At 40.2% G+C, this 72,089-nt stretch overlaps 1 protein-coding gene and 1 long non-coding RNA gene across 3 annotated transcripts; one reads left to right on the top strand and one right to left on the bottom strand.

Moving 5' to 3' along the window:
- Nucleotides 1-11,813: 11,813 nt before the first annotated feature.
- LOC122653245 (OVARIAN TUMOR DOMAIN-containing deubiquitinating enzyme 6-like) lies at nt 11,814-71,348 on the top strand. 2 transcript variants are annotated; one of them, XM_043847213.1, is made up of 8 exons: nt 11,814-12,942; nt 13,325-13,486; nt 61,406-61,483; nt 69,924-70,002; nt 70,091-70,236; nt 70,333-70,398; nt 70,546-70,720; nt 70,992-71,348. In XM_043847213.1, exons 1-8 carry the CDS (start codon nt 12,256-12,258, stop codon nt 71,207-71,209), a joined length of 1,611 nt encoding a protein of 536 aa, XP_043703148.1. In that variant the 5' UTR covers nt 11,814-12,255; the 3' UTR covers nt 71,210-71,348. The 2 variants fall into 2 exon arrangements, with proteins under 2 accessions (XP_043703148.1, XP_043703147.1); XM_043847212.1 differs by having other exon boundaries at nt 70,986-71,348.
- On the bottom strand, nt 51,287-67,169 carry LOC122653246. The gene is made up of 3 exons (XR_006331724.1): nt 67,157-67,169; nt 56,654-56,660; nt 51,287-51,483 (listed from the first exon to the last, which is right to left on the bottom strand). It is a non-coding gene; the product is annotated as an uncharacterized LOC122653246 (long non-coding RNA).
- Nucleotides 71,349-72,089: the final 741 nt, after the last annotated feature.

Raw genomic sequence — 72,089 nt, 5'->3', positions numbered from 1 at the left:
GGTAGTAAAGGCTCTCGGGGTCTACCACTGGGTGGTCATGATAGCTTTTATTGGCGTAGGTCCCCTTATGATAATTGAGGTTTCACTGGGGCTATAGGATAGGTGACCCTCAATGTCTCCCAAGTTATCACAGTAGCATACACTTGACCGATATAATTGTATGCTAGGTGAAAAATGAATCTAACATTAACATGCATCATTCTGATTGATATTGATTGTATGGTGTATGTGCATTCCCCTTTGCTCCTTCACTAGCTAGTGTAGCTAACCCCATTGCGCAACCCCTTTTGGTTGTTATGCAGGAGGTACTACTTAGATGAGTACCGTTGGATGTGAATCAAGTGGAGCCGGTGGTTGTGACTTGGATGTAGATGTACACCCAAGATTGGTGCCCTCATGACAATTATTTATCATTTAATTTTCTATCTTCATTCCCACATCCATGTACAAACTACGTGTTTAATTATAAGAGAAATTGAATGGTTACATTTATGAACAATGTACAATGTGTTATCATTAAAGAACCGATGCTCTATAATTTCACATGATTTAATTAGATTATGCTTCCGCTAACTCTGTATTTGGAACGACTTATTCCATATTGGTACGTTCCTTTCTGTTATCAATATGTGATGACAAAGTGGACTATAGCTCGGAACACTGTATCTGTGATCCTGGTAGGTAGTGGGATTACACAGGTTGTCCCAGTCACCTCCTATGTGGCAGTATATATATTACATCGGGTTGGGGGCGTGACAGTAGTACACACTCCCACTAAGGTTGAGGTAACACTTTCCTTAGTAGTTTAACTTAATGTTTGATTGAGTCCTCTTACTTAGAATCAAGATTAGTTGAGTCCTCTTGTTTGGAATCAAGATTAATTGAGTCCTCTTGCTCGGAATCAAGAGTTGTGTTGAGTTCTCTTGCTCGAAATCAAGGGTTGTGTAAGAGTCCTCTTGCTCTTTCTCAAAATTATTTTTAGTGGAATTCTCTCTTAGTTGAGAGGAGTGGATGTAGGTAAATTTTGGTCGAACCACTATAAAATCTTTGTGTTATTGGTGCAATTGTTTTAATTTATGTTAATAATCCATTATTCCGTAAAATATTTTATTTTCTACCAACTTCACCCCCCTCTCTAGATGATTTGATAATTGGTATCAGAGCGGGAGCTCAAGACCTTGATTAATATTTTAATCTTATTAAGAGTAAAAAATCCATGGGATCCTCTAGCAATCGAAAGATTGAAAGATACAACATCTCTAGAACACCCTTCTTTGAAAGAGAATGATTCGCTTATTGAAAAAACCGATTCAAGGACTCTGTTTGTGCTCATGATATTAATGCTTGGGATGTTATTAAAAATTGACCAAATGTCATAAACAAACCCAAAGAAGAATGGACTACCGTCGAAAAAGTAAAAGTCCAACTTAACTATGTAGCCATTAGCTATATACAATGTGCTCGAGGAGAAAAAGAATATAATAGAACTTGCATGTGTGATTTCGCTAAAAAAATGTTTGACAAACTTGTTGTTACTTATGAAGGAACCACCGAAGTCAAACAATCCAAAATTGATATGTTAGTAAATGAATATGAATTGTTCAAAATAAAAAATGATGAAGATATTTATGCTATGTTTATTAGATTTACTAACAATGTCAATAAGTTGAAAGGCTTAGGTAAAGTCTACACAAATGGAGAAAATGTAAGAAAAATCTTGAGATCTTTTTCCAAGGAATGAAGACCCAACTCAACGGTTATCAAGGAGTCAAAGGATATAGAGAAATTAAGTTTTGATGAGTTATTGGGATCTCTTCAAACTCATGAAATAGAACTCAAGCAAGATGTCAAAGAAGATAAACCAAAAGATCCAAAGAAGAAGATCATGGCCTTCAAATCATGCTATAAAGTACGTGATGATGAAGAAGAACTCTCCGATGATGAGATTGCATATCTCTCAAAGAAGTTCTCAAGGTTTCTAAAGAACAAAGGCAAAGCCTCATTCAATAAGAGAAGATTCTCTAAGGACCAAAATGGTAAGAATTTCATTAAAGAAAACATTGATTCTTCTTCAAAAGATATTGTTTGTTTTGAGTGTAGAAAATCGGGACACTTCAAAGGAGATTGTCCAAAATTGAAGAAATATAAAAAGGCATACAAAGCTGAACATACATTCGATTCAAGTGATGATGAAGAAGAAGATGAGAAATCTCAAGAAATAGAGCTAACCAATTTAGCTCTCATGGCTCTTGAAGATGAGGAAGACCAAGTTGAGGTAACTACTACACCTCCATCTCTTAATGCTAAAGATAATTTAGAATTAGAAGAAGCCTTTGAAGAACTTTATCAAAATAGCATAGAATTGGCAACCACCAAGAGACATCTCTTAAAAGAGATTGATTCCCTTAAAGACCAAATTATGACATTGTCCTCTCAAGTAGATAACTTGGAAGAAGAAAAGGAAAATTTATCTAAAGCCTTAGAATCATTTACAAATATCAAAAAGAATCTTGAAATCTTACTTGGAACTTCATCAAAAGTACCTTTTAATAAAGAAGGGTTAGGTTATGATTTGAACAACAATTCAAAACAAACCAAAAAGCCAAGTCCAAGTAAGATAGCAAGCAAGGGAGCAAAGAAAAATAAATATTGTTACTTTTGTAGAAAGAAAGGACACTCTCTTGAGGAATTTTATTCCAAGAAGAAAAGTCCTCAAGTGAATAAACTCAATCCCAAAGGTAAGATTTAAAATCGAAAACCTCCCAAAATATTGTATGTAATAATTACAACAAAAAGGGGCATTCAATTTGGGATTGCCATGATACTCGATGGATAAATCATTACATGGGTTCAAAGAATACAAATCAAGCATATCATAAATCTAGAAGACCTTATTATGGGAATGGTCAATATAGGAGAAATCCTCCAAAGGTGCAAAGACCTAGGAACCCTCCCAAGATGCAAATATCACATAAGGTACCCCAAAACCAAAGACCTTGGAACCCCCATTCATACAACAATTGGTATGGTAACCAAAAGGTCAATGGAACCCAAATGATTTGGAAACCAAAAAAAATGTATGATATTATCCTTGACGGATCCAACATGCAATGGAGACCAAAATTTTATTAAACATTGTTGTTTTGTAGGTGCATAAGAGCAACATAGAATGGTACATTGATAGTGGTTGCTCCAAGCACATGACATTCAACCCAAAGCTTTTCTTCTAGCTTAAGAAGCAAAAAGGAGGATGGATATCCTTTCGAGACAATAGCAAAGGAAGAATCATAGGAAATGGTTCAATCAAATATGGAGGTATAATCATTTCTAATATTAGCTTGGTTGACAACTTAAAGTACAACCTACTTAGTGTAAGTCAATTATGCAACATTGGATATCTTGTTAATTTTGATGCTTCAAAATGTATGGTTAAAGATCATGACAATCATGTGATTCTTGAAGGATGTAGGAAAAATAATGTTTATACTTGCATATTTAACTCAGATTCTCATGATGCATGTCTTATATTTAAATTTGATGATACTATCTTATGGCATAGAAAATTAGGGCATATAAACTCTAAGTTAATTAAATCCCTCTCTACAAAGAATTTGGTGAGAAATCTTCCTAAGATAAACTTTGACAAACATCATGTTTGTGGTGCATGTTAAAGGAGTAAATTAACAAAAGTTTTTCACAAGGCCATAAACTTAGTTGTTACTTCTAGGCCATTGGAATTACTCCACCTTGACTTATTTGGACCTATCCCAGCTACAAGTTTATGAGGAAAAAATATACTTTTGTTGTAGTAGATGACTACTCAAGATTTACTTGGACTTTATTTTTTTTTTCAAATATAAAAATGATGCCTTTGAAGAATTTGTATCGCTTTGTTAGAGAATACAAAATCAAAAGGGATACTTGATTGCCACAATCAAAAGTGACCATGGTGGTGAATTTGATAATATAAATGAATTTGGAGACTATTGTAGAAAACAATGTATAACTCATAACTTTTCGGCTCCTAGAACACCACAATCAAATGGTGTGGTTGAAAGAAAAAATAGAACAATCCAAGAAACCGCAAAGACAATGCTCAGTGAGTATTTTTTGCCAAAGTATTTTTGGGCCGAAGCCGTTTACACGGCATGTTATGTTTTAAACCGAGTTTTAATAAGACCTATTTGAAAACTCCTTATGAATTATTTCATGATAAACTTCCCAAAGTTGACTACTTTTTTTGTTGTGCTTGTTTTATCTTAAACACAAAAGATAACTTGGAAAAATTTGAAGAAAAAATCGATGATGGTATATTCCTAGGCTACTCTACAAATAGTCGAACTTATAGAGTATTCAATAAAAGAACTCTAGTTGTGGAAGAGTCTATGAATGTTACATTTGATGAATCAATGGACAAAGAAAAATATAAAGACCTAGAAGAGGAAGATGAAGATGAAATACTTGAAATAAGGAATAGAATTGAAAACATCTCTGTAGAAAAATCTAATGAACATCAACTTCCATAGGAAATTAGATCTTTCAAAGATCACCCTCTTGACCTTGTTATTGGAGACTTGGAGAAGGGTATACAAACTAGAAGTAAAATTCAAAATATTTATTCAAATGTAGCCTTCATCTCTACCATTGAGCGTAAAAATATAAAAGAAGCTTTATTGGATAGTAATTGGATAATTGCTATGCAAAAAGAGCTCGATCAATTTGAAAGAAATCAAGTATGAGAACTAGTGCCAAAACCTATGAACACCAAGATAATTGGAACAAAATGGGTATTTAGAAACAAACTTGATGAAGATGGAAATATAATAAGAAACAAGGCTAGATTGGTTGCTCAAGGCTATAACCAACAAGAAGGTATTGATTTTGATGAAACTTATGCTCCGGTAGGTAGACTTGAATCCATTAGAATGTTACTTGCATTTACTTGTTATAGGAACTTTAAATTGCATCAAATGGATGTTAGAAGTGCATTCTTGAATGGTTTTATAAATGAAGAGGTACATGTCATTCAACCCCCCGGGTTTGAAGATACCAATTATCCAAATCATGTCTATAAACTCAAGAAAACATTGTATGGCTTGAAACAAGCTCCAAGAGCTTGGTATGAAAGATTGAGTAAGTTTCTTCTTGACAATGGTTTTTCAATGGGGAAGATTGACACAACTCTATTTGTTAAACATAAAAGAAATGATCTTATTATTGTTCAAATTTATGTAGATGGCATAATTTTTGGGAAAATTTTCATCGCCACCCCCTTCAATGGACCAATATTTTAATGTCAGCCCACTAAGGGCCAAAATATCAATTTGGGCCCAAAAACTAACGAAAATAACTGAGGGTTAACTGAGGGGAAGTAAAATTACTAAACTACCCTTTATAATAAAAATATAAAGTGGTTAACTGAGTTGAATGCAAATGACTAAACTACCCTTTACCTTATTTTTAAAAAAAAAAATTCTGTAACTTATTTCTCCCCCTCTCTCTCCGTCTTTCTCCGTCTCTGAGGCTAGTCATCTAGGGTTAGGGTTTCCTTGATTCATCTTCTTCTTTCTCTTCTACTCTGAAACTGGAACAGAAGAAGAACCATAGAACCCTAATTCTGAAACCTGCTAAAAAGGAGGAATTTTTTGGGGGAAATTGAAGGAAGAAAAGGCACTATTATAGAGTTCGATCTACCTGCAATTTTCTGGGGGAAATTGGAGGAAGAGAAGGATGCGTGCGACCACTATTCGTCGGTCCTACCATCTTTTGGCAGATCTATTTTCTTTGTAAATCTCTTTTCTTTTCTATGGGCATCAGTATCGTCGCTGCTTCTTGGGACAACCGTGTTTTTTGATCGCCGCCTCAATTGAATTTCTTCCTTCTTCCTCTTTTCTCTTCGGTGCTTACTCGTTTAGGTTGTTTTCTGGTTTTTTTTTTGTTGAATTTTTAATAGGCCCAAGCCCAACCCTAAGGTCCGGCTCCAACTAGTGCACTTCACCTTATTCAACCAATCAAAGCTCAAACCTGTAGTCTTGCACTGCAAAAAAATTTTGAGACGGAGAAGCCATCATCGTCGTCGTCGAAACGCTGAGGTTTTTTCGTTGAGGGTCTCTACTTCACTCGGACCTACATCACTAGCCACTGCCATTTTCATTTCATTCAAGACGGCTTCATTGTAACTCGAGCTCATCACTATCTTCTTATTTGTTTTTAATTTTTTGGTATTCTTTTTATTCCCTTCTCGACGCTTGGCACCTCATGACCGCTGCTCAAATTTTCTCTTATCATACAAGACATAACTATGTAGCTGGTTTTGTTTCATGATCTTCATCCTCAATTACTGCACCGCCATCTTTGGTGAGTAATCCCTTTTTTGTCTTCTTTCTCTATTTTCTGTTGTTTACAATTTGATTATAAACAATTGTGTGTGTTTGTGTTTACAGGAGGGCATATTAACTCAGCAGTGACGTTGGGGTTGTTCTTAGCCCGTAAAGTGTCACTAATCCGTGCTGTGATGTACATTGTGGTAGAACGCTTGGGTGCAATGTGTGGTGTAGGGCTAGTAAAAGCCTTCCAAAAGTCTTACTATGTGCAGTATGGTGGTGGGGCGAATGAGATCGCCGATGACAATACAAAAGGTGTGGGTTTGGCAGCTCAAATTATTGGCACCTTCAGCCTTGTCTACACTGTTTTCTCCGCTACTGATCCCAAGAGAAGTGCCAGAGACTCCCATGTTCCTGTAAGTTCACCTGTTTTACTTGGAAAACGGAGTATTATTAGAAGCAATATAGAAATCATTCTCAATTCTCTTGTTAACCCACATGGAAAACGTTCTAATTGAGAACTTTTGCTTTGGATTTACAGGTATTGGCACCACTTCCAATTGGGTTTGCAGTTGTGTTCTCCCCCTTTAGTGGGTGGGACAACCAGGTTTTTTGAACAATTGAATTTCTTCCTTCTTCCTCTTTTCCCTTCTTTATTTTTTAGTCATTCCCTTGCAGTGCACATTCTAATTTGCGCTATTTTGAAGTGAAGGTCGTAATCTAATCTTTACGCATTTCTTTATATATGTGAAACTTGATAGGGGTTTTAGAACCAATTCAAGATTAAAATCCTTAGTTGGTCTGGTAAGATGTATGTACAATTGTGCGTGGTGATTATGCAGCTTATGTACACGAGTCGTACAAAACTACAGTTAGCATGTATCTCTGATGTCACCTCCTCACTATAAATGTTTTCCCTTGACTATTTTTGGTTTGGTCCCTTTCAAATCAACTCTATTTTATCTTCTCCCACTCTTTCTTTGTTCATCAGAAGCAAAAAAAGCGAGGGATAGTACAAAGCTGAAAAAAGATTGAGAGTTCTTTATAGCCATTACTCTTTTCCAAGGCAAATGTGACCAAAATAAGGCTGGAGCTGTGTCGGTATAACAATGATTAACATCTATTTAGCTAGAATAATAAAGAAGCTTAATTCTATTCATGTGGTAAGCTAGGGTGATCCTAACAATGTTTTAGGCTGGAGGTCATGGGTAAGAGATTCCTTGACAATATGTGACATTTTAGAGAAACCAGGGGGTAGATGGCCGCATCAAGTGCATCATTCTTGGGTTTCCCAACTTCCACTAATGATTCAGTGGACTCCCTAGGTAAGGATGGATTTTATTATTATTATTATTGTTATGATCCGAGTTTTCATCGTTATTCCTATCAGAAAAACTACTGTTACCACAGCTTGTTTTCTCTTCTTTAACAAACTCACTAGTACTTTAAAGCAACAGCCGATCACTGGATTACTCAGTTTTCTTTTTCTTATTAAAAGAATTATATGCCATATGTTTGCCTATTATATTAGGTCTCAATAGCAGCTCTATGTGAAATTTTATTCTCCAATGCTCTCTATAAGCTCTGAAGCATGATGGAATTGTTCAATTCTTTATTTCTAATATTAATTCTGTGTTATAGTTCTCTTTATGTATGTCTCATTTGAGGACAAGTTAAGTGCAAATTGTTCTATATTTTCTCAATTAACAGGTTGAAACAGCTGCGTCTGGAAGGGAGCAGTTATTGCTTATGAAAATTTCAGAGCTTGAAGCCAGGTAGATCATATTGTGAATCAAGTAATTATGTTGAACCTTCTGTAGGACTTCGTGTTTTCTTGGCCAAATGGACCAATAATCTGAATTAATACAAGACATAAAAGTGATTCTGACATCCTTTTACAAAAGAAAAATGAATCTCTGTTTCCTCTTATATTTTTACTTTCCTTTTCTTTTGATGTAGGATCATTAATCCAACTGATGAGGTAGCTGAGGCAAGGTTGAAATATTTGCAGGTAAGTGGCTGAGGAAGGTTCCTTCTGAGCTCTTCTAAGTTGAAAGGTACCACATGATTTTGTGATAGAAACACTGACTTTCCCAGATAAGAGAGAAAGAGAGAGAGAGAGTGAGAGAGAGAGAGAGAGAGAGAGAGAGAGAGAGAGTACATATACAGATGTGTTTTCCTATCTAGTTTTTAAGGTTGTCATGTTGGATGTCTTGTATCCTTGTTTGAGATAGACGCATCTATTTTCTTGTTTCATGGTGTTATAAAAGCAGAGTAGTCCTTATCTTTTTGACATCCAGGATAATGATGTCTTGCTGTTTGATTTTGTAGAAGGGTGCTTCAAATGAATGGAAAATTATTAAATTGTGTGAATATGCTGCCAAGAACCCCCACTGAATTCCAAAGGTACTCCCTTCTTTCAACATAATTCAACCTCCTTTCGTTTTTTGAGTATCAATGGCTTCTACTTGGAGGTTATTTTATTCTCCTTTTCTTTGATGTAGATGTAGATTGCCAAGTATCTTGAACAAAGGTGCTCGAAAGAGCAGGAACAACTTATAAATGGATCTCCTCATTAATGTCCCTCATTTCTGCAATTCTGCATATAAGCATGGGGTTCAACATTTGGTGGATTATACGCTAGTATTGACAATTAAAAAATAATTTTGGTTTTTCAGGAGCAATTGATCATGGAATTTGAGACGTTACAGCTCAGATTGAATCACAAAACAAATTTAGGTATTACTCCCCATTTACTCTCTCTCTCTTACATCGAACCCCTCTGATCATCTCACTCACAGCGAACCCCTCTGCCCTGTTGCTGCTGCTGCTCTTGCTCTCTCTCTCTCTCTCACACATTTACATCGAACCTCTCTGTCCTCTGATCATCTCACTTGCAGCGAACCCAGAAGTTCCTGAACTTCTGTTTTAGAACTAAACCCAGTACCGACTATCTCGATCTCCCCCTTTCCATTGGAACCGAAACCCGACTCAGACCATCCCAATTTGATTTTGAACTCTGAGAAGTGTGAGAAGGGTTAATAGATTCACACTTCCCAACGCCATCAACTCCCCCACCCCTTCTCCCTTCTCGGCCTCTAACTACGATTATGCAATTCCTCCATAATTTTTTTTTAAACTAAGGTTTTTCCTTTTTCATTTTCGTTTCCTCTTAGTTGTGAATCAGAATGATCTATTCATGGTATTTGATGAAATTAGATTCAATTTGTGAAATTTTCTATTAGATCGGTAAGAAGAAAATGCAAGTTTTAGAGACGGGAAGGGCTTCGTTCGACTAAGGAAGAAGAAGACAAGTTTCAGTTGTTTTAAGGGGAAGGATAACATGGTCTTTTAAAAACATCTAACCTACTGACATCATTAATTAACGGTTAAAATGTCTTTTCTGTTAGTTTTTGGACCCAAAGTGATATATTGGTCTTTAGTGGGTTGACATTAAAATATTGGTCCATTTGAGGGGTGGCGTTGAAACTTACCCATAAAATTAAAGGAAAATTATAAGATTAGGCAAAATCAACTTTGCTTTTACAAAACTAACCACTCATTGTTTGGGTTTATAAAACTAGCCAAAACATAGCCTTCCTCAATTAATAAACTTTTTTGACAATTTTGCCCCATCTTCCCTTGTTCAATTACGTTTCTTCCACGAGTCCACCCGCTCCTACCCCCTTCTTCCTCTTCTTCCTCCTCTTTCTCTTCCTCTTCCTACCACCCACATACCATGCCCCAGCGCCCACACACCCCCACACCCTGCTGCACGCCAACCCACCCCACCCGCCCCTACTCTCCCCCCTGCCATTATCTCCTTCAATCGCCATATCTGTTCCCGTTGATACTTCCCTCAGTCTTACTCTCGGTTTCGCTCCCAGCCCCAATCCAAGATCAAGCCGAGCCTTCTTCTCTATCTCTCTCAAGGACAACTCCGCTGAAACGACTCTCAAAAGCTGATTTTTGCCTTCCCTATAACCACCCCCCAAGCCTGCAACCACAATGCCCCAACTCTGCAACCCCAATCCCTCTCCTGCCCCGCCCTCTGTTTTTCCCCCCAGCCCCTCGTTCTGCAATCCTACCCCATCCCCTGCAACTACCCTCCCCTGCCATGCTTGCCTGGAACAGGTGACAACCACGTCCTAGTGCAAAACTCATACTCAGCCGTTCCTGCTCCACGCATCGGCCAACCGGTACACAGCCCATGCGCATCTCCTAGCCGCTTCTGGAGATGCGGCTGCTGTTCCTATCACCGACGGCACCCTAAAACACCTTCCCAAATGCCGATAATTTCCTTTTTGTGATTAAAAAAACACATGATAAAAAATAAAATAAAATAATAAAGAGCAGGCTATTGCCGGACTTACAGCGACGATGATCAGAGGGAGATGCGCAGGGGCAACGACGATCAGAGCGAATTGAAAACTTCAATTTCGAAGAAAATTGAGAGAGAGACTTCACGAATTGAAAACTTCAATTTCAAAGAAAATCGAGAGATGGAACTGATCGTGTTGCTCCCCATTGTCGCATCTATTTTTTGTAATTTCTTCGCTTTCTTAGGGTTTCAAACCCAATTTAGTGAAGAAGGAATTGGGATTCAGTCAATCGCTTGCTTGTTCTCTTCGCTATTGCTTGTGGCTTTCTCAATAGGAGAAACGATAATAGCTCCTCCTCCACTTCCTCCAGCAGGAGTGAAGTTAACGTCTCAGAAGCCGTCTCAGAGAACCCACTTCAATCAACAACTCCAAGACATCAATGGTTGGAATATTCTTTGGATTTGAGGATCTACGATTCTGTCGGGACTATTACTTCCAATTCAATCAGTTCGATTTCCACAAACATTGTTAGTTTGAGGGGAAACTGCAGGAAGAAGAAGAAAAGAGTAGGAGCCGGTGGCATCAATTGTGGAAGAGAAGTGGGGTAAGATTGTCCAAAAAAAAAATTCTTTAATTTTGTAAACACAAACCCAAAAGAGTGTATTTTTGTAAACCCAAACAATGAGTGACTAGTTTTGTAAAAACATAACTGATTTTACCTAATTTTATAATTTTCCCTAAAATTAACACTTTTTCATCGGAGCGCCCAAATGGTCGCACATGTATCGAACCTTGTAATATAGCCACGTGTTCGTTATACCGGCGACGGGCCGTCGCTGGCAATCCTCACCGCGGTGCAGTGCGCCTTCGACACAACAAAAAGCAGACTCCCGTCTCTCTCTATTAACCTTACCTCTGCGCTAAGAAAATAAATACTCTACTTCGCTTTTATTTAAAAACTCTAGAATTACCGATTACGATTGAGCTTCACAGCAATTAGCAAATCTCAGATGCTTTGGGGTCTACCTGGTCAGTCTATTTATTATTGTCCTGGCTTTGCTGATTAATAGCGATCCTTAGTATTTGTTTTCTTTTCCTTCTGAATTATCTGATTTATTTGATTTTGGACTCGTTCCCTTTCTATAATTCTATATTTGCCTGATGTTATTCATGACGGGTTTTTTTTTTGGTTCATTTTGATGAATATTGATGGTTTTGGTTGCAGTGCCGCAAATTCGCGAGCTGATCCTTAGTAGCTTTTGTTATTCATTGGATTCCGGAGGAAGTACTTTGATGAATTGCTTGGCAGCTTCCGAGGTTAATTTGGGTATTTCACAGGAAGGTCTTTTCCCATAAATTTGAGTCCCTATCGAGGGTTCAATTCTTCAGGTCAAGGTCTGGGTCTCATGAGAATTACAGGGGGCATGCAGAGATCGATTCCGGAGGAGCTGAAGGCGCTGGACTGTAAAAAATCGTTCAGCCAGGGGATTGGCGTAACCTTTCCTAAGGCGAGGACGCGTGATAAACTGCAAATTTACACTTTGAACATTTGAGTTTGGAAGAGAGACCGGGCAGCGAGGGTAATTTAGCCGGAAAGTGAAAGAACAAAGATGACTCGTATCTTAATTCAGCGTGGGTCCTCTGGTTCTTCATCAAACCCTTGTCGCTCGACCTTGCCTAGCTCCTCTTCAGCTCTAACACAGCAGCTCGTCACACCTCTGCTTCCTTCTGGCACTAAAGAAGAGGAACAGGAGGAAGAAGTGCAGGAATTCGTGGCCTCAGATGATCTTTTTCACCTTTGTGAAAGTGGAGATGATAATAAGTCAGCGAGGGCTGATGAGTCATTACCTGAAAGCATTCAGGGTGGTCAAAATGGAAACGCGTTTGATGATTATTTTGATAAGGAGAAAACTAGTGATGAGGATGCTATGAATTTCGGGGTCGTGATGAATGAGTTGGTTGGCCTGCGGATTACTGAGAACCTCGAGTTAAGTGAAAATCAAGGATCGAGTGGTGGTACTTCCCAGGTAGTGTCTAGTAGCTCCCATCCCCCTCCACCTCCTCCCGTCCCTCCACTTAAGCCTCTGGTGGTACACACGAGTTCAAGGCGAACTGTTTTAGGCAATTCAAACACTGGCCGGACTGGTTCTTCTAGAAGAGCATTAGCCTGGCCTGTTGCCGCTCGGACTTCCCCATCTGGTTCACGTCCTCCTTCTCCAAGGTCTTATGGTGAAGGGGAGGATTACAATAGTGCAGATGAACAGAGTCAATATTTTGGATCCTCCTATGATGATGCAGTAAGTGAAGGGTGCTTGTTAGCTGGTTAGAGATTATTTAAGTGAATGTTTTAATGCCACTATGCATCTGGTGTGGAAACATGTTTGTATTTTTCTGTTAATCAAATTTTGTTGTGGATAGATCAAGGCTCCTTTTAGGTTTTCTTGTGTTTTTGTAGTTATGTATCTTGCTTGGAGATCCTAGCCAATTTTGAGTTTTCTTTTATGTCTGCAACTTAATAAGTTAATTGTGTCCTTTTTCTGTTGTGATGCCCAGACCCTGCTAAAGGCGGGAGCCTTGTGCACTGGGTACGACCTTTTATGGCTATCCTTGTGTATTTAGAAATTAATAATATAGCTTACTAATCCAAGTGTGGAAACATACCCATTGTGTTAATTTCAGGAGAGAGAATGCCAGTTTGAGATTGATATAAGACGAGCCAAGGGTTTAGAAGTTAGACGAATGGTGGAGGATGGAAACTGCCTGTTTCGTGCTGTCGCAGATCAAGTGTACGGGGACACTGAAACATATCATTTGATTAGGCAAATGTGTATCGATTATATGGTATGCACATTTTCATATCCGTAAAATATTGTTTTCAGAAGAGTTAGATCCTTCATGCTTGCATTTTTGCTATTTAGATTTGTTTTTGGATATCTGGTCATGGTTTAGCCAGTTTAATATCATTATGGCTTAGTGGTACCCTGGAAGAACAGGTGCTCTAAAATGAGATATATCTCATTTAGTTTTCACTGAGTTACTATGGCATGAATCATATTAGAATTTGTTTTATAGATTATATATCCATTTCAGGAGGATATGTAAGCACATCTGACTTGAGCAATATACCATTTGTATGAGGGTGGAAGTGATAATATCAGATTATGGAACCAGTAATCAAAGAGAAAAGCAAGAGAAGGAGAAGAGATAGAGGGAGACGATGGGAGGTTGCTAGTAGGATTAACAACCAAAGGCAGCCTCCCCCTTTCCAATCTTATTTATAGAAAGAAAACATATTACACTGGATCTTTCCTATTCAGGCTAGGAAAGAACCAAAGAAAGAAAACTAAACTCCTAGTACAACTACAACAACAACAACAAACTCAGCCTTATCCCAACTTAATGGGGTCGGCTACATGGATCCCAAAAAAACAAAGTAGAGAAGATAGAGGTCAGCACCAAAAAAGGGATGGAAAATGAGATGAGAAATGACAAATGAAAAATAGAAAATAAAAGAAAAAGAATAGACGTTGAAAGATGTAAGTAAAAGGAAAGAGGCACAGCCCAATAAGTCAGGATAATCTCAGCTAAAAGGGGTCTGCTACATGGATCTTTGCCCTCCAATAGGCTCTATCTGAGATCATACTTGGTACAGGACCTAGACTATGCATATCCTTCCTCACAACTTCCCCTGTGGTCATTTTAGGCTTGACACTAGCTCCTTTAGCTCCTTTAATTGGGATCATATCACTCCTCCTTACTGGGGCGTCCCTAGACCTCTATTGAACATGACCATACTACCTCAAACGACTCTTTCGGAGCTTGTCATTGATCGGAGCACTTCCCAAGTCAGCTCTAATATACTCATTCCTTTATCCTTTCTAGTTTTTTCTGCACATCCATCTTAACATCCTCATCTCTGGTACACAAAGCTTATCAATACGATACTTCTTAACTGCCCAACATTCTGCCCCATACATCATAGCCGGTCGTACAACAGTCATATAGAACTTTCCTTTAACCTTTAAAGGAATACGTCGGTCACATAGCACACCGGACACACCTCTCCATTTCATCCATCTTACTTTAATTCTATGTCACCTTCTTTATTTATGATTGATCCCAAATATCTAAAATAGTCACTTTATAGTACAACTAGGAAAGCAAAACAAAAGAAGAAAAAGAAGAAAAAGAAGAAAAACATAGTCCACGATAGAGAGACACTCCCTCTATCGTGGTTTACACAATTACACCACACACGGTTTAATTGGTTTCATTTGTTAAATAATAACTTTGATGATGATGATGATGATGATGATGATGATGATGATGATGATATATATCTATGTATCCTATAAAAGTACGTACTCAATTTTTTTTGTCAAATTTTCAGTTGACAAAAATGCCCCTGTCCTCTATGAAAGAAAGAATTTTGGCATAGACTTTCTACAATGGTAAAATGGTCATCATCCCAAATTCTCTCATTAGTGTCTCTCTATGAAAAGCTACAATGCTTTGGTGCTTCCTCAGTCTCTCCCCGTCATGTGTCTACCATTCCCTGACACTTCCTCTTATGCGTCTCTTTCTTTGAGTCTCCTCTCTCTCACATCCTACGCCCACCACAAGAAAAACGGTCTTCGATGGTGCCATCAGAGTACGTTGATCACTATCAGGTTAGTCATCGTGTCTCCCAAACCCTTCTCCTTCCCTCTCCACGGTCTCCATCATCTTCCTCGATTCTCTGGTCAGAGAGAAGGCACGAACAGGCTTCGTTTCAAATCTATTTGTGATTCGCCTCCTTTCCCTTTCCTGTTCAAATCACTGAAGGGTGTGAAACAATATTATTTCCCCTTGAAACCTTCTATACCCTCCAATTCCTAGAGCTTTCTTTCTCTTGAGATTGCATTTATGTTCGTGGTTCAGTTCCACCATGACCACTGACCTATATGATCTCTAATTGGCCGTGTTTGATTTATCTGCATCTAAAAAATTGTTTCTTGCCCATGGATGTTGCTCTTTGTGCTCCAGAATCGAAATTGAAATGCTTGATCTTGGATCGCTGTAACGCTGATGGTTCTCCTTTGATTTCCTTGAATGTATGTTTGCCAAGTCTCTTACGCTTTGAGTTTGTTAGGATTCCACCTGTTGGCTTTAGTGCCATGAATCTTTCTGAAAACAAAGATTGAGGTCTACATCACCGCAGGCAAAACGGTCTTCGATGGTGCCATCAGATTACGTTGATCACCATCAGGTTAGTCATCGTATTTCCCAACCCTTCTTCTCTCTCCACGGTCTCCTTCACCTTCCCCATTCTCATTCCCCCAAATTATTTTTTGAGTTTTTTTTTTTTTCATGTGTTAGCTTTTCCACGTTTACTAGGGTATTCTCTCAATTCTATTTAGTGATTGTTTCAGAAATTGCAAGTTCAAAATATGATTGGTTCTTGATAGAGTTTTCTTCCTGTCTCATGCAAGATATAATATCCCTTTAAATTGGCTGATTTCTTTTATGTTGATTGATATCTCATTGATAAATTATTGAGATTTTCAAATGGGAAAAAGAAAAAAAGAAAAGGATAAAGCCTTGAAACTCATAAAAGAAAAAAGTCTTGGATGTCCTTTCTAATGAATTCTCCAGATCTAAAAACTCCATCTTTGATGTTCTTTCATATGTGGAGAGTCTTTCAATGAAGAATGTGATATCTGAGCTATTTGTTTTTCTATTGCACACCTCTTAATTTGTAATTACTATCTTAACTTACATGGAACTATGGTCCTATTAGACCACGCTTTGTGAAATGGTTATAGGGATTAACATACTAAACTATTATAACAAAAAGATTCCAAACAAAAGCATAATTCACTATTATAGTTTAGTCAGTGAGTTCTGCTTTTGTTACCATCCTTAGTTTATATTCAAAATTTCATTTCTGAGACCTTTCGGATATTGCTATTCAACCTTTCAGGGTATAACCTTAGTATTTACTACTTACCCGGAAAAAGAAAATAAAGGAGCAGCTTACTCAAGCTAAGAATTTTGTGTTAAACATCTTTATATCTCAACAACTAGCTTCCAAGTCATTTTTGTTAGGTATTAGGTTTTCTTTCTGATAAGTTAGTTTTAATGTGCTATTTATGATCCCTCTCCCATATTTTATCTTCTGAGATGCTTTCCATGTTATTCTCATGTCTGATTAGGGCCACTGTTTGTTAGTAAAATAAAACCTGAATGCAAGCAGCTTGATGCTGAAATTATGATCCATAATTAAGAAAACCTGCAATTTCTGTTCCAAATAGTTGAAATTTGAAAGAGCCTAGCAAATCATTTGGTTAAGGCTAAGGGTGTTAATCAGTTCGGTTTCGATTCTTGTATATTGAATTTGAAGGAACACTAGTACACTTTATTCTCGTATATATATATATATATATAAATTGCCCCCTGTTTAGAAATAGAATGGTTTACTGCTTAAGTGAATCAATATGATTCCCTAAGCCCTTTATTTATACTAATAAAAGAGAATTACATAGACACTTATGCCCCTATATAGTTGACATAAGTATAAACAAAGGAAAGAGAATAAATAACATCAGAAGAAAAATAAAAAGGAGGAAAGGACCAGAATACCCCTACGGTATTCTGGCCTATATCTCTAACACTCCCCCTCAAGTTGGTGCAAAAATGTCACACATGCCCAACTTGGCTAGAAAAGGATGAAACACTTTGCCAGTCAGCCCCTTTGTGAACACATCAGCCAGCTGATCAGTAGACTTCACATAGGGAACACAGATAAGTCCAACTTCAAGTTTCTCCTTGATGAAATGTCTGTCCACCTCCACATGCTTAGTACGGTCATGTTGGACAGGATTATGAGCGATGCTTATGGCAGCCTTATTGTCACAATATTACATCATTGGAAGTTGGACAGCAACTCCAATATCTTGCAACAGCCCCTTAAGCCACAACAATTCACAGATACCATGAGCCATCGCACGAAATTCAGCCTCAGCATTGGACCTGGCCACCACATTCTGTTTTTTACTACGCCAGGTGACAAGGTTCCCACCAACAAAAGAGCAATATTCAGAGATGGACTTCCTATCACTTGAACCAGCCCAATCCGCATCAGTGTATGCTTCAACCTTCAGATGACCATTGGGAGATAAGAGTATCCCTTGTCCTGGAGCAGACTTCAAGTATCGTAAGATGCGAAGGACGACCTCCATATGAGAAGAATAAGGGTCATGCATAAACTGGCTGACCATACTCATTGCAATGGCAATGTTTGGCCGAGTGTGAGATAGGTAGATTAGTTTGCCCACCAACCGCTGATAACGACCTTTGTCAACTGGTGAGCCTTCTTTCTCCTTGAGTCTTGTCGTAGCTTCTATGGGAGTTGCCGAAGGATGACACCCTAGCAGCCCCGTTTCAGACAGTAGATCCAGGACATACTTTCTTTCAGACAGAAATATACCCTTTGAAGAACGAGCAACCTCTATCCCGAGAAAATATTTCAGAGTCCCCAAATCCTTAATTTCAAACTTACGGCCAAGTAATAGCTTCAACCTGTTGATCTCATCACCATCATTACCGGTCACTACAATATCATCAATGTAGACTATGAGGAGAGTAACCTTAGCACCCACCCGTTTGATGAACAAGGTATGATCAACATTGCTTTGCTGGTAGCCCACGGACAACATAGCCTTGTGAAATCTACCGAACCAAGCTCTAAGTGATTGTTTCAAGCCATAGAGTGCACGCTTCAGTTGACACACCTGACCCTTGGTAGCAGGACTTGAAAACTTGGAGGAATGTCCATATATACTTCTTCCTTTAGTTCACCATGGAGGAAGGTATTCTTCACATCCAATTGCTGAAAATCCCATCCAAGATTCACTGCACAGGATAGCAATATTCGTACAATATTCAGTTTTGCTACCGGTGCGAAAGTCTCCTAGTAGTCAATGCCATACGTCTGAGTGAAGCCTTTAGCAACCAGACGTGCCTTGTACCGATCCACTGTACCATCTGCCTTCTGCTTGACCACAAACACCCATTTACATCCCACTGGTCTTTTTCCTGGAGGAAGAACTACAAGATCCCACGTATTGTTTTTGTTCAATGCTCTCATTTCTTCCAACATTGCTGCCTTCCACTTCCCATCTGTAGATGCTTCCTGCCAATTTTTAGGAATGGAAACAGAAGAAAGGGAGGAAACAAATGTACGAAAAGAGGGAGAAAGAGAACTATAAGACACAAAACGGGAAATAGGATGTAAAGTGCAGGTCCTGGTACCTTTGCGATGAGCAATGGGTAGATTAGAAGAGGAGGGCTCACCAGGAGAAGGAGGATCTGGATCCTGAGGCGGCAACTAGATGGGTATCGGTGTTGCAGTGGTCTGACTCTGCCCTCTGTTAGAACATCTCCGGTTATAAGTGAGAACGGTGGAATTGTCAATGGTCCTCTGAAAGTTACGAAGGGTCCTCTGTACTGGAGTCAACTCCCCCTGAATAGGAACATTACCACCATCTGTTTCCATGATCTCCCCCTGTATTGGATTCTCCTTAGGTGAAGGGACAGCAGCCTCGGGAGGTTGGACAGCAGCCATTGGAGGCTGGACAGCAGCCTCGGGAGGCTGGACAACAGCCACTGGAGGCTGGACAACAGCCATTGGAGGCTGGACAGCAGCCTCGGGTGGCTGGACAGCAGCTGGGGAGTGTTGGTCGGTGGCTATAGGGGATGGGGGGAGGGGAAACCCAAGGGTATGAACCACATCTTCACTAGAACGCTCCCCCTGAAGAGGTGGGGAGGAATAATAGGAAAGGGTTTCATGGAAAACCACATCCATACTGACCATAGTACGGCAGATAGGAGGGTGGTAACACTTGTATCCTTTCTGGGTTGGAGAATAACCCAAAAATATACACCGTAACCCACGAGGTTCAAGTTTGCCAGGGGAATGAGTATCCCTAGCATACCAGACACAACCAAAGACTTTGGGAGGTACCACAAAGGAGGAATCACCAAGTAAAACGTCAGATGGGCGACGGGAATCCAGAACCCGGGAAGGCAACCTATTAATAAGGTAAGCGGTAGTGAGGACCGCATCACCCCAATATTGGGATGGAACATGTCGAGCAAACATTAATGCTCTTGCCACTTCCAATAAGTGGCGATTCTTTCTTTCGGCCACACCGTTTTGGGCCGGGGTATCAACACAACTACTCTGATGTATAATCCCATGATCAGCAAGGTACTTTTGAAATTGGGATTCCTTATATTCAGTGCCATTATCACTCCGTAAAACCTTAAGAGTGGCCTGGAATTAAGTCTGGATCATTGTATGAAAATGTTGAAAACAAGAAAAAACTTGGTTTTTAGACTGAAGAAGATAAATCCAAGTATTTCGAGAATGACAATCAATAAATGAGACAAACCAATGATGGCCAGAGATAGAGGTCTTACGACTAGGTCCCCAAACATCCGAATGCACCAAATGAAAACCAAAAGAACTCCTTTTATTAGATAAAGAAAAAGTTGCACGTGTCTGTTTGGCTAGAACACAAGCCTCACAAAATAAATTATCCTTATTACATTTGGTGACCAAAGATGGAAATAAATGCGCTAAAATGCCTAATGGAAGGTGACCTAATCTAGAGTGCCATTGGTAAAGTTCAGAAGAGACCAAGGAGTTCTGATGTAGTGGAGAAGGTAGCGGTGAAGGAAGATGACCATCATCAAGCAGATACAGCCCACCGTGAACTTTACCCAATCCAATCGTCTTCCCAGACGCCAGATCCTGAAAAACACAATGGGAAAGATAAAAGGTTACCTTGCAGTTAAGATCACGAGTAATACTACTAATGGAAAGGAGGTTAGTAGTAAAATTAGGTATATGTAAAACAGAAGACAAAGGGAGGTTGGAAGTATAGTTGATGATTCCTTTTCCAGAGATCGAAGAAAGGGAACCATCAGCCACCTTGACCTTGTCTTTCCCATAAGCGGGAGAATATCTATAAAATAAGCTAGAAGTACCAGTCATGTGATCTGTAGCCCCGGAATCAATGATCCAAGGATGTGAAGCTACATAAACACAATGACCACCAAAAGGGATACCTGACCGGGCAAAATATGAACCTGAAGGAGCCGAGGAATTCGCCGTGGCAGCGGAAGTAGTAGAGGCAGCAGCAACGGAAGACCTTAGTAAACGCAGGAAAGCCTGTAAATCTTCCTGGGATAGACCAATGTCTGTAGCCGGGGCTGTATCAACAGATTTAGATTGATTTGCCTTGTTTTTAGGCTTTTTCTTGGCAGCCCGCTTGGCTTCAAAGTCAGCCGGTTTCCCATGAAACTTCCAGCACTTGTCCTTGGTATGATAAGGCTTATGACAGTGGTCATAGGTAATAGGATCTGAAGGAGAACTACCAACAGATAAAGTCCCAATAGGGGCAGTAGTAGCCTGGGCAGCAGTCTGGAGAGCCGATCTGTCCGAAACAGGAGGATGTAACATAGCAGCCCTACGGTTTTCTTCTGAAGAGACAAGGGCATAGGATTGTTCAAGTGTGGGAAAAGGAGAATGGCCCAACACTTGAACACGAATCTGGTCATATTCAACATTCAACCCGGCGAAAAAGTCATGCACCCTAATCTTGTCAACATGCTTCTTAAAGGCAGCGATGTTGGTAGTTGTATCTGGGTGATAATCTGAAAAAAGGTCCAATTGCTGCCAGAGGCTGCGGAGAGTGGCATAATATTTAGACACTGTGAAGTCCCCTTGAGTAGTATGAAGGACCTTTTTGCGAAGCTCATACACCTAAGCATCATTACCAAGCTGCCCATATGTCTCTTTACATGCTGCCCAAATCTGAGAAGCTGTATCAAGTAAAAGATATCCCTGGGCTAGATCTGAATTCATAGAACCAACAAAATATGACATAAGAAGACCATTGTTGGCTAGCCATCGAGTCTTGGCAGTACCAGGGGCAGTCGGCATAGGGATAGTCCCATCAATATAACCAGTGAGGCCACGGCCAGCCATAGCAAAAGAGGCTGATCGAGACCATAGAAGATAATTACTGCCGTCTAACTTGATAGGGCTAGGGTAGAGATCACAGAAATCAGATTTGTCATGGCTAACCTGATCAGATGTAGCAGTCGAAATATCAGTGGAGTCACCCATAGTGAAGAGAAGATCTGTCCAGCAGCAAAATAGGAGCCCTCCCCAATATCGAGTGTGTGAGGGTTATGGAAGAAAACCCAAAAACTGAGATTGATGGGGTAGGGAAATCCAAAAAAAAAATTGTTGAAGAAGGCTTATCCACGCTGTCCAATATACTGTAGAGAATGCCCTGGATGAAGAATAAAAAGATCCAAAAGAAGCAGGAGCCGCAAGCAGTCCAATCTCAAAAACAGAGAATATGCAGGGTTTTTTTTTGAAGAAAAAAACCTGAAAGTAGGTCTCGATTGGGAGATATGGTCTTCAGTTTCTGTTGTTGTCTCGATACTGGCAGTCCAATGTTGCAAGAGGGTCTCCAATAGAAGGAGAAGCAGGCCTAATAAATCGAGGACTGATCTTCCCAAAAAAAAAAACAGGAAACTCTAATTAGCACAATATGGAACCAGCAGCCATCGAGAGAAAAGGTTTAGGTCATGAAAAAAAGGAATAAAAGAGGTGGGAAGGGGCAGCAACTAGATCATGTGATCACCTCTGCAGTGCTACCCTTAGAGAAGGAGAAGAAGCAAGGAGAAAGGGGAGAAAAAAAAGTCGAGAGAGAAGGGAAAGGGAAGAGAACATGATGGGAGGGAGGGGTTTTGAAAAAATCAGAAGTGTCGTTGCTCTGATGCCATGTTAAGAAATAGAATGGTTTAATGCTTAAGTGAATCAATATGATTCCCTAAGCCCTTTATTTATACTAATAAAAGAGAATTACATAGACACTTATGCCCCTATATAGTTGACATAAGTATAAACAAAGGAAAGAAAATAAATAACATAAGAAGAAAAATAAAAAGGAGGAAAGGACCTGAATACCCCTACGGTATTCTGGCCTATATCTCTAACACCCCCTCATATTCACAAGTAAAAGAAATAATTTTTCCTTCATAAATAAATCTTCTCCTAAAATTAATCTTAAAGGAAAGAATATCATATTTTGCGTCTAAAACACCATTGGTATATGCATGCCTTGGTCTGCTAGGCACCAAGGCGTTAAGGTGCCTGGCCATTGCCTGGTTTGCCTTGGTACCATGACTACTGCGGCAGACCAATTACTATATTATGGAAAAGTTAGAGAATACACGAGTGTTGGCGATGAGAGGAAGATAGGTGGTGGGGCCCAGTTATGGAAGAGGGAGATGTCTGAGATGGGATCTTTGAGTTGCAAAGGAAAGAGGGAATCCCACATTCACACATGTAGTGTCATGGCCCCAAACACCTCGACCTAGTGGGGCCCATGACACCAGATCTGGCTGGGACTGCATAGGGAAGAGCGTGAACATTCGTTCAATAACTATTAATCATTTAGAGCAAACATGCTCAGTAAACCGTTTAAATCAGAACTTTTATCAACATACTTAGTAGTCATCAGCGGAAGACTTAAACATGAAAGTGGGGAACTTTAACATTATCAGCATGTTCTATAGAACCGTAAATCCCCAACAAAACTTGAAAACATTATCTGTGACTCTATTTCCAACTAAAACAGTCATAATTATAAACATTACATCATAAACCTCGATACAATTGTACATGACCTTATGGACACAAAAGGTAACAAGATCAGCTTCTTCAATCACTCTTTTCCTGCACCACTACCCCTTTTCCTTTGTCCTTTGTTCCTTGGTCAACCATGATAGGGGTGAGCTTACAGCCCAGTGAGGAAGAAACACAACCATGCAGTGAAGTACATATATGTAAAATATAATATACATATAAACATGGAGTGTGGAAATCAAGTATCTTGTGTTCGATCATAGCATGCAATCATCATTCATTGACATTCATTCATCATGTGCATTAAACATTTGTCTGTAATCATGGGTAAACATAGTTCAATCATCTTTCAGTCAGTTCATAAGTTTCTTTTATTTAACAGACATTGCCTCAACTCATATGGTACGTCTACCCGTGGGGTGCCAATTAAGGCCTGAACCGTTCCAGTCATGATTGCCTATAAAGGCCAGGACCGTTCCCATCGTGATTGCCTATAAAGGCTTGGTATAACTCACCGAGTCGTATATTGGCATCAGTCTTAACATGATCATTCTTTCGTTCATTCATAAGCATTCATTTTGCATTCGTTTCATTCTATAACATGATATACTCATATACTATAAATGTTTTCATGATACATATGTATTAAGTATAGTAGTTCATGACATATGAATAGATAACATAAAGTATGAAATCATCATCATCGTTATTCAAACATATCATTCATCGTTGTGGAACATAACATAATCAAGTCATGAATTAAATAGCATTAGTTCAGTAGTCCCACTCACCTTCAGTGTCACGACCCCAATTTGGAGGGCGGTTAAGAGGTCTCACCCTCACACTTGTCGGTCAATAGGTTGCAATTACACTTTAAGCTTGCAGGCGCCGACATGCCAAATTTAAACTTTTCAAAAAGTAAATGACTATAATTGCAGAGGAATAATTATCCAAGTATGGAGTGGGGAAATTTTGACATATTATCCCCGCAAAATGCATTGTTTCAAAGATCCCGTGACACACTGGTGACACCTAAAGTTCATGAACAGTTTCATTGCATACATCCATTAGTTAACATAATCAGTAAAAGCTATTTATTACGTTCCCCAACATATTACTAGATGCATATCCATGTGAGCTTCTAAAATTACATGTAAATAGATCGAATAGGAACAAAAAAAAAAGTCATCATAGCAAGTATATCCATCAAGTCTTAGGATCTTGTCCCGTCTCCAAAAACGTACATTGAACATGTGTGGTCGAAACGAAGAAGCTCTAAAAAAAAGAGATAAGAGTAGGGTGAGCATTAACGGCCTCGCGAGTGGAACAATGGAATACAATTTGAAAACAAAATTCATTGATGCATGAGGATAGCACATACATACAATTCATGATATGACTCGTATATATTTTTTCCATGCATGATACTTCATCTCAAGAATTAGGAATCAATAGAAACTAATGAAAATAGAAAGTAAAACTTAGCAACTGTTTGGAAAATAGAAACTAATGGAAATAGAAACTGAAGCTAATAGGCAGCAGCTGAAGTTGACTGGTCAAGGATCAGTATTGCCAAAATCGTGGGGGATCTTCTTTGTCCTTTTAGAAGGCCAGCTGGCTGGCTTGATCTGGTCCTTGGGCTGGCTCGTGCTAGTCCAATTCTGGCCCAATAGGGCTTCGTTCAATGTTTGGTTCTGGTCTACATCAGCTCTTCCCCACTTAGAAAAAATCCGACCTCGAATTTTGACAAGTGTAGGATGGATCTTCATGTTGTGCACATATGTCTGCAGTTCGTTGAAAAATCCAGGTGCTTTGAAGATACAAATGTAATCCAGAAGATGTGGAGTTCGTTCTTCAGTGTACTAATAATAAATTCCACCATTCAACTTCAACACCCTCAGACGTATCCATGGGATCATCCACATATGGGGGTGGTATCCGTTTTTGATTCAGATTTGAGTTCTTCCTGTAGAAGTGCTACATCTGTCAAGAGCTCCTTGTGGGATAACATTACCAACAGCTTTGTAACATGCTGTCCTTTACTCATGGTTGCACGTGTATGCTGCTAAAGGTGTTTACCTTCCTCCTTTGCTGGTGGCTTCTCAAGAATAGGCTTCAATAGTTGGTGGCGCTTGACTTGGGCGGCCTTCGATTTTAGCTTCATGGCTGGTATATTGAGTGGGTTAAGTACCAATGGTTTTCCTTTGAAATCAAAGACACTTTGGTTCTTGGTACCTCTGTTGGATATGTGTGTCCATCAAACCCGGTTCGGTCCGGTTCAACCCGGTTTACCTTTGTATTGAACTTTTATACATTTTAGTTTAATATTATCACATGCGATATAAACTTTTTGAGCATTATGTGTCCGTAAGGTATACTTAAAATGGTAGTCACGACTAGGGTTTGGGCTGGGCACCCTTATCATATGGTCGTCGCATTGGGTATGCCTAGACATGTGATGTTAGGGTACGAATGCGAGTACTCACATGTTGATGTGTGTATTGGCGAAGAATCTACTTTGTCGATTCCCTCGTTATGTCTTGCCGGATGTAGGAAGGGATAGACATGTGTCACCGCACCCTTTGCTGAGGAACCTGTCGGCTGCAAAGTGTGACCGCATTCTTTGGTTCATCTATGATTGAGACTCAAACGAGTCAAAGCCGGTGTTCTGCGAATGCGTGAACGCTTTGTGAGTGAAGGAGTTACTCAACATGGTTACCACTGCCCGATTGGGGAACACCAAGATAGAGATTGTCTGTGCATGGTCGGATCGGAATCTGGATCTAGTGCCGTTTTGGAAATGGTTTTGCAAAATTTATTTTACATAAAATGATACATTATTTATAGTGATTTTAAATAAAGTGTTTAATCGAGTTTTGAGGGACCCGATCAGATGCACACTCTCTTATATGGACATGTACTATGGATTGGGGTTTGGCAGTACATGTGTACATGCCCTAGATTCCATAATGATGGTGTTGATTAGTGGGGGGGTTGTATATGATAAATTGTTATCATATAGGGAGTTATTTGGAATTTACTAATTTAATTGGCTCTTTATTTAATTAATGGATTTGGTGCTAATTGTAATTATCCATTAATAATTAAATAAATAATCTAATTAATATTTTCCCTATTAGATTCTGTTTCTTCACCTGTGTAGCACTTTGAGTTTAAACAGAACTGCCAAACAAAGAGAGAGAGAGTCTGACTCTCACAGGGGTTCTATTAAATCCTACTAGGATTTAATTGAATCCAAATAATATATATAGGGGACCAAAACGCAGAAGGGGGGAAAGCTCTCCACGTTTTTGAGCAGACACTCTCTCTCCTACGTTTTTGGTTTCTCTCTCCCTCTTGTGATCTCTCTTCTTCTTCTTGCTTCTCTCATCTGTGTTTGAGAGTTAGGGTTTGAGAAACCCTAGATTTGTGCTGAAGAGTTCAAGAGCATCTGGGATTGGCTTGAAGAACCTTGGTAGCACCATTGGAGGTTCAGATCTGTTTGCTTGGAGCGCTCACTGGAGGAAGAACCACTGTCTATTGGAGGAGCAACACTTGAGGCTCACCAGGTTAGCAGTTCTTTATTAATTCCTTCTGAATATTAGATTATTAATATTTATGGGATGCGAAAGAAACTCGAATTGATTAATTTCCGTTGCGCATTTGAGTATGGGATGGATCCTTCTTGCCATGTGATGGACTAGAGATGAATTTCTCTGTCCCTATTGTGATAATTAATTTTATGGGACGCAATATGGAAGGAGAAACCCTAATAGGGATGCACCAGGGTTCCCATGGGCGACCATGGGAAACCCTAAAATTTAATGGGGCACCCATGGGACACCATGGGATAACCCAGGGCGTGCAAAACCCTAATTTTTCTGTATATTGGTTTCCCTAGGGAATCATGGTTTGATCCCTGGACCGTTGTTTGACCAACAACCTCCCACCAAGATATTGTTGTCATAAATCCATGACCTCCCTTGCACCACACATCCTCCTCATAGCCTGAAACCTGAAGTGGGACAAAACACCTTTTGTTGACTAGGGTTGTAAATGGACAACCGAAAATCCAAATTCGATCTGCATCTGTATCCGTTTAGGGACATCTGTATTTGTTTAGAGATATCCGGGGAAAAAAATCTGAAAACTTAATAATAAAAAATTAAGTAAATAATGATCTTGAGGGTTTTAGAAGATGGAACAGGTTCTAGAATATGAGGAAAAGAGAATCATGATCTAAGAGATATGGATTGAGAGTGAATTGTATCCGCTAGGAGGAGGAAGGTCTGGGTTTCATAAGGCAAAGATGTAAACGGATGATCGAAAATCCGAATTCGATCTGCATCCGAATCCATCTGAATCCATTTAGAGGTATCTGTATTCGACCAGGGAATATCTGGGTCTGATCACATCCGGTCCGTATCCGAGCCGAATCCGATCCATCTATAGGCCTATATGGTTGACCTCCAAAGTGCTGTTATTGAGTAGCGAAACTTTGGAAGGCTGTGGGTCTGGGTCAAGCTTACACTTCCTGTCAATGAGAAATGCTTGAGAGACAACATTCACACAACTCCCATTGTCTACAATCACTTGTGCCGTAGACTTTCCTCTGTTCCTCAAGGTATTAAAAATAGTGTGTCACCTCCAGTCCTCTCCCTTAGATTCAACAAGCAGAATTCTTGAAACATGTTCATAGGCATTTTCAGTAAAATCATCTTCTGGGTTTATCCAAGTCTTCAACCTCAAGGACAGCATTAACAGCCCATTCGTCACCCAACTATGGTTCACATACAAGCATGTAAGGTGCTGCTTTGACCATTCCCAAACAAAATTCTGGTTGCTTGTGGATGTTAGGAATGTAATCTTGAAGGCGTGGAGCTTTCTCTTCAATGGAGTGAGGTGGAATCAGGAAGTAAATTTTCCGATGGTAAGAATATCATCCGGGGTGGTGACCAAGGTTCAAGAACTCAGTTTCGGTACTGGTTTTGCCCCAGTCGAAAAACCGAGTTAGGCCGAGATCTTGGCGAGTTGGTGCATTGTTTTTTTTTTTTTGGGGAACTCGAAGGCTGGTTTTGTGGGTTTTAGACCTAGTTTGGGACTGAAACTTGGTACTCAGCCTATTTTAGGCCATTTAAACACAATGGCACCATCAGATTTGCAAAAACAAATTCCAAACAGGAGTTTCACTTCGGACCTTAGGTTGGTAGGTGACCATATCTAGCGGATCTCGGTATCTCGGGCTGGTCGAGATTGCCAAAATATCCGAAATATACCGAAATATCGTCGAAATATAGTATTTTTTCTGCCATATTTCGGCACTCCATCTCGGTGGGTTTTTGGCCATATTAAGGCCTAATACTTCATGTACACCCTTATTCAAGCTAAATAAACACATTTAAACCTTCATATTGTAAAAAAAAAAAAAAAATGAACTCAAAGTGGTGTTTTTGGTTTGCACCCTTGATTGACAGTATACGGTCGTCGACCCTGATGTATAAATAGTTAAATATACATTGATTAGGTACTGAAAGACATAAGAAATTTAAGCAAAGTAATGGAACAAAAATAACTCATAAGTCATAACTCATAAACTCCATAACAGTCAATAGTTCAACACTCAATAGTCAATACTCATTACTCAATAGTCAATACACAAAGTCACAAGTTCACAACTCACAAGAGTGCAAGACTCACAAGATATATCACGAAATATCGCCGAAATATCACGAAATATCCCGCAACATCACCGAAATATGAACTTTTCCATTTCGCCTTGCCATTTCGTTTCGGTACTGTCGAGATTTTCGAAATATCCCGATATATCGGCGATATTTCATGAAATCTTGAACCATGTAGGTGACGATGTACCAAAATATTCTACTGTACACATAATTTAGTAATAGAAAGCAATCAAAGCATTTAATTAATGTAAAACAACTTAAATAAGCATTAGAAATGTAAAGTAGGGTAACATATATGATATACCTCTATCCTTCCAAGCCATGTTTCTGAAGCCAGTAAGGTTCAGATTGTGTCACATAGGATTCCCATGTCATAGTGCTGCTGAAGAAATGCGTGTAGTCTACCACACAAGTCATATAAGTGTTGTCATCAGCTATCCAAAGGTATCCTATCCTAGGGTATAGAAGAGGCGGTTGCGATGGGAATAATGGGATCGATCCACAGCTACTGCCATCAGGCATGTATGACTTGGTTAGGACTGTGAATAAGTCGTCAACAATCCTGACCCAATGCTCCCGAGTGTCGAAGTCATGGCTATAGAGCATCCAACGGCGTCTAAACAACAACAACAACAACAACATATAACCTTATCCCAACTAAATGGGGTCGGCTACATGGATCCGATAGAGGTTATGACAACAATAACAACAACAACATATAACCTTATCCCAACTAAATGGGGTCGGCTGCATGGATCCGATAGAGTTATGACAGTAATAGAAATAAGAGAAGTAAAAAAGAACTAAGAGGAGTAAAAGGAAGTAAAAAAGATAATAGGTAAAGGAAGAAGTCCACGTAGTAGTCAAAGCAGCATCCCAGGAACATTCCCCTACAAGGGGTCGGCTACATGGGTCTTTGTCCTCCAAACAACTCAATCTGCAGTCATACTAGGATCAAGCCCTACCACATGCATAAAAATCATTTCCAAACAATCACTATTGATCCTATTTTTTTCAAATTTTTTTTGTAGAAAAGTTTTATAAAAATAATAACTAAAAAAAAAAAAATTCGGACTCAATCATGTCATAGATCGGCCAAAGTTATGTAACATATATTAAATTGACATGATTTCACCAAGATTTGAACAATTTTTTTTTGGAAAAAAATAGATTTGGGAAAAAATGGTTTACCTTCAAAATTTCTTCAATTTTGTTTTGTTGATGAAAAGAAAAATATATTAAAGATTAATAGAATGTACAAGATGGAGGGAGGTTAACATAGCTAGTAGAATGTCATCATCAAAATATTTAAAGACAAAAGTGGAGAAGTTTGTAGTGACTAGTGAGATCCGTTAATTCTAGACATAATGGTAATATTGTAGAGGGATTAAGTAGACTGATTAGCTTCTTATTGAAATTCCAGACTTCTTTGATGCTGAGATTGGAGATATTAGCATATTTGTTAGAAATCCCTGTCCAGCTAGCAAAATGCAAAAAACCCATCCTGTTTATCTTAGTTGAGGTTCAAAAATGCCTGCGCAAATTAAAACAGGGCAATGCATTTCATAGTTAGAGAAATCAGGTATAATAGGTAACTCATGGTGACATAGAGAGGTGTTAAAGTTGGAATAGGGGTAGGGGGTAAATGTTCAGATCATGGAGCCATTTATATAGAGACTCCAACACAAAATTGGGATCAGCCGAGGCTGACCCATGCATTACTTTGATCCTTACATCCCAAATAAAATAACACGTAATTATAAAACTGAGAAGAACCAACTAACCAAGTAGAAGATTGTTTGTCCAAAGCTGTGGATAGGAAAAGAGTACGACACAATTGTGCCAAAGAGGGGCTGAAGAGAAGCTCTATTCTCAATCTCAATGGGCCAGATGCCCAGATATGCTTAGTCCAGTCACAAGATAGAAAGAGGTGCCACATGGACTCATCACAAGAACCACCAAGAATACAAGTAGGATCGACTTCCACCCATTTTGTGAGAGCTGCTTTGACGGGTAGTCCTGCATGTAAAAAAAGGCCAAAAGAACATTTTAAACTTGGGATGAATATTAGATTTCCAGAAAAATCTCCACCATTTAGAATGAGTGGTGGTTGATTGCGAATTGGAAATGAACTTTGTAGCCTGTTGAGTGGAGAATAAACCAGACTTAGATAGATTGCACCTCCAAATATCATCCGTATCTGAGATTTGGATTCTCAATATTTCATTGCAAATATCAGAAGGGAAAGTTTGAAAGAGCAAATCTAAATTCCAATTATTATTAATAGTCAGATCATTAACCAAGGAAAAAGATCGTATAATATTCAGGATGGAGTGTAAGGAGATACCTGGAAGGGAAGGAAAACATGGGTCATACCATAGTTGTCAAGGCGACCCAAGGCAGTGGAGGGGTGTCTAAGCGCTTAGGCAGCTAGGTGCCCGCCTAGGCAACCAAGGTGCCCAAGTGTTATTTTTTATTTTCCTCTTTTCTAACATTATTTAGTATGCTACAACATGTACCTTATATCATAAAAAATCAACATTAAGCCACATCAAGTCATCAAAAATCAACATTAAGTCGCATCAAGTCATCAAAAATCAATATCAAGGCACATCAAGTCATAAAAAATCAACAAAGAAATAGAAGACATCAGAACTGAAGAAGCAAAATATTGGAAGTTTGAAACAATCAATACATACTTTTGGTTTATATGTTCTTGGAATTGGTAATTTTCAGGTATACCTAGTTTCACATTTGGTTTATACTGTTCTTAGAAAATATGATCTTATCAATAAGTAATTAACCTGCTCTCCATTTAGAGAAATGTTCTTGTTCTCTAAGAAATTTGATCGATCAAATTATTTTATTTTTACATGAGACTTTTTGTATTAGGTAGAGCACAAAACCAGCTTTCCAACAAATCTAAGATTGCTTAAATCTTATTTATATTGAAGGAGTTATGTTCCGGTCAAACCTTATTTGGTGTGCGCGAATGTTGTTAAAATCGCTTTGAATTAAAATATTTTTTTAGATATCAAAACAAATGAATATTTTACCAAACTTTTGGTTTTTAGCAATGTTTTACCATATTAAGATTTATGGAATTTTTAGATTGAGAAAAACCCCAACATTAGAAAGTTGAAAATTTCACCTACCGCCAAAAATTCAGTTTTTGTTCTTGAACTGGGGGGTTGTCTTTTTATCATTTTGTAATTTGATTTTTTCCTATTTTTATTGGATTCAAATAGGGGGTATTTGCTTATTTATGAATAAAATCTCAAGTAAATGAAAACATTTACTTAAATGATATTTGGCATTGATACACCATACTTTTTCTACCCAATCCGAGCTTGACACGTGTAATGGCTTGGATTGCAAGTAACCAGCCCACGACCAAAATAAATCAGACCACTAACGAGGCAGTTATACTAACCTAGACACGTCAGCAAGATCTATTTTAGAACACCCTGACGGATGGAGATTGATAATAGCAGTCCACGTGTGGGAAGGTTCCAGATCCTGGGGAACAAAGGGAGGATCCCGCTGTTGACGGGTTTCCTAATCTGAGCACAAGGGGACGGTCTCACATAGAAGGAAAGCCATCTGATAAATCTAGAAGGTGGGTGAAAGAAGATTGAGAAGTGAAATCTGTATAAATAGGAGCCCTGGTACCCATGTAAAGGGATGGAAAAAAGTATTCTTTGATCAAAAGAAGAAATCAAGAAACCCTAGCACAACATCTTCATTTTCTTTAATCTTTTTCTAGCCTAGTCTAGCTTGAAAGTTGCAGTGTTTAAGGATTTCCCTTGAGCATCATTCTTTGTGTAACTATCTTTGGCGCCGTCTGTGGGAAATGAGGAAGAAAAACCTACGAGGATTCCATTATGGCGAATACTCGGAATCAGTCAAAGATTTTTAAGGCCGCTGCAGCTGCTGCGGCAGCCGCTGCTCCTACAGTCACTCAAGGAGGAGCTTTGGGTAGACCTGCAGGCTCTCACCCTGAAGCGGATGATCCAATCCTAGAGGTGAACGAATCCCAACAAGAGGAGTCTCCGCCAAGACTCACAGGAGACCCGCCGTAGTACGTAATGGTGGAACAGTTCGATGCGATGCAAGCTCGGTGGCAGGACAAAATGGATCAGATGGTAGAGCTGCAACGCGATTTCCTAAAAGGAATCCTGATACCACCACGTCCATCGCAAGCAAGGGAAAGAATCTCTTCCCTTGAGCATAGTGAGAACCACAGCAACGCGAATAATGCTCGGCGGAAGGATAAAGAAGTCCAGGGGAACAGCAAGCATAGTTGCCACGGCGTCACGGCGATCCAAGTCGGTGGAAGGGTGTCACGTCGATATATCGACATGTCGCCCGCCATGGCGTTGCCATGGCGAGCATGTCGACCATGTTTAATTTTTTATTTTCTCTATTTTTAATGTCATTGAGTATGCCATAATATATGTTCTATAACATCAAAAATCAACATGAAAGTGTACTACACTACTACTAATATACTATGCCACTATGGTTTAATTCATGAAAGTGTAACTAATATCCATTAGTGTATATGAAAGTATGAAAAATTGAAAATATAGATAACCTATCAAATAATTGAAAGCAATAGTAAAAATTAAATGATAGGCTAACTGTTTCTTGAAGCTTGATAGCAATAGTCTTTCTTCGAAGTGTGTGATTTGGAGCAAAGCAACCTGAACAAAGTAATAGGTATATATTAATATATATGAATTTGATGAAAGAGGAGAGGAAATTATGTATTTAAAAGCCAAAAATAATTTAAGATAGATAATCTGAATATAGGAATCAAAGATCAAATTATTAAAGTCAAGTAATCAACCAAATATAGATAACTTTAAGTCCTTAACTAATCTTCAAAGATCAAAGTTTAAAGTTCAAACTTCAAAGTTTAAATAATCCATAATCATAATATCCAAAAGGACCAAAACTAATTAATTATCATATTCATCTAAAAGATCGCATTTGGCAGATTTTCTTGTCGTGGCTCTTCGACACCAACATAGTCATCTACGACATTCTCGTCGTCATTCACATCATCTTCCTCTTCTTCCTCATCTTCATCTAGCTCGAGTCATCCCGAACATCAGCCATCCTTGAGCTACCTCTCCCTCTAGCATGTCCACGGCGTGAATATGTCACATCGGCTCTAGAGGTTGATGCTTGAGTTCTCCTTGGTCGGATGGGGGCTTCAATCGATGCCCCCATTGCTCTACCAACATCATCCCACGTGAGATCATCATTGGGATGGACTAAATCTTCCTCCGACCGGGTAACCATCCACTCACTAGACCAATCCAGCTCATCGAAGAATTAGTGGATCATATGTTTTGTTTTTACCTTCCAGCTCACGTCTCTGTTGAAACCTTTCATGGAGGCGGCTATTGTATTGAACATAGACTAGATCATTCAAACGAGAATGTTCCAGTCTATTCCTCTTTTGGTATGAATCTGAATTCATAAACAAGAGAGAACAAAAAAGTCATTTTTCAATAAAAAGACATAACAAAAGTGAAAAAAAAGTCTAAAAAATAAATTAAAAGTAAATGTAATCATGTAAGTTAATACTTAATACTTACAAACTCAAATGTGCTCCAGATTGCGCTCGGAACTAGAAGAAGAGCAACAAAGGCCTAGTATGCGTCGTGCAAGCTTTGAAAGCTCAAAAGCACGACCTCCATTTGTACTCCACCAAGTAACTATAAAAATATAATAAAAAAACTGAATTAATAGTAATACATCATAGACATAGTAGCATACAACGTAGGTACAAACTAAAAATACTAAGTTACTTACTAGGATTTATGGTTGTCCGTTGTCTAATCGCCATATCCCTCCCGAAACAACCCTTTGAATATCTATAATCATCAATTTGCAAAGTTATCTTGTCTTGTATAGCGAGAATTGACTACCAATCTGGTCATGACATCAACCAATGAGATGTGTAGATTGGCAATCGGTTCGCCATTTTCATTTTCCTTGAACATGAAAAATTTTTCGGGATTAAGAAATAGTGCGGCTCCATACATGGACGCTCCATCCGACACTCCCAACGCCCGTCAATGATACTTATAATTTTCTTCCACAGCCGTTCTTTATGTGCTAAATGTTCACGTATTTTCTTTTTTGCCTCTTCCATAGCAACATAAACTTCAGGCATTGCAGGCCTCTCATCACCATCAACAATCCTCAAAACAACAATAAGTGGCTTAGATGCTCTAATAAAATCCTCCACAGTGTTCCAAAATGGTACAAAAACACCGTTTCTTCCACTTTCTTTCCAGCCTCTGTCTTTGACAAATTAGAACCCTTCCACTCATCGAAAATAAACAAATGCTTCAATGCATCCTTATGCCTAACTAAGCTCGACATGTCAAACAAGCGATTGCAAATCTAGTAGCTGCAGCTCTCACAAGATCTTTTTGTCCAGTTCTTTTCCTCATTGCATCAAGAAGACGTGTGTGCGTAGATGAAGGTGGTTATTTTTTTGCCTTACCTATCACATTCTTAAAGTCTTTCGGACCACCTATATCCTCCAACATCGAGTCTAAACAATGGGCTGCACAAGGAGTCCAAGATAGCTTTCTTCTCTTTTCCATAAGCATTTTACCAGCCAACTTATAGTTTGAAGCATTGTCGATCACAACTTGAATGACATAATCCTCACCAATCTCATCAATTTTGCTATCAAGCAATTCAAATAGCATTTGTGCACTTTGAACCATACCGGATGCATCAACAGATCCCATGAAATAAGTCCCCTCCGGGCGATTAACGAAAATTAATTAAGTGCCTTCCCCGTTTATCCGTCCATCCATCGGACATAAGAGTGCACCCATCTGCTTCCAATACTCTTCATATTTTTCTTCATCTCTGCAGTTTCATTCACAACATTTCTTAACAATGGCACTCTCACTTGATGATATGAAGGTGGAATATATCCGAACCATATTGTGCAATAGACTCGCACATCACCTCAAAGGTCCTTGCCTTAATAGCATTGAATGGGATACCTTGCGATACAACCACTTAGCAATGTGATAATCAACTCTAGCTTTTTGTTCGGTGTCCTAAAACGGTTCTCTATAGTAGTCCGAGTAGAACTACTATTATGCCTCTCATTGACTACTTGCTCGGAGTCCGTCTAACATGAGCATCCATGGGACCCCTTACTTGAGGCTGAGTAACCTTTCTTTTCTTAGCAATTGTCCCGAGCTAGGAGCCACCCTAGCAGCATCCGAGTCCGGGATTGTCCTTCTAGTGTATCTTCCGATTGTATTTGCCCTCCAACTTCTACGACATTATCATCACCATCATCATCATCCAATACTTCGTAATTTGTTTCTTCTTTTTTTATTTAGAGCTGCCCTCATCACTTGAGAAATAGAATCATTCGTCTTGGTACACTTAATAACGTCTCCATATCCACCCACCAAATGTTGCTTCAATCTTTTAATTCCACAACTCATTTCTTTGCCACAAAGGGTGCATTTAACAACATTCTTGTTTGTTAGATCTGGCCAATACCCATACTTCCACCCAGGGTCATTTGATTTGGCCTTTCTTGTGGGGTCTTCGCTTGGATCATATCCTGGAGTAGCTCCATACTTACAATACTTTCACCCCACTACTAATTGGTGTAGAACCATCCATTAGTTGAGTGAAAGACACTAGTAGACTACAAAGGTAACAAAAAAAAAAAAAAAAACAATTAAACTGATTTTTAGCATATTAACATTAAGCTGAACTAGGATGGAATACAGTCAAAACATAAAATCCAAGTACTGGTTTTTAGCAGATTAACATTAATGGATGGAGGGGAAAAAAAAACTGAAATTATGGAGTTGAATATGTGCTTGCTGCTGTTGTGTGTGTGACACTTTGTGAGTCGTGGTCGAGACGTGAGTGAAATCGGTGAATAGTGATGGACTACTGGCTGTAATAAGTAATAACTATTAAATCCCTCCCCCATTGTCTCTCGACTCTCTCCCTGTCTCTGTGTGTGTAAGTGTAACTGTGTATGTGTGGGCCTGTGGCTGTGTGCAAGGTAAGAAGAAGAAAAAATCAAAAACAAACACCTTCTCTGGATGTGCAACCCTGAACTGCAAGGCAAGAAAAAGGAAAAAAAAAAAAAAAACAGAGATAGTTCGGCTGTAATAAATCCCTCCCCCTTCTGTCTCTCAACTCTCTCCTGTCTCGTGTGTGACCTTGTGTATGTGTGCTTTGTGCGAGGGCAAGAAGAAGAAAAAAAAGCAAGGCAAGAAGTCCCAGGTGCTCATGCGTAAGCAAGCTAGTTGCAAGGCAAGAAGAAGAAAAAAAAGAAAAAAAAAACCGAGAGGACTATGGTTACAACAATGGCTGGAATAAATCCCTCCCCCTCTCTCTCGACTATGTCCCTGTCTCTGTGAATCTCTCGTGTCTGACAAGCAAAGAAGAAAAAAAAAAAATAAAAAACCGAGAAGGCTATGGTTACAGACCGATGGAATGAATCCCTCCCCCTCGTCTCTCGACTATGTCCCCGTCTCCGTGATACTGCAAGCAAAGAAGAAAAAAAAAAAAGAAAATAAAAACCGAGAGGAGTCGAGAGAGGACTACTAAGCTGAAATAAATCCCCCGTCTCTCGACTCTCTCCACTGTCATTGTGTGTGTAAATGTGGCTGTGCAAGGCAAGAGAAAAATAAAAATAAAAACGATACTCTGGTGTAGTAGTGATCGGAGGTGGGAGGAGAAGAAGCTGAAGAAGAAGAAGTTAAGAAGAAGAAGAAGAGGTCGCCTGGGAGGAGGAAGCAAGGCAAGAGAAAAATTACAAAAAAAACGATACTATGGGTAATCACTACTGGAGGCTGGGAGGAGAAGAAGCGAAGAAGAAGAAGTTAAGAAGAAGAAGGCAGGTGCGGCGTGCACTGGGAGGAGGAAGAAGATCCAAATTAAAAAAATTAAAAATTTACTTACTTGGAGAGTTGGAGTCCTGGAGATTGCCGGAGAACTGGAGAAGTTCGAACTTGAACTTGTTCGAAGGCTGCCGAGACTCGAGAGTTGCGGGAGCGAGGATTACCGTTGCCGCTGCCGGAGTCACGATCCCTCTCCTCTCGATTTTCCTTTTGCGATTTCTAATTTTCTATTTCCCCGTTAGGGTATAACCGTATAAGACTATAAGAGTATAAGTTATTATGTTTATTTAAGTTTTATGTTAATGTGTATTGGAGGTGTAACTTGAAAAAGTTACACCTCCAATACACATTAACGAAAAAGCATCTAAGTTATTAAATCGTTTTTAAAAAAATATATATATATAAATCTGACTTTTATACATTAAATGTTTAAATATCGGTCGACATACCCATATATCGTGGTATGGCGTCCATGGCGACGCCATGGAAGCCATATCCCTCGATATTTATACATATACCATGGCGGATCTCGATATGCCCTTTCCCCCAGCGCCAGGACGCCATGGCGGCGCCATGGCGACGCCATGGCGACGCCATGACAACTATGACAGCAAGCGCCAAGGTTCCCAGATGACCAAGGTCGAACAGGCTTTAAACGACAAAGTGTTGGAGTTGCAGGATCAAATTCAAGAGGTCATGAGAGGAAAGAACCTAGCCCTAAATCACGACTTCCACTCCACCACCGATCTTGCCTTCACTAACGAGATCTGGGCGGAACCCCTGCCGAAAGGATTCAAGATGCCCGCGATTGAGCAGGATGCGGGCACGACAGATCCAGAAGATCACCTGGAAACTTTTAAGTCATTGTTGTTTTTTTAGGGCGCCTCCAACGCCATAATGTGTAGGGCATTCCCCTCTACCTTGAAGGGGGCGGCGAGATAATGGTTCTCACGCCTTAGGCCGCGCTGCCTGACTAACTTTGTGGAGCTTGGGTGGGCTTTTCTTGCCCACTTCGTGAGTAGTAGAGTCCATAAGAAAACGGCCAATCTTTTGGCTAGAAAACAGCGCCATGACGAATCAATCAGAAACTTCCTCACAAGATTCAACAAGGAGGCGCTGGAGGTGCAAAACTTGGACCAGATCGTGAAGTTCCAAGCTCTGCGCAGCAGCATCAGGGATGTCGAGTTAAAGAGGTCCCTGATCGTGGACGAGCCGGCAGACATGTATGAACTCTTCTCATGCTGCGAGAAGCACATCAACTTGGCCAAAGTTCTTGTAGCTGAACAAGAAGAAGAAGGCAAACCCGAGAAGAAAAGTCAAGAAAAGAAAGATGCTCAGGCTAGAGAGAGCTGCCTGAAGAACGGTGGAGACCAGAAGGAGGGGAAGAGAAAGAGAGACGACAAGGTCTGGGTTCCAAAGAATGATTCAAACCCGGAGCCAGTTTACGGCCTGGGTTCCAAAGAACGATTCAAACCCGGAGCTGGTGTACACGGCCCTCACACACAACCGGGCATATATCTTGAATGAGATAAAGGACCAAGTGATGTTGCGTTGGCCCACCAAGATGATTAAGCCCACGCACGAACGTAACAAGAGCAAATACTATAGATTTCACCAAGATCACGGACATGATACCGAGGACTGTAGGCAGTTGAAGGACGAGATCGAAGCCCTCATCCAGAGGGGTCGCTTGAGCCGATTTGTTAAAAAAGATGGTGGAATGGAGGCAGGTATATCGGTCTCAGGAACCTGAGGAAAAGGCGAAATCACCTGCTCGGTTGGAAGGCACTGAAAACAGGGTAGACTGGGCAAGGGGGAAGCGACACACTGAGAATGCCCCACTCAGGGAAATTGCCACAATATACGGGGGCCCCGGGACTGGGAGGTGAGTCCTCCAACTCTAGGAAGAATCATGCTCGATACGTATTCCAAACGGAAGTGCCCGACAAGAGAAGGACCGAGCATCAGATCACATTCTCGGATGAAGATTTATCCGACATACAATCTCCCCACGATGATGCCTTGGTGATCAAAATGACTATTGCCAACTGTACGGTGGCCAAGGTCCTTGTGGATAACGGGAGCTCGGTTGACATCCTATACTATGACGCGTTTGAAAAAATGCAACTAAAACCCGAGATGCTGAGGAGGGTCGAATCTCCTTTGTATGGGTTCAATAGAGCCCCCGTGCACGTGGAGGGGTCAATTGAATTGTTGGTAACGGTCGGGACGGAACCCAAACTCTCTACGGTGATAATGAACTTTTTGGTGGTGAAGATGAACTCTACTTATAACGGGATATTAGGACGTCCAGGACTCAACACCCTGTAGGGCATAGTTTCCACCGTGCACCTTGTGATGAAGTTTCCCACAAATCAAGGGGTAGGGGAATGTCGGGGAAGCCAGATAACCTCTCGGAAATGCTACGAGGGCTACCTAAGGGCCAAAGGGAAGGAACCTTGGACACTCATAATTAGCCTTGAGGATGGTCGGGAGAGCCCCGCGCATGAAAGGACAGAACCCGCGGAGGATTTGGTGCCCATAGAAATCGTGGAAGGAGATGGGAGCTGTATCGTACAAATGGGAGCAGGCCTAAGCGGCGAGCAGAATAACAGCCTGATGAAATTCTTAAGGGCCAACGCTGATCTATTTGCATGGTCGGCAGCAGACATGCCCGGTGTAGATCGGGAGTTGGCCGAGCATAGGCTTACCGTGTCTCCGACCTCCAAACCAGTTTTTCAGAAGAGGACTTTTGCTCCAGAACGACAAGAGAAGGTGATTGAAGAGGTGATCAAGCTGTTAGAAGCAGGGTTCATAGAAGAAGCCATCTACCCAGAATGGCTTTCCAATGTTGTAATGGTGTCCAAGCCTAATGGCAAATGGCGAATGTGTATTGATTTCACCGATTTGAGTAAAACATGCCCTAAAGACTACTACCCTTTGCCTTGCATTGATTTACTAATAGATGCAACCGCCGCCGGCTATGAAATGTTACGTTTCATGGATGCCTACTTCGGATATAATCAGATTAGAATGTATGAACCGGATATATTGAAGACTTCCTTCATAGTCGGAAAGGATACGTACTGCTACACCCGTATGCCCTTTGGGCTGAAAAATGCGGGGGCCACCTACCAATGCTTAGTGAATCACATCTTTAAAGATCAAATAGGGCGTAACATAGAGGTTTAAGTGGATGATATGTTGGTGAAAAGCTTGAAGGCATCAAACCATTTAACCGACCTAGAAGAAGCATTCCGAGTCTTGAGGAAAAGCAAAATGAAGTTGAACCCGGCTAAGTACGCGTTTGGAGTTACCTCAAGGAAATTCCTCGGTTTTATGGTCTCAAGGAGGGGAATAGAGGCGAATCCCGCTAAAATCAAGGCTATACTAGAAATGCGACCACCGGGCAGAATCAAGGACTTACAGGAGCTAATGGGGAGAGTGGCGGCACTGGGGAGGTTTATTTCTACCTGAGGAGATCGGTGTTTCCCTTTCTTTAAGTCATTAAAAAATAGAGCACGGGAGAGACAGGTAAAAGGGGTCAGGCTAACTTTCGAATGGACGGAAGAATATCACACAGCATTTGCAGATTTGAAGAAATATTTAAGCAGCTCACTACTCTTTACCAAGCCAGACCCGGGGGACGTACTTCAACTCTATTTAGCCATTATCACGGTGGCAATAAGCGCAGTGTTAATCAAAGGCGAAGGTCGGGTGCGAAAACCGATCTACTATGTCAGCATGGTGCTCTTAGATGCAGAAACCAGGTATAGCAGTATTGAGAAGCATGCTTATGCTCTAATAATGGCCGCACGAAAATTGAGACCTTGCTTTCCAGTCTATACTATAGAGGTACTAACAAACCAGCCGTTGAAGAAAATTTTGGCCAGACACGACCATTCCGGACGACTGGTGGCGTGGTCGGTAGAACTTGGAGAATTTGACATCCAATACAAGCCTCGTACAACCATCAATGCCCAGACACTCGTAGACTTCGTCGTCGAGTGCACCTTGCCAGACAATGAGGTAGTGCTAAAGGGCGACGCTATGGAATCAGCGGAATCCTGGGCTCTGTATGTGGACAGCTCATCCAGCATCAACGGATGTGGCGCAGGGTTAATACTGACAAGTCCGGGAGGGTTCTTAGTGCAGTATGCGCAAAGATTCGAGTTCCAAACTACGAATAATGGAGCCGAGTATGAGGCCCTAATTGCTGGTTTGAATTTGGCAAAGAGTTTGATGATAAAGAACATCACCGTGCACAACGATTCTCAGTTGGTGGTTAATTAAGTGAATGGCGAATATGAAGCAAAAGAACAGCGCATGGCGCAATATCTAAGGAAGGTACCCGACTAAATTGCTGGGTTTGCTTACTTACAAATATTACAGGTGTCCCGAGCACAGAACGCCTTTGCCGATGCGCTGTCTAGGCTGGCCACCTCGAAATTTCAAGACCTGGGTCGAATGGTGTACATAGACGTTCTCGGCGCACCAAGTATAGAAGAAACCGAGAGCGTACTCCCCATAGATGTTGAGCCTTGTTGGATGGACCCTCTCATAGCCTATCTCCAAGGAGGGACACTCCTCACAAACAAAGAAGAAGCCAAGAAGATAAGGATGAGAGCAGTACGGTACACAATGATCGAGGGAGTACTATACAAGAAAGCTTACGCCATGCCCTATTTAAAATGCCTCAGGCCATCCGAAACAGAGTACGTCCTTAGGGAAATTCATACAGGCATTTGCGGACAACACTTAGGGGGTATAACGTTGGCTCATAAGGTCATCAGACAAGGGTACTTTTGGCCATATTTACGAAAAGAAGTAATGAGTTTTGTACGCAAATGCATCAATTGCCAAACCTTCACACCGATCACACGCCAGCTGGCAACGGAGCTCACTTCCATCTCTAGTCCATTACCTTTCGTACAATGGGGGATGGACATTCTAGGTCCATTCCCAAAGGCGTAAGGAGGTAGACAATTTGTGGTAGTGGCGGTAGATTACTTCATCAAATGGGTTGAGACAGAGGCATTGACATTAATCTCAGCTGCGAAGGTGTGGAGGTTCTTCCTCCATTCCGTCATAGACAAATATGGCATTCCGAGAACCCTTATCACAGATAATGGAAAGCAATTTGAGCAAAAGTTTAAGGAATTTAGTGATCAGTATGAGATTCAGCTACGTAAGACTTCGGTGGCACATCCCCCTAACGACTTGGCAGAAGCCATGAACAAAATCTTGTTGGATGGGATAAAAAAGAAGTTGGAGACAGCTAAAGGGTTGTGGGTTGAGGAGCTGCCAAGCATTTTATGGGCATACCGAACCACCACCAGACTCGCAACAGGCGAAACACCTTATGTTGACATATGGAACCGAGGCAGTGACCCCTGTGGAAATAGGAGAAACTTCACTGAGGGTATAACTCTATAATCAAGAAACTAATGCGGAAGAACTAAGAGCAAATTTGGACCTATTAGAGGAAATCTAAGAAACAACACGTGTAAGGAATGTTGCGCACCAGCAATGGACAACGCGCAATTATAATGCGAAGGTAAAACCGAGAATGCTCCATCAAGAAGACTTGGTGCTCCGTAAAGTAGAGGCATCCGATCTAAGGATTGTGGGAAAGCTAGCGCCCAATTGGGAAGGACCATACAGAATCTCCAAAGAGTGGCTCCGGGAGCTTATCATTTGGAGACTTTGGAGGGAGTACCCATACCCCGGTCATGGAACTCCAAAAAATTTAGAAAATTCTACCAGTAAAGGTTAGTCCTCACCCCTCATTTGTTCTGAATCAATTTTGGATTATTTCAAATGCTCAAATTAGTACATTTAATGGAGATACCAATATTTGTGTGATTCACTTTGATGAGCAATAAGTTACTTTACAAGCAAAATAGCAAGAATCCGCATGCTGTTATCAATCCACAAAATAATTAATGGTCATCCGACCATAATGATAAGTTGCACAATAGTGGCGTTCCACAAAAATAATTAATCCGACCATAATGCTGAGTTGTACCATGGTGGCGTCGTACAATTAACGGTTTACCGACCATAAGATTGAGAGATCCCCTAGTGGAGTTTCATGGTCAGCCGACCACATCGACAAGATATGCCGCATGGAAATAAGGGGCCCAAAATAAAAGAAAAACAGCAGTGATAATTCAAGTAGCAGAAAGTTCTTTATTGACAATTCCAAATTGTATCGTAAATACGTGATCGTGTTTACAAATGTTGGAATAAGAACTAAAAGCTGTACAAAATCTGGAAGAAGTATCGAGGGTGCTCGGCTCCAGGGGAACGCTTCTCCTTTATAACACAAGTGAAACAAAAGCGAGGTGCGCCTAAACCACGAGCACGCAGTGCATCGCCTTGAGTTGCCAAAAAGGAGGTCTGAGGGATGAGGGAAGCAGGGGCCGAGAAGCGTGAGACAGGAGTAGCCATAAAGAGGATGTCGTACAGGTTATGATCAACCCAGACATTCATGGTGTACCACCCTGCGGCCCAACGCTACTCCAGGAAGCCTTGAGAGGCTGTTTCGCCAAATGGGAATCACCATACCGACATCTTTGAGCTCCTCTGAAGACGGAATGGATCCCACGGGCGGCCTCCTGCTCCTGCCATAGACAAGGAGGTTGAAGACGACAAGAAAGGCGCCGGCTTTGGTCCTCCAGCGCACTGCTTGTGCAAATCTCCCATCCTCGAACTCCGAGGAGGTTAGGGAAGGCAGGAAACAGTTCCCTCAAGACTCTACTCTCCGTGATAGCATGATCGCTCCAAGCATTGACACGGGCACACCACACGAAGAGGTAGCCCTCCGGCTTGAACTGCAAAAGACACCGTGTGTCCATTGAAGATCGAAACTGTAAGGGCAAATGTCGATTAAAGATCGGAGCCAAAAACAGCATCTCAAGCAGAAGGTTAGCACCCAAAAAATGGCATCCGTTATAGTCATAGAAGCAACGACAGTCGCAGCACCAAAGAAATAAAAGGGCGTCAAGAGAAGCGTATGGAAGAAACCCATAGAGAAGGTCCATGGCTTCGCTCCAAAGGGAAGAAGCGGAGTATGGTAAGGAAAGAAGAAGGAAAAACTACTATTTATGGTGGAACGGACAGTCTAGATCAAAAGAAAATCCAAAAAGGCAATATCTCGGATTTAAGAGAAGTAACTGCCAGGGGCCACACGGTAGGTCCCCAATCCCCATTGCACCTACGCTTTTCAAAATCTGTGGAAAGCTTTAAGAAGGGAGGCGATAGTTTAGCTTTTGTTTGAGTCCCATTAATAGCGTAATAAATGAAGCGTTAAAAAGGGCTTAGATAATAAATGTTCTGCATTGCAATTTGCAAACAAGGCACCCAGGGGACGAAACCAAGATCACATAAAAGATCTTCTAACCATAAAGGCGACTTTCGTTCCAAAGGGTGACAGGCACTACAAGAAATGATTTCCTCCTAACCAAGTTAGAGAACTGAGCATTGTGAGCCAGACAAATACTGAGCAGCAAAAGGATAAAAATTCCATAAATTAAGTATGCCAGTTATTACCGCTTGGCCAAACACAACAGACAATTACAATTATAGGCGCTTAGGCGCCGAGGATTGGGGGGCAGTGGTCCTGGAGCTTTCTCGGGAGGAGGAAAGAAGGGCACCGAAATAGAAGACGGGTCCAACCTCACCTCTTGCACGGGAATTCTCGGATCGAACCCCAAATTGATCTTCCCCCACTTAAATTAGGGGGCAGCTTTCTTTATTTTATTATATAGGCACTGGGCACCTTCTAAAGCCTTATCTTCACAAAAGCACTAGAAGACCGCCGATTTCAAGAGATATTCGATGGTAAGGTTCGCCGCAGCGTATTTCTCAACCCAGAGATAGTCAACAACATTGTCTATGATATCACAAGAGAAGTCCAACCTTTCCAGCAGATCCTTCCCCCAACTTTCAACTAACTTGTAGTAGTCTAATTCATCCTCAAGACGAGATTTGAACTTCAATAGGGCAGCGTTTGAGTTCGCGTACATCGTTATCCGAGCTTGCAATTCCTTCTCTCGCTCCATAGCGTCAGGTTGTATGATACCGGGCATGGAGGAATAACCCTACATGCAAAACATGAAGGTCATGGTCGGAGAATGTGACTCTGAAGACGAGCATAGAACAAAGAAGCCCAGAAAATGATTGTTTCTCATTAAAGACATGCACGATGAATTACAGGTGCAAAATAACAAGAGAACATGCCCAAAACAATAAAGAAAGAGGGAGAGGAGCTAAACTAAAGCAGAATCCTTTGGATCCTGAGCGTCAGAAGTTGGCATTGCTTCATCCACAGGTGACGAGGAGGAGGTCCCATTTGGTGGGGTGACAGCTTGTTCAGTGCTGTGCTTGGATTCCTTCCCAACCGTCCCAACCTGTTCTGTGTCCTCGGCGATGGTCTGTTCAGCCTCCGCAGTAGAGGTAGACCCCCCAGCCTTGGTGTTCGCCACATTTATAGTCCTTGAGGGAGGACGTGGTACCAGAATTACCAATTCTCCCCTATTCGAGGTGGGGATGTAGGCCCTAGACTTCAACCAGACGAGCATATATTCTCCCTCAGCCATACCCTGGAAATCAAAATCAGGCTCCTTCTCCTTCACCTGCGCCCAGATAGAGTGAGCAACCTGCAGAAAAATCTTGGAAGCAGTCTTCATGTGCTCCTTGGTGTTATCCTCCGAGCAAAGATAGGCCTCCACGGCCTTGGTACCGGCATCCTCTAACTTGGACTTCAAATCTGCAATTTCTATTTTCTGACTCTCAACCAGCTGGGTCTTCTTACTTAGCTCTTCCTCAACCATTTTATTGGATAGGCTGAGGGCCTTAATACGTTTCTCGGCGGCTGCAAGACCATTATCCGCCATCGCAAAGGCCTCCACGACCATCTTTCCTTCCGTTAGTAATTTTACGTTAGCAACCAGAGAGTATATTTGCTCGTTCCTGTTAGTACAGGTTCGCTTCAGCTCCTTGTAAACCTTCTCTAGTTGGTTGTACACAGAGGCAATTTTCCTCTTCCGCTACACCAACCCGGAAGCGAAAGCCAAAGCCTGGAATAAGGAAAAGTTAGTAAAGATAAACTAAGATCACGAAAATCTTCAGTAGAAGAAAGCGTCACCTCATAGGCCCGTGCGAGGGCGGTGTTTTCCAGCGCATCATCCTCCATATCCGAGAGGGCATCCCGGTCAGCTGGGGGAATGCAGGTCAACGCCAGATTCTCAGCAGCTTCAGCATCCCCGATCACCTTCTGGTCAACTCGTACCGACCACTTGGGGACTAATAGATCCAAATAAACCTTCTCCTTACCTTTATTTTTCTTGGTAACCTCCAACAAGGAGGCACCGTTAAGGACTGTGAGAGAGTCTTTCCCCCATACAGTATGATCGGATGAAGAGGATGCCTTCTTTTTACTTAGATGTTGGCCCTGATTCTTATGGCCCCCAGAGGCCCGGGGAGGGACATTCTTCTTAAGCTCCTTACTCGAGGATCCTTCTTCTGCTCGGTTGGAGGTTCATTCCTTTTCTTCTTCTTATCCAGGGGCAGGGGGGAGACGACCGTATCCCTGGTAACTTGGAGATTCTTCGTCTCCATGAAATTAGCAAGGGAACTCAAATCGAAATCCATTGCACCGAACGGAGAGGAAGGGGTTAGCTCAAAGTAAAAATAAATAAGGAGAAGACAGTAAAAAGAGACAAAATCCAAGGGTGCTTATCCCTCTCCAACTCGGACATGTCCAGAGCGTCAATATCGGCCAGTTCCACAGGCCCCGGAGTATTCACCATCATTTCCAAGGTGGATAAATCCTCGTCATTCGAGAATTGGGACCTTGTTCCAAGCAAAGGTGGTCGGAAAACCCCATGTATTGGGGAACCTGGGTCCCACGTATGAAGCCCAAAAGAACCTTTGTTTCCAAGCATAGATAGAGGTAGGGATTTTGCCCATATAGGAATGTCGCGTTGATGGAAGTAATACCACCCAGGGTGACCACTGTTCGAATTTAGTAGAAAACATCTAATGAACAAGGCAGGAGAGGGACGTCTACCTAACCGAGTACATCTAAGAATGAAGGCTCCGACACATCTCCAGTAGTTCAGGACCAACTGGCTGGGGGCAACTCCATAATGCTTAAGAAGACAGGAAACGAATACCAGAAGAGGGTAACGGAAGCCAGCCTCAAAGGCATCCAAGATGAGGCCAATCTCATTGGGATGCTCAATATTTAATCTGTCCTCGGGATAGGCGACCCTGAGGTCAACAGACTCTGGGATCGAGTAAATCTCTCGGATCCCCACAACATTGGACACTGTCAGTACTGAGTGAATTTCATCCACCCCTTTACCTATGGTAGGATCAACTTGAGGTTGGCGAATATGGTGAGCCTTCCTCCCTAGGGAAGCCAAAGGTTTTTTCGGAGGAATACAACCGGAAGTACCAGCGGAAACACCAAACGTACTCCACTGAACAGAGGCAGAAACCCTAGGAACTGCGATAACCTCCTCAGACAACCTAGGTGGAACCACCCTGGTTCTCCTAACACCTTCCCCATGGTATAACTCCTCGGATTCTTTGAACCATAGTTGTCACGGCGTCACGATATATCGACATGTCGCCCGCTATGGCGAGCATGTCGACCATGTTTTATTTTTTATTTTCTCTATTTTTAATGTCATTTAGTATGCTATAATAAATGTCCTATAACATAAAAAATCAACATGAAAGTGTACTACACTACTACTAATATATTATGGTTTAATTCATGAAAGTGTAATATCCATTAGTGTATATGAAAGTATGAAAATATAGTTTAGCCTATCAAATAATTGAAAGCAATAGTAAAAATCAAATGATAGGCTAAGTGGCTAACCTGTTTACTGAAGCTTGATAGCAATAGTCTTTTTTCAGTGTGTGTGATTTGGAGCAAAGCAACCTGAACAAAGTAATAGGTATATATTAATATATATGAATTTGATGAAAGAGGAGAGGAAATTATGTATTCAAAAGCAAAAAAATAATTTAAGATAGATAACTGAATATAGTATAATAGTAATCAAAGATCAAAATTTAAAGTCAAGTAATCAACCAAAATACCAAATATAGATAACCTTAAGTCCTTAACTAATCTTCAAACTTCAAAGTTTAAACAATCCACAATATCCAAAAGGTCCAAAACTAATTAATTATCATATTCATCTAAAAGATCTGCATTTGGCAGATTTTCTTGTCGTGGCTCTTCGACACCATCATAGTCATCTACGGCATTCTCGTCGTCATTCACATCATCTTCCTCTTCTTCCTTGTCTTCATCTGGTTCAGAGTCATCCTGAACATTAGCCATCCTTGAGCTACCTCTCCCTCTACCATGTCCACGGCGTGAATATGTCACATTGACTCTAGAGGTTGATGCTTGAGTTCTCCTTGGTCGGATGGGGGCTTCAATCGATGCCCCCATTGCTCTACCAACATCCTCCCACGTGAGATCATCATTGGGATGGACTAAATCTTCCACTGGCTGGGTAACCATCCACTCACTAGACCAATCCAGCTCATCAAGAATTAGTGGATCATATTTTTTGTTTTTGCCTTCCAGCTCACGTCTTTGTTGAAACCTTTTGTTGGAGGCGGCTATTGTATTGAACATAGACTAGATCATTCAAACGAGAATGTTCCAGTCTATTCCTCTTCTTGGTATGAATCTGAATTCATAAACAAGAGAGAACAAAAAAGTCATTTTTCAATAAAAGACATAACAAAAGTGAAAAAAAAAGTCTAAAAAATAAATTAAATGTAAATGTAATCATGTAAGTTAATACTTACAAACTCAAATGTGCTCCAGTTGCGCTCGCAACTAGAAGAAGAGCAACAGAGGCCTAATATGCGTCATGCAAGCTTTGAAAGCTCAAAAGCACGACCTCCATTTGTACTCCACCAAGTAACTATAAAAATATAATAAAAAAACTGAATTAATAGTAATACATCATAGACATAGTAGCATACAAAGTAGGTACAAACTAAAAATACTAAGTTACTTACTAGGATTTATGGTTGTCCGTTGTCTAATCGCCATATCCCTCCCAAAAGAACCCTTTGAAAATCTATAATCATCAATTTGCAAAGTTATCTTGTCTTGTATAGCAGGGTCATCCACCAGTCTGGTCATGACATCAATCAATGAGATGTGTAGATTGGCAATCAGTTCGCCATCTTCACTTTCCTTGAACATGAAAAATTTTCCGGGATTAAGAAATAGTGCGGCTCCATACAATGGACGCTCCATCTGACACTCCCAACGCCTGTCAATGATATTTATAATTTTCTTCCACAGCCGTTCTTTATGTGCTAAATGTTCACGGATTTTCTTTTTTGCCTCTTCTATAGCAACATAAACCTCAGCCATAGCAGGCCTCTCATCACCATCAACAATCCTCAAAACAACAATAAGTGGCTTCGATGCTCTAATAAAATCTTCCACAGTGTTCCAAAATGGTACAGCAAACACCGTTTCTTCCACTTTCTTTCCAGCCTCTGTCTTTGACAAATTGGAACCCTTCCACTCATCAGAAATAAACAAATGCTTCAATGCATCCTTATGCTTAACCAAACTCTGACATGTCAAACAAGCAGTTGCAAATCTAGTAACTGCAGCTCTCACAAGATCCTTTTGTCCAGTTCTTTTCCTCATTGCATCAAGAAGACGTGTGTGCCTGTAGATGAAGGTGGTTATTTTTTTTGCCTTACCTATCACATTCTTTAAGTCTTTCAGACCACCTATATCCTCCAACATCAGGTCTAAACAATGGGCTGCACAAGGAGTCCAGTATAGCTTTCTTCTCTTTTCCATAAGCATTTTACCAGCCAACTTATAGTTTGAAGCATTGTCAGTCACAACTTGAATGACATAATCCTCACCAATCTCATCAATTTTGCTATCAAGCAATTCGAATAGCATTTGTGCACTTTAAACCATACCAGATGCATCAACGGATCCCATGAAATAAGTCCCCTCGGACAGCTTAACGAGAAAATTAATTAAGTGCCTTCCCCGTTTATCCGTCCATCCATCGGACATAAGAGTGCACCCATACGCTTCCAATACTCTTCATATTTTTCTTCATCTCTCGTAGTTTCATTCACAGCATTTCTTAACAATGGCACTCTCACTTGATGATATGAAGGTGGAATATATCCAGAACCATATTGTGCAATAGACTCGCACATCACCTCAAAGGTCCTTGCCTTAATAGCATTGAATGGGATACCTTGCTGATACATCCACTTAGCAATGTGATAATCAACTCTGGCTTTTTGTTCTGGTGTCCTAAAACGGTTCTCTATAGTAGTCTGAGTAGAACTACTATTATGCCTCTCATTGACTACTTGCTCAGGAGTCCGTCTAACATGAGCATCCATGGGACCCCTTACTTGAGGCTGAGTAACCTTTCTTTTCTTAGCAATTGTCCCAGAGCTAGGAGCCACCCTAGTAGCTGTAGGAGTCTGGGATTGTCCTTCTAGTGTATCTTCTGATTGTATTTGCCCTCCAACTTCTACAGCATCATCATCCAATACTTCTGTAATTTGTTTCTTCTTTTTTTTATTTAGAGCTTCCCTCATCACTTGAGAAATAGAATCATTCGTCTTGGTACACTTAATAACGTCTCCATATCCACCCACCAAATGTTGCTTCAATCTTTTAATTCCACAACTCATTTCTTTGCCACAAAGGGTGCATTTAACAACATTCTTGTTTGTTAGATCTGGCCAATACCCATACTTCCACCCAGGGTCATTTAATTTGGCCTTTCTTGCTGGGTCTTTGCTTGGATCATATCCTGGAGTAGCTCCAGTACTTACAATATTTTCACCCCCACTACTAATTGGTGTAGAACCATCCATTAGTTGAGTGAAAGACACTAGTAGACTACAAAGGTAACAAAACAAAAAAAAAAACAATTAAACTGGTTTTTAGCATATTAACATTAAGCTGAACTAGGATGGAAAACAGTCAAAACACAAATCCAAGTACTGGTTTTTAGCAGATTAACATTAATGGATGGAGGGGAAAAAAAAAACTGAAATTATGGAGTTGAATATGTGCTTGCTGCTGTTGTGTGTGTGACACTGTGAGTCTGTGACTGAGACTGTGAGTGAAATCAGTGAATGGTGATGGACTACTGGCTGTAATAACTATTAAATCCCTCCCCCCCTGTCTCTCGACTCTCTCCCTGTCTGTGTGTGTGTAAGTGTATGTGTGGGCCTGTGGCTGTGGGCCTGTGGCTGTGTGCCTGTGTGCAAGGTAAGAAGAAGAAAAAATAAAAAACAAACACCTTCTCTGTGACTGTGCAACCCTGCAACTGCAAGGCAAGAAAAAGGAAAAAAAAAAACAAAAAACGGAGATAGTTTGGCTGTAATAAATCCCTCCCCCCTTCTGTCTCTCGACTCTCTCCCTGTCTCTGTGTGACACTGTGTGTATGTGTGCACTGTGCAGGGCAAGAAGAAGAAAAAAAAAATGCAAGGCAAGAAGTCCCAAGGTCTGCGACTGTAAGCAAGCTAGTTGCAAGGCAAGAAGAAGAAAAAAGAAAAAAAAAAAAAAACCGAGAGGACTATGGTTACAGCACTGACTGGAATAAATCCCTCCCCCCTCTCTCTCGACTATGTCCCTGTCTCTGTGACTGTACAAGCAAAGAAGAAAAAAGAAAAAAGAAAAAAAACCGAGAGGGCTATGGTTACAGCACTGACTGGAATAAATCCCTCCCCCCTCTGTCTCTCGACTATGTCCCTGTCTCTGTGACTGTACAAGCAAAGAAGAAAAAAGAAAAAAGAAAATAAAAACCGAGAGGAGTCGAGGACTACTAATTGAAATAAATCCCCCCCCCCTGTCTCTCGACTCTCTCCCTGTCACTGTGTGTGTAAATGTGGCTGTGCAAGGCAAGAGAAAAAATAAAAATAAAAAACGATACTACTGGCTGTAATCACTACCGGAGGCTGGGAGGAGAAGAACTGAAGAAGAAGAAGAGGTCTGCCTGGGAGGAGGAAGCAAGGCAAGAGAAAAAAAAAAAAAAAAAAAAACGATACTACTGGCTGTAATCACTACCGGAGGCTGGGAGGAGAAGAACTGAAGAAGAAGAAGTTAAGAAGAAGAAGACGAGGTCTGCCTGGGAGGAGGAAGAAGATCCAAATTAAAAAAAAAATAAAAATTTACTTACTTGGAGAGTTGGAGTCCTGGAGATTGCCGGAGAACTGGAGAAGTTCGAACTTCGAACTTGTTCGAAGGCTGCCGAGACTCGAGAGTTGCAGGAAGTGAGGAAGTTACCGTTGCCGGAGTCACGATCCCTCTCCTCTCGATTTTCCTTTTGCGATTTCTATTTCTATTTCCCCCATTAGGGTATAACCGTATAAGTTATTATGTTTAATATTTTTAAGTTTTATGATAATGTGTATTGCTAACTTTCAAGTTACACCTCCAATACACATTAACGAAAAAGCATCTAAGTTATTAAATCGTTTTTAAAAAAAAAAATATATAAACCTGACTTTTATACATTAAATGTTCAAATATCGGTCGACATACCCATATATCGTGGTATGGCGTCCATGGCGACGCCATGGAAACCATATCGCTCGATATTTATACCCATGGCGGATCTCGATATGCCCTTTCCCCCAGCGCCAGGACGCCATGGCGACGCCATGACAACTATGCTTTGAACAAAGAAGCTACATCCAGGTCGGACTTAGGAACCGGAGTTCTCTTAGAGCTCGACATCTCTCAAAAATAAAAAAAAGGGGGGAGGAGAAAGAAATCAACGGTAGAAGTAAAGGAAAGAGAACTTACTTGAGTAAGAGAAGTGTAGTTGAAGAAAAAACGCAGAATGGGATAGCTTCAAAGATGGAATGAAGGTAGAGAATCAGGAGATTTTCAGGCTCAAAGAACTCGAAGACGATGGAGAAGAGAAGCCTCGGAAAGTTAGGACACCTTATACCCTTGGGGAAGGAATGGAGGCTCCTGATCCACCTAGTGATTTTAATTGGATGGTTAGGATGAAAGGAAAAGATGGAAGAAGCGCGTGTTAGAGAGAATGAGGTAAGCTCCCTCGACAAGGAAAACGCCGGGAAAGCAAGAGGTTTAAATTCAAACTTTATGATATCTTTTCAACTTCCTTCAAAAGGTGTGAAATCCGGAAGATATTTCGGACCCACGTGCAAACAACGGCGAATGGCGGTGCGGTTATGGAGACTCTCGTTCCATACTCGAGGGTAAAATCGAACAGGAGAGAAATGCAATTCAAAAAGGGAAGTAATTCGCACACATGATCGGTACCCAGTTCTGCCGGGCATTAAGCAACATAAACCGATCATCACTGAGATATATTGACGGGCGAGGATCGCAATTAACCTGGCACACAGGCCGAAATGCCGCTGCACGTGATGAATGGATAATTCTCCCCATACCTCATTCCAGGTAAGGGGAGTAGGGTGCAAATGATACACCATACTTTATCTACCCAATCTGAGCTTGACACGTGTAATGGCTTGGATTGCAAGTAACCGCCCCACAACCAAAATAAATCAGACCACTAACAAGGCAGTTATATTGGCCTAGACACGTCAACAAGATCTATTTTTGAACACCCTGGCGGATGGAAACTGATAACGGCAGTCCATGTGTGGGAAGGTTCCAGTTCCCGGGGAACAAGGGGAGGATCCCGCTTTTGAAGGGTTTCCTAATCCGAGCACAAGGGGACGATCTTTCATAGAAGGAAAGCCATCTGACAAATCCGGAAGGTGGGTGAAAGAAGATTGAGAAGTGAAATCTGTATAAATTGGAGCCCTGGTGCCCATGTAAAGGGATGGAAAAAAGTATTCTCTGATCAAAGAAGAGATCAAGAAACCCGGGCACAGCATCTTCGTTTTCTTTAATCTTTTTCTAGCCTAGTCTAGCTTGAAAGTTGCAGTGTTTGAGGATTTCCCTTGAGCATCATTCTTTGTGCAACAGGCATAAATAAGTGTCCGAACCTGGTTCGACACCAATTAAACCAGAGTTTAATTTCAGGTTTATTGTTCTACCCCATACTATGTTTTCTACTTGATTTTAGCCCATAGTGTTTTCTTGATTAATCTTAAACCCCTGATCTGATTCCACCCAAACTTTGTGGGATTGAAGACCTACCCCAGGGCAAACTCGACCTGGATTTTGTGGCCTTCTGATTACCGAATAGTGTGCTACTTCAAAATCACTCCGACTCAGTGAGTTCTGGTTTCAGATTTCCTGTTGATCTAATTACTCCCTAATTAGCCATGTGATCTGTTTCAATATCTGGTGGTTTGTGAGCTCATATCAAGGATAGAACTCAAACTGAATTTGAGAAAAATCTAGTGGTCTGATTTATTTAATTTTAGTTTGACTATTTTTCTCTATTTTTCCGAGATTTTCTAATTACTTTCAAATTACTTATCCAATCACTCTCATCTTCTGAAGGGTGTTATTATTCTTTGTGTAGCAATCGCAAGTTTGACCTTCGTCTGAGAAGGTTGATTTTGACTGTTTCTTGAGATCCTGCTGTGAGATTAGGTCTGAGCTACTGTTACAGGTCTACTCTTGCATTACTCTCCCATAATTTCATAGTATTACTCATTAGTTTTATGCCTCTATAGTTATTGCAGCTTTGAGTATCACCTTCATTTTTGTAAATCGGAACCACAATGCTTATCCTTCATTCATCTGACATTTCCTTATGCTCATAATCCTAGTAAACAATTTGGTTAGCCAATATAAACCACAGATTCTTAAGCTCTTCCACACTTCTTTTGGACTTCATCTGGGTCTAGTGCCTTACCTACTTTCATCTTCCTAAAGATTCTTTTATTTTAGACACCCTAACTTTCTTACATATCTATGACTTGTGGTGTCTTGATGGGTAATGCAGTCTTCTAGGACAGTTATTACTTGAAGTATCTTCATTTAGTAGGCTGTAGAAATAATCTTTCCATCTCTCCTTAATGTCCTTATCCCTTATTAGTACTTTACCATCTTCACTTTTAATACATCTAACATGGTTGAGATCTCTACTTCACCATCAACTTCTGTAACATTTTATTTTGGCCCATTTGTTTTACCAAAATCGTTCTTTGAGCATTTCAGTAATTTCAGCCATTTAAAACAGGAGTTGTGAAGATGAAATCTCTTTGATTTGGGTCAACTCTGTTAAATTTAGTTGGGTAAAATGAAAATCCCATTTAAAACTAAGCTTCAATATATTCAGCTTGTGGCCCATTCAAGGGTTTTTGCGGTATCCAACCAGTACTTTTATTGAAGGGTTTTATTCAAGATTTCTGAAAAGATAACTTTATTGAATAAGCGAAAGGGTCTTTGTGCTACTCCATTTCGAATGGGATCCTGCACTGCTCACTATCATTATGCCACATGGACCGTGATATGGCTATTCTTATTATTGGATATAAAGGACAAGGTTTGGATTAGCCACACATCAAAGTTCAGAGCCTATTTCAATCAAATTCCCTCCCATTTATTGCCATGCATCCTCATGTATGTCTGTGCATGCGTACTGGTACTCTACCCAATATTTTGCTCTCCCAAAGTCTTTTCTTCAAAGTTCTATTTTGCCTCTTGGCAAACTCTGTTTGGGCTGAAATTTGATATGCGAACAGGAGACCTTGAGGTATACTTGTCCATGAAATTTGGGCCCGAACTGAGCTGCCATGTGGCAGATTTTTAGCTGGCATAGGAAACCAAAGCTCTACTGATTATTATTTAATATTGGGCTATAAATTATTTTCTTTGCTAGGATCCATGTAGCCAACCCCAATTAGTTGGGATAAGGCTGAGTTGGAGTTGTTGTTGTTGTTGTTGATATTTACCTTCTATAGTATTATACTTTGTGAACAATTTTGTCAAAATATTTCAGCAAAACTACTTAGAATGCAGAAATATTTTATTTCGGGACCAAACCGAAATGTCCACAACTAAATTTACAATTAAGATTTCTTTTTTTTATTGACTATCAAACAGACGGTCCATGGGTGTAGATGTGGGATGTGTCCAATTCACCAAATCTACCATTTTTTTTTTTAACTTCCGAGTTTGTGCTCATATGAAGCTTTGTATCATAAGGTTTGGGGCTATATCCAAAACCTAGGCAAATGGCCACATCCAACAGCTGCACTTTATTTTGCAGGCTGCATAGCTTTTACTCAGAGAACTTATGAATATGATGATCATTGCCCCATCTTCTTTTTCTTCTTAATGAAGATTACCATATGTGTTAATGAATTTACTTTCTCATAGATGTAGTGTTAAAATGTTATTGGTGATAATTATGATCCTGTTTGGTTGCAGGATATTTTGTATCTTAAGTTTCTATGTATGATCTTAAGGTAGTTATATTCATGGTTCAAGATCTCGGTGAAATCTCGGTTTCGTGGGAACTCGAGACGAGACTGACAGCGATATATAAATAATACTATATCTTGCCGAGATATCTTGTTTCGGTTCATCTCGGTCGAACCATACACCTTTTAAACATGAAACTTACCTAGTTTTGACGAGTTTTTCTGTGTCTCGCCTCTCTCTCGGCTGTGAAGGGAAAAACACCTTCTTTGGGGTTTGTTTTGCATTTTTTTCCACAAATCTCTCCTTGAACACCTCATCCTAGCTTGTACATTGAAGATTGAAGCTCCAAATCTCCTCCAAGTTGCATCTCAAGCACCTAAGGTAACTATACATCCCTAAAACTAAATTTTTCATAGAAACATGTTTAGATCTTGTTTGTTGACTATGAGATTTTTATATGTTATACATTCTCCACCGATCTATGGAATGGAGGCCAATTTTTTTTTTTTTCTGTTTTAAAATTATTTATTTATTTTTTTGTAAAAAAAAATTGAAAAAAATATGCTTTATACTCATTGTTTGGAACATAATTAAATATATGTTGGACACCGTTGGCCGATTTATGGCTTCACGTTGTCCCTTTTATTATTATTATTTTTTTCAGTTTGTAAATTAATTATTTTAATTTCTGAAATTTAAAATATATTTAAAAAATTACAGAAAATTCCCAAAAGTAGTGGAAAAAATTCTGTTTTGTTTTGAAAATTATTTAAATGTAATGAAAGCATTATTAATGCATTTAAATATGGAAATGCATGATTCTTATTTCATCCATTATAATTTTGTATTACTTATGGTATGATTTTAATTTCTGAAATTTGAAATATAGTTAAAAAATTATAGAAAATTCCCAAAAATAGTAAAAAAAAATCTGTTTTGTTTTGAAAATTATTTAAATGTAATGAAAGCATTGTTAATGCATTTAAATATGGAAAGTGATGATTCTTGTTTCATCCATTGCCATTTTGTATTGCTTATGGTATGATTATTTATGAAAAAAATTATAGAACTTATTTTTTAATTAAGAAAAAAATACAAGAGGCAAGGGGGAAATAGGAAATAGCTATATGATTAACTTAGGACTTTGAAATGATGTTGAATGTTAATGCATTTAAATATGGAAAGTGATGATTCTTGTTTCATCCGTTTGTTGAATTAACAATGTGCCGAAGTATAAAACTACTGCACAATGGCTGAAGGTGGAGGTGGAGATATAGCTTGGCTTCATGGAGAGCCAATGTCAAATGACAAGAAGGCGGCAAGATGTAACTACTGCAGAAAAATGCTGAATTCTGAAGGGGATACCAGATTAAAGCAGCATTTGGTGGGTGGGTATAAGGATGTGGCCACATGCACACAAGTTCCCAAACAAGTGCAACAAAACATGGCTAAAGTATTGAAGGGAGGAAGATTAAAGAAGGCAGAAAGGGAAAGGGCAGAGCAAGAGTTTAATGAGGCAGTCTTAGAGAGACACTCAGACACCCAGAGCCACAAGATGATGCGTACATGGATAGGCCACAAGATTTTGAGACTTAAGCAGAGTGGAGACAATACCAAAAAGCCTTGGCTGATAGCCAAATGATAGCTCAGATGGAAATGATTAGGACTACAGAGATGTGCAGAGGGGCAAATGGCTCTGGTTCTAGACCAGCTATTTCAGATGTGTGACCGGCAGAGGATAGGAGTAAGAAGCAGAGATGGGGGGATTTGCCTTTTAGGAGAGCCCAGAGTGTGAGGGAAGTTGCATCCCAATCCCCACCCTCATCCCCATTCCTCCCTTTAATCCTGATGATCCCATTGAGATTCTTTCACTGGATCCCCTTATATATAGACAACAGGACACCAAACAAAGAACTCTAAAGCAATCATGGGGTGGTTGGAAAGCGAAAGTTGGTGATGCTATGTCCAAGTTCTTCTTCTATCATAACATCCCAGCTAATGCTGCTTAGGGGCCATATTATCAGGCTATGATTGACATTGCTGGGAGGGCTGGCACGGGAGTGAAGGGGCCCACTCCATGGGAAATGATGAATGTTTATTTGCCTAAGCAAGTGCAGGAGCTTAAGGATTACATTGAATCATTAAAGTTGAAATGGGGGCAATATGGAGTCACTATTATGTGTGATGGTTGGACTGGACCCACTAGGCAGTCCATCATCAATTTCATGGTCTATTGCGATGGCAAGACCGTCTTCTTACGGTCAGTGGATGCATCCAAGGAGAAAAAGGATGCAAATTACATATACAAGTTGTTGAAAGATGTTGTAGACGAAGTAGGGGCAACAAACGTTGTTCAAATAGTGACGGACAACAGGAGTAATTTTAAGAAGGCGGGAGAGAAATTGATGAATAGAAAAAGCAAGTGGATGCATCTTTTTTGGATTCCATGTGTTGTCCATTGCGTTGACCTCATGCTTAAAAGATGTGGGTAAGAAATCCTTGGTAGCGGGTGTGGTCGAGCGAGCAAGACAGGTGACCACTTTTGTCTACAACCATGGATTTTCTATACAATTATTGAGGGAGAAATGCGGAGGGGATTTGATGAGGCGATGGGGTTGATGGTGATGGGGATGGTGCTGATGGGGATGATGGTGATGGTGATTGGGCCGATGCCCCGGAGGGTGATGGTGGTGATGGTAGTGATGGGGATGATGGTGATGATGAGGGTGATGGGGATTATGGGGTATGCGCGAGAGGTATCACATCCCGGACCCAGAGCCGGAGTGTGAGCCTGAGCCAGTACGCTTCACAGGAGAGACTCAATTCACTCATGCCACACAGGATCAGGACCATGGTGGATCTGTCTACAAGAGAGAGCGAAAAGGTCACAAATCCAAAAAACAAGCTGGGGAGCAGCAAGATAGCATGGAGACACGATCAGGAGCTTGACTGACAGTATTGGAGGCATGAGTATGGAGAGTGGTATTCATCATGGGGAGCAGTGACATACATGATACACCATCCATATATGAGACGGGGAGCACCGGTTCTTAGTATAGTCACTATATTGGGTATGGTCAGTTTGGGGGCTTTGGACAGGCCGGCTCTTCATCATCCTGCCTATGAGTATGAAGGTCAGTCACACTCACACATTGAGTCAGGTTTTGTGGAAAGTATTTTTGGGGTCCCGGCCCCTCAGCCATACATGTCTGTGCCGGTTCTACAAGCACCATCTAGTAGCGGTGGCTCTCGATCGAGTTCCTTACGTTTCAGAGATATATACCCTAGGTTAGGGTGCCTCCAGTACTCTGATGACTCGGTTTATAGGGTTGTTGTGCATCGAGTGTTACTTCCACAACCATATGTCATGGCCAGCCTTTGTGATGCAATCAGAGTAGAACTTGATTCGACAACAACAACACCAGTGTGGTCATTATAATGATCCGGCCCGGCATCGTTTCAATACTAGGCTACTAACTTGTATTTATTTGATCTATATGACGATGTCTTTGGAAAGGTTTCCAACAAATGATGAACAATCAGTCAATCATTATGTAGTATGTAATGGTTTATGGTTTGATGTGTTTTAGTTCCTAATGCTTATTAAGTTGCCTTGCACTTCTATTTTAATTATTTATGAGTTCTAAACATTGTGTGGACTGTGGAATAGCCTAGGGTAGACCTCACGCATGCCGTAGACTACCAACTTAGGGTCTGTAGTCAAAGTACCATTTTGGGTTTGAATTTGTAAAAACTAATGGTTCCACTGTGGTTAGAAGGCCTAAATTCCTAAAATAGGGGGAATGTCAAGTTTCAGCCCCTATCTTGGCCATATGGCCACCGAAACCTTGCATCGAGTTAAAAAAAAAAAAATACATCATCTCGCCGAGATCTTGCTGAGATCTCGGTTTTGTGGCCTGGCGAAACCAATACCGAAACCGAGATCTAAAACCTTGGTTATATTGTGATGGTAATTCATTCAGCTTTATGTTTAATAACTATGCTTTGGTTCTAAGTGTTCTCAGTTTTCCAAGTATTATGTTCTAATATCTGTTTGTTTTTATTCAGGAGAGGGAGAGGGATCACTTCTCCCAATTTATAACAGAAGGTTTCACATCTTATTGTAAAAGGAAGAGGCGAGACAAGGTACAACTACTCTTCTATTTTGGCTGCCTTTGTGTTCGTTACTGTATTTTTGAACACTGGCTGAATATATATATATATATATATTTTTTGTTGTAGACAATGTATTACATATTTACATTATTCTGTGAGCTTCATATGGTGGTTCGCAGCAGTATTTCCAATTTCTTTTTGGATTTTTTCTCTTTTTTCCTCAAGAATCGCATGTGGAAACAAGATTGAAATGTCTAAAGTCAGTTACTGATGCAGATAAATCAGAAAAATGGGCTTATTTTGGGTTGGGTTAGATGTGTTAGGCCTTTGTTTTCGTTGTGATAGGCCATTTTAATGGGCCTAAAATATGGGTAGAGAGTATGAATACAGGATTTATTAATTACATAAATTACGAGGATTTCTATAAGTTATTTTCTTTCTTGTTTTGTTGTAAAGCCTATCTTGAATTGAATATTTCATTCTTGTCTGAATTGGCTATCTTTCTCTTATTGGTTGTTAAGTCTGTAGGCCAGTTTAAAGCTTTACTATTCGCTGGATGATGTAATAGTTTAGATTGAAGCTTTCTTATTGATAGGATGATGTAAGCTCTCCTTTCCTATTAGTTCGATGGTGTAAGCTTTCTTCTAAGCCAATCACAGGATTCTGCAGAATAAATGCTTGTGAGGCCTTCAGGCCATCACAACGATTTTGATATCCACAGGTTGACACTGAGGGGGGGGTGAATCAAGATCACAAAACTCTTTCCAAATTTATCCCAACACACCTATGAACACTCCCTTGGTATTCCCAACACCGATGGCACTGTCTAAAATCTAAATACAACCGTTATGTCATGGCACTCACAACACAATCTCGTTGCTCATCACACTGACGAAACAGTCTCACTTCCGGCACACACGCATACTAATGTAGAAGGGGTTAATTAAGAACCACTCTACAGTAGGGTCGTTATATAACCATATCAGTTGGCTACAGCAAGAATAACAGCAACAGAAGCGGACAATATAAGACTGAAATTAACCAGAAAATAACCAGCGGCAGATTTAGTAACTCAGAAACTCAGATGGAGCTGGGGAACCAATCAAAGGTAGGTCTTATTGAGTTGAATGAACCTTCAAAATCTCAGCCACAAGTGATGGGTAGATGCTGAGATATCAACAGATCACTAAAATAGAAGGTAAACTCAGATTTAGTAACTTAGTGAGTAGGGATCAAACCAGCCATGAGAAAGTAACCATACTTGTATCGAATGCTGGTTGTATGGCAGAGAAACATGGCTGAAAGTCTCACTTGTTTCTAATGGTTGAATTGGAAGATATGTCAGCAACTCCCAAAATAGAAACTAATTCTCTGCAGGCCAAACTAGCCACCAGTTTTGGCTTTAACTTGGATCGGGTGTAGGATCTATGGGGAGGGGGCTCTGCTGCAAGTTTGGTGAAGTTCTGATGGGTAGAAGTGAAGTTATGGGGGTGGAATGAAAATTGAAAGTTAATGAAAATAGAAGGTTTCAGCCTGTGGAATGGGGTGGAAGTGAGGATCGAATGGAGGGGGTGATGGAGTGAGGTGATGCTCCAAAACTCTGCAGGTTTTGATGAAGGAATATGGAGATATCCCCCTCTGATGTTGCAGCAGAGAGACAACTCGCATGAGCAGCAGAGGTCTTCAATCGATGGGTACAGCAGCAGCAGCAACAGACTTGGAGTGTTTGGGGATTGTTTGCAGCCTTCGAAGGATTCTTCACAGCACTTGTATTGATCAACAGAGAAACAGCAGCACAAAGGATTGATTGCAATAGAAGAGAAGATAGAAGAGAAAAGGGGGGGGGGGGGGTAGGGGAATCGCTCTTTCAGCCTGGGTCTCTCACCCACAGCTATCCCAGCTGTTGAACAGGGGTTTTACTACCATAATCGAGTGCAAGAATGCCTCAAAGTTTCATTCATTAATTCTGTCTAATTGTTACAATAAGGGGCTGCCTATTTAATGAAGTAGGCTAGCTTACAAAGTTAGAAACTTTAAAAAACAGCAACTTGACAAACTTAGCAACTAATGGAAATTAGAAACTTAATGAAAATAAAAACTACTAAAGGCTTTATAACTCAGCCTTCTAAACATACAAAGATAACCAAAGTAGAAACTAATATAAATTAGAAACTACCTAATATAACCAGAAAATAGAAACTATACTATGGCAGCATTAGGATTTGATGGGCCCACAAGATCTTCCAAAAGCATCCCCACACAAGGCAATATGGGCTGTGACACTGTTCACGTGAACAGTGTTTTGGCCACTTTTCTTGGCCCTTCTAGAAGACCTGCTGGGCTGGCTTGATCTGGTCCAGTTCTGGTCCATCTGGAGCTGGTTCGATGGGCCTTGGTTCTTCTTCTTTTGGTCAGTCGTGAGATCTACATCACATACGGATGCACAATCACAAATACTGTTGTCCTTCACATTGCACTGCTTGCTTGGCACATATACTCAAGGTTTAAAGTAACGGTCGGGTGATTTTAAGAGACGTATCGTATCGGAGATACGTATCAACCACAACAGATACGCATAGAAATGGTTAAGCTACACATGGAAATTCACTTTTGGAACAAAAAACAATATAAGTAAGCAATATACAATAGATGTCAATATGTCATGCATAAACACTAAAATGGATAATAATGTATATCTAAACAAGTGCATTAAATTGAAATTGTTTTAAAAGATGAGGTTTCTTAGATGTTGTAATAGTTTATAGCCATTAAGAATATTGGATGATGCAAAGGATGATGTTGTAGCACTCCTTGATTCAGTTTTGAGTCCAAAAGTGTGAAAAACCAAGATTAAATGCAAGATTTTAGACTCTTGCTTGAGAGTTTTCCTTCATTTTCCCATTCGAATAGGAGTTGTATAGAGTCTGAGTGAAAATGGGTTTTTTATGGAATGTATCGGTACGTATCGGTATGTATCGAGCTGTATCGGCCAATACGTATTAAACCACCCATAGAACCCTTTACTGGGCGTATCGATATGTATCGTATCGTATCGGTTGTATCGTATCGGTCTATATCGGCCAATACATACGATACCAATCGAGACATACTAGTTTCTACAAAAAAGATACGTATCGGTCGATACTTTAAACCATGCATATACTAACTGGCTGCGCATCCCAATTTTACTAGTCTAAAGCCTCAACTTGCTAAGTTTACAATGTAAGTACATAAATTAAATCTCTGATTACATTCATGGTCTAGGTCTTTCAATAATAAACACAACATAGAACAATAAAAAATAGGGATTTGCGATGCGGATTACCTCAACCTGTGTAATCCGGCTGACGACCTGTTTCCCCTAATGCATAGGACCAATTCAAGTGTGCTTCGAACTTCAATGCAGTCATCTCAATCATAGTTGTCATGGCGTAGCCATGGCGTCCTGGCGCTGGAGAAATGTGCATATCGACCAACGCCATGGCATCCCTGTTTCCCTAAATCTCCTATTTTAGCCTTGGTTTCTGAGTTTTTTCTTTCTTGGCGGTACTACCAGATTCTGGAAAGCCATCATAGGATCCTTACACACACACATCGATTGGTTCTCAGATTTGATTCATAAGTTCTTTTGTCTTGGGCGATCCATACCTGGAAGTTTCATAGCCAGAAGTCTCTCTTTCTGTGAGATTCAAATTTTCGAAGTAACCTGCAACTAAGACATCTGCCAGATCTGATTTCAGATCTCACGATCATAGTTCGAGAACTCGCGAGATCTCGGCGAGTTTCTCGGTTTTTTGAGAAGCCGAGACAAGATGGAATACGATACTTAAAAGTTCAAGATCTCGGATATCGGGTCGAGATCTCGGGTTGACCCATTATATGATCCATCTACCACTTTATTTACTTACCTAACTCGACAGAACTTGACATATTTCGGTCAAGTTCTATCCAAAGTTCCCAAAACTCTTCTCTTCTTTTCCATTTGAAGCTGCTTCTTCATTTTACCTGTGGATTTCAAGACTTGAACTTCGGGAGAGGTGATTCAACTGCAGATTTGAAGATTCAACTACACATATTCAAGATTCATCACAAATTTGAAGGATTCTTCAGAGGTAAACTATTTTTCCCCAAATCTATTTTTTTCAAAAAAATTTGTTCAATCCTTGGTAGATTCATATCATTTTAAGATATGTTATATAACTTTGGACGATCTATCACTTGATGGAGTCCGAAATTTTTTTTCTGTTATTATTTTTTTATTATATTTTTTGGAAAAAAAAATTATTTTTAAAAAAAAAGAAATTGAAAAAAATAGGATGAATAGTGATTATTTGAAAGTGGTTTTCATGTATGTTGGACAACTTTGGATGCTCTACAGCCTCGTGGAGTCATTTTATTTTTTCACCCATTAAAAAATTATTTTAATTTTCAGAATTAATAAATATATTATTGAAATTGTAAAAAAATATATAATATTAAGGAAAAATACCTATTTTTTTGGAAAATTATGCACAACATATGTACATAATGTCCAACTTCAAATGGTGCCAAATACATCATTACATTATAATATTTTATACTTTTAAGGTATAAATATTTTTAATAAAAATTTTAAATTTTATTTTTAATTAAGAAATAATACTAGGGTTAGGGGATAAATAAGAGATAGTTATTTGATGGTTCTAGTAGCTTAACGTTATGTTTAATAGGTTACGAATACAATACTTCAAGTCATTAATACATTACTTTAGGTCTTTAATAGTTACTAATACATGTTTTTCTATGTAACACTATAAAGAGTAAGACATTTGGTATACAATGGGGGACCGTGTTGATATAGCATGGCAACATGGAGTCTTGATGTCCGGGGATAAAAACAAGTCCAAGTGTAACTATTGTAGAAAGTTGTGCTATCTGGAGGAGCCATTAGGTTGAAACAACATTTGGTTGGTACAGGTAAGGACGTTGCTTCATGCAGAAATGTTTCAAGCCAAGTGAAAGTGGCTATGGTCCAACACTTGAGTGGAGGACAAGCAAAGAAAGCTGAGAGGGAAAGACAACAAATAGGGTTTGATGAGGCAATGTTAGAGAGGCCTGGTGTAGAGATCCATGGAGGAGATGATATTGAATATAGGCATACACCTGGTGAGTTTGAATCAGAGGCTAAGTGGAGAATTTATCAGCAGACTTTGGCAGAGAGTAGACAGAGTTTGCATTATGAGAATATGAGAAGATATGAGCAGGCAAGAGAAGCTGGTGGATCTGGCTCAGCTGCACCAGTGCAACAAGATGAGAGGAGGAGAAGCACTGACAAAAGACAGACTCTATGGCCCCCAACCCGACCACGATTACATTTCCCAGATCCCATTTTTGAGCAGGATCCATCTATTTTTAGGCAACAAGATGCCTACCAACCAACCATCCCGCAAGTGTTTGGTGGTAAACAAGAGGAAGCACGAAAAGCCTTAAGCAAGTTCATGTTATACAATGGCATTCCAGCTAATGTAGCACAAGGAATATACTCTCATGCATTCCTTGACGCTGCAGGGAGGGCTAACCCAGGATGGAAGGGGCCTTTACTACATGACTTATATAATGTATATTTGCCTAAGGTGGTAGAGGAGCTGAAAGAGTACATTGAGGGTCTGAAGCCAAGGTGGGAGATGTATGGGGTTATCCTTATGGCTGATGGTTGGACTGGACCTACTAGACAGTCCATTATCAATTTCATGGTGAGTTGCAATGGGAAGACAGTATTCTTGAAGTTTGTCGATGCATCGAAGTATATAAAGGATGCATTATACTTGTATAAGGAACTGAAGCTAGTGGTGGATGAGATAGGACCAAAGAATGTTATCCAAATTGTGACGGATAACGGTTCTAACTTTAAAAAGGCTAGAGAGAAGTTGATGAACAAGCAGAGTAAGAGGATCCGCCTCTTTTGGACTCTATGTGCAGTACATTCCATTGATTTAATGTTAAAAGACATGGGATAGAAAACGTTGGTGGCAGGTGTGGTTAATAGGGCATGACAAGTGACCACTTTTGTATATAACCATGGTTATGCTTGTTAGCAGAACCGTGGGTCAAAAAGAGAGAATAAGAGAATGGAATAGCTTATCTCATTGATAGGTAAGCCTCTCTATTTATAATAGAAGGGAAAGTTACAAAGGACTGAACTAGGCGATGTGGGACTAAAACCCACATAGCCAACTGTAGACATAATTACCCCTAACTAGCTGACTCTATAAAAGCAGTCACTTAAACCTAATAACATAGGAATAAAACTACCCTAAAAGGACCAGAACACCCCCACGGTATTCTGGATTATATATTCCAACACTCCCCCTCAAGTTGGCTTATCCAAATAAGTAAAGAAAAAAGATCCAGCTTGAACTAAAGAAAAAAGAACTCCTAATAATGCTAACACTCCCCCTAAAGTTGGCGCATACAAGGTACTAATCCCCAACTTGAACGAAATGGGAAAAAACTAAGTTATAGCAGAATCCAGCTTGACAGATGAATGCAGCTCCTAAAAAACCTTTAAGAACTTGAAAAATAGATCTTCAAAACCTGGGTAGACTTTATCAGCAAACTTTCACCAATCTTCAACAGCTGTCCAGTGATGAATCTCTGACTAATAATCTTGAAGATAAGTAACTAGGGTAGCGAGCAGATGAATCAAGCAGCAGAAAAGATCAAGCAGCGGAAAAAATCAACCCAACTGAAAGTCCTCAAATAGGCAACAACCAAATATCTTCAATACTCTTCAATACTTCAATCTCCCCCTTATGGCAAACTCAACCCAATAACAAAGGATACCCAATAGCAATGGTGGAAAACACTGATCTTCTATGTTTTGCCACAAATGTTCCTGCAAGTTCTGCTTCTGCAATGTCTGCAAGTGTACTGTACATAATCTCCCCCTCACGTGTAGTAATACATGTGGATAAATAATGGAGATGATTTAAGGTTTAATGGCAAAAGCGTAACTATCCAGAATTTTCCAAAGGTACCATGGGTAATTTTTTTTGGGTGAATGGTGCTATGGGTAATTAAAAAGGAAGGAATAGCAAAATTGTAAACTTTCTCTTCTTTTTCTTTTTTAGTTTACATCACTCATTTTGTCTGCCATTTTGCATTTCTTATCTCATTTCCAACCTCTCTTTTCTCAAACTCATTATCCTTTTTTCATTTTTTTTGTGTTTTGGATCCATGTAGCCGACCCCATTAAGTTGGGATAAGGCTGTGTTGTTGTTGTTGTAATCGAGTGCACGGAATGCCTCCAAAATTCTTTCATTAATTCATTGTCAAGCTCTTACAGAGGCTTCCTATTTAATTACTTAGGCTAGCTTACAAAAATAGAAAGTGAAAATTAGTAACTACTAAAACTTAGCAACTAATGACAATAGGAACTGACTGAAAATAGAAACTAGCTGAAATTAGAAACTACTAAAGGCTTTATAATCCAGCCTTCTAAACATGCAGGAATAATCAAATTAGTAACTAATAAATTAGAAACTAAGCAAATAGGATTTGACTGGTCAAAGACCAGCCTTGTCAAAATCGTGGGGTACAATCTTGGGTCTTCTAGAAGGCCTGCTGGGCTGGCTTGATCTGGTCCTACTAGGCTGGCTCGAGCTGGTCCAGGTGCTTGGTTCTTCTTCTTCTTCCTTTGGTAATGCTGGCCAGTCATGGGATCTACATCACTAATTCCTCCATGCGTGGGACATAAAGATGGCAGTTTCAGTTTCCTAAAATATAGGAAAGTTGTAGCTGGGGATAAAATTCTGGGAAAAGAATACCATATGGCCCCAAAAAAATCCTAATTTTCAGGAATCCCAAATTCTCCACACACTGGTTGAGTTTGAGTCAGAGAACTGGTTCGATAATGAACCAAAACAACCCAAATCAAACCAACCAAGTTGTAGAAAATCTGCATGACCGTCAGAATTGAATCAAACTTTACTGGCCTTCTCTACTGGTTGGACTGACCCTTTGGTTAAAGGTTAGGCCCATCAGAACTGTTCTGCTCTAGTTATTGAATTTTCTAGTTTTCTGGCTCTGGTTCCTGTTTCCTGCAATCCTGTTGAGTTAATGTCCCACTGGATTTCCCTGGTTCGGGATTAGTTTTCATAAAGTTACTTATGGTTCAAAAGAACCTGCTGAAGTTTTGTAAAGAACTGTTGCCGTAATGAGAAGTTCTTATTTGAAGTGTATTTGGTTCCTTGTCTCCCTGTTCTCGCTGCACTGTTATTGAATCTAGTGTAGCTGAATGAGTATTTTGGTGTAAGGACTGGTTATTTGGTGTATGACCAAGGCTGTCCTGAATCTCAGCAGCAGCCATCCAAGATTCATTTTACCAAGCTGTTAATGGAGTGCTGATATGCCTTTTCTGCTGTGTCATGAACGCCCTTATCTTTGCCCTCACTAACTTGTGTGGATGTAATGGATGTTTTTATTGCGACAGGTGCATGGAAACAATGTAGAGATCCAGGCTCTATCTGAAATGTACAATCGTCCTATCCATATTTATTCATACAGCACAGGTGGCAATCCATTTGATATGAATGATTATTATGACATTCTTGTGGAATCTGGTTATTGCAACAGCTCACTATTAATCCATTAATGCAGAACCTATCAATATTTTTCATGGTAGCTACAATACAGATAGTCCTCCTATACATCTAAGTTATCATCTCAGTAATCATTACAATTCGCTTGTTGATCCACGTCGATTGACAATTGGTGCAGGCCTTGGATTCAGTAGTCTCCGAGGGGTGAGCCTTCTCACATGGCTATCCAATAATTTTTCATTCGTATCCCCTTTTGTTAATCATTTATGTTTAATAACCTGTGCATTGTTTGGTTTGCAGACAAACGTTGATAAAGATCAAGTGAAAGCTGCTATCAGAGCTCAGCAAGATCAACAGATTGATAATGCAAGTACCTTGACTTCTCTCGTTCTCATGTGTTAAGATAAAGGATGGGGTGGTGAACTAGTTTGTTGGTGTTGAATTAAATTGGGCATTAGACGTAACATGTTAGTGACGAATTTGCTTATACTGTTAAATGTTGCCTAATAGCAGGCTCTTCTTGCTGAGGGACGATTCTACTCAGATCTTGAGCTCACTGAGAAGGAAATTGAGCACATGGTGATGGAAGCTTCAAGGGCTGAGTATCTTGCTAATGACAAGTCCAGACAGCAGGTTGGCTTCAGGGAGTCTTCTGCTTCTAGCGCTGAGCCATCATCCTCGGGAACTAGTGAGTACTGAGTACTGAATTTTATTTCCTTAATTTTGTGAACTAGAAAGGTAAACATTATTCTTCCTTTGTTCAGAAGCCAACTCGCCCAGGGAATGGAGCTTGAATTCCCCTGTTAATCTGGAAATTCACCCCGTACCCACCGCTACCACTTCGACAACCCTCCAACCCCCACCCCCCCCCCCAACCAAAAAAAAACAGAAGAAACATTTTAAGAAGTCAATTTCAAGCCCGTGTCATTTTTCTGACAAATGTTTGGGCATAGTGACAGGGCCATCAAGTAGTGTGTCCCAGGTGAAATATAGGACAGAGAGGGGTTTGCCTGATACTATCCTTAGCAGCAACATGCAGATGGTCTTGTCAATGGGGTTCAGTTACTTGCAAGTGATTGAAGCTTATAGTATCTTTGGAGATGATGTGGTTTCAATTGTTTGCTACCTATTAGAGACGGACAGTAGCAGCAGACGCAAAGGGAAGGCAGCAGAATGAGCAAAATAGAACTATAGAGAATGTGATGGTGTCCTCTGGATGACAATGTAGTGGAAAAGAAACTGATGTGATGAGTTGGAAGTCATTAAGAACTATATATACATGCTAAAAGGGTATTGGTATTATAAAGATTAGGACCTAGTTACGAGAGGGTGGGAATGGTTTTACTGGGAAGGTATTTTGGAACCATAAGAAAACCCTAGGATGGTGGGTGAACCATCTCTCTATGGATGGAGGAAAACTGTCCTAAAGATTATGGATCTATTTAAAAGATGGAGCTCCATTCTAGTACATATACTTGTGCACTCATGCTATTCTTTCTGGTTTCGTTTGGGTGATCATATGATTTGTGTGATTTTCTGTTCCCCCAAGCACCCACTCAAAGTGCCTATGGTGAGCCCAAGCTTGAACACTCACGGCCCAAATTCAGACTATTATTGCTCTGTGAGACAGGCCTATGAATTTTGAGAAGCTCCGGAACGTTTCTACATACAATAATCTTGTAACATTTACCATTTGGTAAATCATGTTACATTATTGGAATTTTACCAAAAAAAGAAAATATTGGGAAAAATGCCTTTGCATGGGCATGTTGATAGATAATGATCCATTTACCATTTCTTAAAAACATGTAACAGTACAAGGAAAAGTGCTTTTGCACGTGCATATTGATAGATAATGATCTTTAAAAAAAATTTATTAATTTATTGGACCTCATGAAGTGTTAGGGCATTCAAACCATGTTATGGGAAGGGCTTAGGGTTATTTGTTGATCTCTTAGGTCCGTTTGTTTGACGGGGACTTAGGTGGGAGGTTGGAGAATAGGGGTGAGAAAATACTAATGCGCACTTCAAAATCCTACCGCAACCTTGTTTATTTA

Source organism: Telopea speciosissima, chromosome 2 (genome assembly GCF_018873765.1).
Source record: "Telopea speciosissima isolate NSW1024214 ecotype Mountain lineage chromosome 2, Tspe_v1, whole genome shotgun sequence".
Lineage (NCBI taxonomy): Eukaryota > Viridiplantae > Streptophyta > Magnoliopsida > Proteales > Proteaceae > Telopea > Telopea speciosissima.
Note: the sequence above shows the minus strand (reverse complement) of the source record. Positions and strands in the feature narration are given on the sequence as shown.

Bases quoted from the DNA above. Each gene is read 5' to 3' on its own strand.
- LOC122653245 (XM_043847212.1), top strand. From the start codon at position 12,256: ATGACTCGTATCTTAATTCAGCGTGGGTCCTCTGGTTCTTCATCAAAC. The intron at 70,003-70,090 runs GTGGCAATCCAT...CCATTAATGCAG, and splicing joins TATTTATTCATACAGCACAG to AACCTATCAATATTTTTCAT. The intron at 70,237-70,332 runs GTGAGCCTTCTC...TTTGGTTTGCAG, and splicing joins GATTCAGTAGTCTCCGAGGG to ACAAACGTTGATAAAGATCA.